General features: G+C 42.0%; 2 protein-coding genes and 1 long non-coding RNA gene across 3 annotated transcripts; 2 read left to right on the top strand and 1 right to left on the bottom strand.

The window, feature by feature from the left end:
• The first annotated feature begins 708 nt into the window (after positions 1-708).
• On the top strand, positions 709-14557 carry UPF3A (UPF3A regulator of nonsense mediated mRNA decay). The gene is made up of 10 exons (XM_084879849.1): positions 709-1475; positions 3050-3156; positions 4759-4865; positions 6753-6851; positions 6975-7085; positions 8678-8733; positions 8819-8977; positions 10016-10176; positions 12434-12731; positions 13373-14557. Exons 1-10 carry the CDS (start codon positions 1269-1271, stop codon positions 13523-13525), a joined length of 1458 nt encoding a protein of 485 aa, XP_084735975.1. The 5' UTR covers positions 709-1268; the 3' UTR covers positions 13526-14557.
• Positions 10186-20657, bottom strand: LOC311620475. Its single transcript, XR_014794698.1, has 3 exons — positions 20333-20657; positions 18202-18284; positions 10186-10816 (listed from the first exon to the last, which is right to left on the bottom strand). It is a non-coding gene; the product is annotated as an uncharacterized lncRNA (long non-coding RNA).
• Positions 20658-20878: 221 nt separating this feature from the next.
• CHAMP1 (chromosome alignment maintaining phosphoprotein 1) lies at positions 20879-32754 on the top strand. The gene is made up of 3 exons (XM_084879823.1): positions 20879-21227; positions 25283-25402; positions 29218-32754. Exon 3 carries the CDS (start codon positions 29272-29274, stop codon positions 31735-31737), a length of 2466 nt encoding a protein of 821 aa, XP_084735949.1. The 5' UTR covers positions 20879-21227; positions 25283-25402; positions 29218-29271; the 3' UTR covers positions 31738-32754.
• The last annotated feature ends 28194 nt before the right edge of the window (positions 32755-60948 follow it).

Below are 60948 nucleotides of genomic sequence, written 5' to 3'. Positions count from 1 at the left end.
TATATATACACACACACACACACACACACACACACACACACATATATATATACACATATACATATATATGTATACACACACACACACTGATGGCCAGATTATTACGTGTTCAGAGATCATCATAATCTGGTCACTCAGTGTATTTCCACTGTGTTCACAGGTTTTAGTGGTTCAAGGAGCACTGGCTTGCAGTAAAACTGGATTCACTTCCAGTGTCAGCCAGTGGCTCCCTTGGTCTCTTAATGCCTCAGTTACTCCATTCTCCAATTTCCTTAATTGTACTTGAAATTCTTGAGAGAAAGGTACTATGAATTACAGTATAGCCAACACGTATAAAGAAAAAAAAGAGAAAACTATGAAAAAGCGTTGCATTTTAAAATGAAGAACTTCCATGTATAAATTTTACTAACCAAATGTTAATGCCTGTATTTGTAAAATAAAAATATACAAATGTGAACCTGGCCTGGTTGCTGTTCTATTAATTGAGAGCCCCCCAAAAGTTGTGCAAAAACTACTTTTGAAAACCTTACGACTTGTTTTGTGAATGTCGTGGGTCTCAACTATTAGTTACTCCAATCTAGCCAGAACCACGAACCAGACAGGGGTCAGCGTTGACACCTGAACTTAAGGCCAGCTAACATGAACTTTTTATGCCAGCCAATTCATGCTCTCTCGCCTCTGATGCCTTTATTTTATTCCGTATAGAAAAGCCACCGATTTGTGCTGTATGTCAATCGATTCACTTTTCTTACATAGAATTGCTGCTTTCTGGTGAAACGTTCAGATTTCCTTGGAAAAGGAAAAAAAAAAGAAAAGCTGTCAATCGTTTATTTAGCACGTGTAAGTAACGTTTAGCCCAAAGGGCCGGCCGGCTCTTCTCCGTGGGAGACAAATGCAGTCCTGCTGAGACAAAGACCCTCTGGCCCTCAGTGTCCGGCGCCTGCAGACAAGTTGCGCCCGAGGCCCAGGCGGCAGGAGAGCGCGGGCAGTCGGACCTCTCACCCTCCCTCCCAGCTGCTCTGTGACCGAACACCTCGCCGCAAGGCCACTAACCCCCGAGCTGTCTGCAACCCTGAGTGAGGGGGCGGTTGCAGAGGTCTCGCTCGGGGAGCAGAAAAGCGGCCTCAGAGCCGCAGGGACGGGGAGGGGGCGGGCGGTGTCAGAAGCCGGGGGGCGGGGGTGCCGTGGAGGCGGAGGCTTCCCAGTTCTCGCGAAGTTTAGGCCCCGGCAGGAGGCGGGAGGCGGCGGTGGGCCCGCGGCCGTGCGGAATGCGCTCGGAGAAGGAGGGACCCGGAGGCCCCGGCGTGGCTGTTGCTGCGCGGAGCCAGAGCGGAAGGGAGAGGCCGTCCGCCGCGGACGTCCACGTCCCCCGGGAGTCGCCTCGGCGAGAGGCGGGGGCGCCGCCGGCCTTGGCCTCCAGCTGTGCAGGCAGCGCAGGCAAACCTCGCGAGGAGAAGAGGACGGTCCTGAGCAAGGTGGGTGTGGCCGGAAATGGGGCGGAGCGGGGCGGAAGGATGAAGGTCCTCCCCGACCCGGAGGGGCGTGAATGGCGGTGCCGGCGAAGTCGGGAGGAGAGCGGAGTCTGAGCCTGCGGGGAGGGCGAGGGCAGGACGCCGGTGGGCGGAGCGGTGCCGGCCTCCCGCGCTGGGGGAGGCGGAGGGTTTCAGAGTGATGGGGAGGGAGAGGATGGGATGGTGCGGGCCAACGCCCTGGAAGGCCAGTCCTTAGCGGGGTGGAGGCGGGGCGAGGGAGGAGGGCGGGGCGAGGAGAGCGGGCCTACTTCGGGAGGAAGACCTTCCCGACCAAGAGGAGGCGGAGCCAGGGCGGGGCTGGGTGGGCCAATGGGAGAGTGGGCGAGGCCAAAGGGCAGGCGCTCGAGGCGGGGCTAAGGTGCATTCCTTGGGCGGGTGGGCGGGGCCGGGGGCGGAGCTGCTAGCGTGTCAGCACCGCGGACAGCGGCCAGGCTGCCTGTCCTGAGCCCCTCCTGCAGCCAGGGAGTTTTCGGAGCACTTTTTAAAATTTCTTTATTGAGCCGAAACCAGTTTGGTTCAGTGGATAGAGCGTCGGCCTGCGGACTGAAAGGTCCCAGGTTTCACGTCCCCAGTAGTGGGTATGCAAGAGGCAGCTGATCGATGATTCTCTCTCATTGATGTTTCTAACTATCCCTCTCTCTTCCTCTCTGTAAAATATCAATAAAATATATATTTTTAAAAACTTTTCTTTATTGATTATGGTATCACATAATTTTCCTCAAACCCCCCCCTCCCATTCCCATCCCGAACTCCTCCCCACGTATGCCCCCGCCCCCCCTGTTGTCCATGACCACTGATTAGGCTTAGTACTTTTCTGGTTTGGGGAGAAAGAAACTTATTAAGTCTCTGGAGATGGACGTGTCCTATTGGGGCTGAGACGCTGGGCTCAGCAGCTCCACAATGTCGAGGACCTGGGCCTGAAGGGACAGAAAGCGGTGGGTGCGGCTCAGGGAAGGTCCTATCAGGTCCAGGGAAGTTGGGAAGAGAACCTGGGAAAGCCTGGTGGCGCGGTGGGAGAGGACCCGCAGTGTGGACACTGCACTGGAGGCGAAAGGTGTCCAATGCAAATGGCATTCCTCTTGGCAGTAAGAGCAAATACACCATTGATATGTTACTGCTGCTAACAAACATTCCAGCATGCATACGTTCCCTGCATGGGTCTTACCTTCTCATGTGGCTTACCCTGCAGAGAGAGTGTAGGAGAAGCTATTGTTTTTTCAACTCGGGCATAGATATACCAGTGGGTTGTCCAGTAGTAATGGAATGGTTATATGAAAAAGGACTGTTATGCACAGCCTCTTCTGACCTCAGGGTTCCTTTTTCAATTATTCATGCTTAATTACCCTTGTGATAGCCATGTTCTCAGGTTTTTTTTATCCTTTCCTAAAATATGTATTTCTGCTAGACTCCTGGATTAGATTTTCCTCTGAGCATGAATACAGGCCACCAAACATTGAAATAATTAAAGCTTAATTCAGTAAGAGAGAAACAAAACCCAGCCAGCTTCCTTTCCCCAGGTAGTCATCCGGCGCCTCCCTCCCAGCCTCACCAAGGAGCAGCTGGAAGAGCAGCTACATCCACTACCTGCACACGATTACTTTGAATTCTTTACTGGGGATCTCAGGTGAGAAGCTGTTTACCAACATTAAGAATCTGAGAGGCATTGTCTCTTTTTGGCAAATTATTGTAGGTAATAGAAGACATCTCCATTTCCCTCTTCTTTCCCACATGTTCCCCGAAATCAGAGCAGTCCTTTATTCCTGCAAGTTACTTTAAGTAGGCAGATCACTAAAGGTCTCTAAAGTAGATTTGAAATATGCCTCTACTGTAAGGTGACCAGACATCCCGCTTTTTATCCAAAAATGGAGACTTTTTTAAAACGCCGCGGGACGCAGGACAAATATTTGGAAATTGGGACATCTGGTCACTTTACTGGCACCACCAGTCTAAGAAAAAAACAAAGCCAGACCATGTAACAACATATTACCTAATTTTTGTTTTTGAATATCTACAAACCATATTTTGTGTAGCTTTTTAAAGTAAAATGTATTAAGGTATAACAAAGTAAATTGAATATATAGATGTATAACCTGATGAATTTCACAAGAGAACATACCCATGTAACTAACACCAGATAAAGAAACAGAAATTCCAGACCCCAGTAATCCCACTCTGCTCCCTTCCATCACTAATACCCAGACTCCACCCCACTCCTCTCAGTTTATATCTTTTTCAGTTTCCTTTTACAACTTGGGAGATAGATGACTCTGACGACACATTTTATTTTCGAATCTCTCTTTTGTTAAAGAGAGTGTTGAGCTCAGGTTAGACCTTCAACAGGTGACAGTTCAGCTGAGATTTAGTGATTTTCACTATGTTTTTATTATTATTATCCTTTTTATCTTCAATATCATGAGTTCTCATTTATGGTAACCATAAAACTTTACTTTTGAATAAATACAATACATTAAAATAAATAATGTTAGTCTATTCAACAAAAAAATCCCTCTACAAGGTACATATAAATGGGGTTTAAAAAAACAAAGATGATATCCAAATGACTAAAATTTAAGAAAATGTACAGTTGTAGGAGGGCTGACACTGGACCCCAACTGGCTCAAATTGGAATCCCAGGCCCACCTTTTAACTGATGGCACCCTCTGAAAGTACCTAATTTCTCTGAGCCTCAGTGTACTCCTCAGTGATATCAGGTTGAGAGTAACTGTCCTGAAGGAAATTGGTAGTTGTGAGATAGCAGAGAAAAGTTTAGTTCTGTCAAGACCCTGTTTATTGTGCTATAGTAAATACTCTAACACCTAAAAATGATCTCTAAGTCAGTAAAGAATCTTTTTTACAATATAACATTTTGTTCTATGAGGGAATTATAACTAATTTGTATTGCAACCATGATGCAGGATGAGGCATGACTTTGCTTTCCAACCCCTGAGAACCAGTATGTTAGCCCTGGCTCCATGCAGTAGAGAAACTAATCTAGAGTCTTTCCCAAGTCATTAAAAAGGTATCAGTTAATGTTTTGTTTGATTGTGTGTTAAGTGTTTTTTGCTAAAGAATACCCAGATTGTTGTCATTTAATGAAGGATGAATCTTTGACAAAAAAGTTTTATCTGAAGTAGTTTTGTTGTATTCAGACAAGGAAAACAAAGGCAAAATTAAAGAAGTCATATTTTTTTTTACTAACCATTTTCACTGTTGTTTCTTATTTCAGTCTTTATCCTCATCTCTACTCAAGAGCATACATTAATTTTAGGAATCCTGATGACATTCTTCTTTTTAGAGATCGGTTTGATGGCTATATCTTCATTGACAACAAAGGTTGGGTCATTGGCTTTTTAAACCTTTGTTACAGTCTTTAAGTACATTCATTACAGTATGCTGGAATATTTGTGAGTTTTAATAAAAAAGCTATCAGATACAAATCTAAAGTAAAGCAGAAATTTACATCATGTTATAGTGATTGTGTGCTTGTTAAAAATTAAAATGATGTATCAATGGAAAGAATTCTAACAGTTGTGTAATAGTGATAACCTATTTATGTATTATCAAAGGAGATTGAAGTTTTTCCATATAAATGCGCTTTCTGGATAAGTGAACTTTGCTTTTTATGTCTCCAAACTAAATTATTTTACCCATGTTGGATAAAATTTTCTAAAATATATTGTTTATTTATATCAGTATCTTCCTAAACAAAATATTCTGGATGATGTCATTCAGGAAGGGATTGTAATACTGAGCATCAATTTTTGACCCTATTTAACAGGGTTGTCTGCTGAGACAATGTAATTTACCTCTACTTTTTTTTTTTCTATTTCCTCCTTTCCTGTCAGACTGTCAGCCATTGTGTTCACTGCTATCATGTGTGTACACTTTTAAGAGCATATTGTTTTCTATATACCCATCACCAACCAGCCTCTTTCCATTTCACCCCACCCCCACTACTGACAGTGTTTTCTTCCCTTTCATTGCAGGGAAGGGAGAGGGTCACAAATTAGAAAAGCGGGTTAAAGAGTGACTAGATTGAAACCCAGACTTTTTTGCTATAAAAGCAAGTTTAATGCTTGACCTATTTGACATTTCTATTGAATGCTCATTTATTCGGTAATTCATTCAAGTGCCTTTTTCTTTTTTCTTTTTTTAAATTGTGGTAAAATACACATAACATAAATCTACCATCTTATTTTTTTTAAGTGTGTAGTTCACTAGTGTAAAGTATATTCACATTGTTGTGCAACCAATCTCCAGAATTCTTTTTAGCTTACAAAGCAAAATCTCTGTACTTATTACAATAAATTTCAACTTTCTCCATTTCTCTCCCCACCCTGAGCTCTGGCAATAACCCTTCTAATTTCTGTTTCTATGCAATTTAATACTCTAGATACCTCATAGAAGTGAAATCATATAGTATTTGTCTTTTTCTGAGTTGTTTGTTACACAGCGTAATTTTTTCATGGTTCACTAATGTTGCAGTGTGTGTCTTCCAGACAAATGAGAGCATTACAGTATCATAGTCACCTGGTCATTCCATATCAAGTGATTACTCAGTGGGTACAGTATGGAGGTAGAGGGTACTATTTTTATTAAGCATCTAGCAGATTCTCCCAGGGAACATTTTTATGTGCATCCTCCCAACCCCCAACCCATATCACAACAAAATGAATTTGTAGTGATTTTCAATCTGAACTTTTTTATTTGAAGCAAATTTTACTTGAATATTCTGTATACACTTTGAAGGCCCCTCTTTAGCCATGTGTCTATTCAAAAGCAAAGTACTTCTTTTGAATTCATATAGCAGATTAATAATTGAATTAAGCTTTTAAAATTAAAATATTTAAATGTAATTAAGAAACTGATTTAAAGATATTACACTTTTTAGTGAGAAGAGAGACACTTATTGAGGTATAAGCAACATGGCAAAACTCACCATTTTAGGGTATATAGTGTGATGAATTTTAAATGTATTCAATCATGTAATCACCACTACAATAGGATAAATCATTTTTTTTAATAAACAATTGTTCTCCTTTACTTAAATGTGGAGTCTGACATGCTAAGGTTGCACTTGCTTAAAAGTATAATTAAATTATAGTTTAACAGTAACATTTTCATTGTTAAGTTCAATCCTTAAGAAAGCTAAATCATTCTTCTACAAAATGAATATTGAAGAATTTCCAAATGGTTTTTGGAATTTGTTTTTGGTTAAAGGGCTAGAATACCCTGCAGTGGTAGAATTTGCTCCATTCCAGAAGATAGCCAAAAAGAAGCTGAAGAAAAAGGATGCCAAAACCGGAAGCATTGACGATGGTGAGTCCTTTTTCAAAGGCTGCATTATGAAACTACCAAATTAAATACAATGATCAAATACAGTTTATCTCCTTTATATGGGGAGAAGTATATTTATTTTCTTTTTTCTCTTTAAATATGCAGATCCAGAATATAAGAAGTTCTTAGAAACTTACTGTGTAGAGGAAGAGAAAACTAGTGCCAATCCCGAAACTCTTCTGGGAGACATAGAGGCAAAGACAAGAGAACTTATTGGTCTGTTTTGCTCATTTCCTCTCTTTACTGTATTAAGATTTGTATTTATAGAGTATACTAGAGCCCCAGTGCACGGATTCATGCATGGGTAGGGTCCCTCTGGGTGGCCTGCCGGGAACGGGCGAAACCTGCAATCCAACACCACCTGCAGCTCCTACCTGCTACTCCTGCTTATTCAGGCCCCACTGTGCCTGCTGCAGGCTCACACCCAATCAGCCCAATCGGGAGAGGCTCGCACTGCCACAGCAGCGCTTGCCAGCCATGAGTCCTGCATCTGGCACCCTCCCAAAGGGAGTGGTCTGTGGGATCTGGCCAAAACCAACTCTCCAATATCCCCCGAGGGTTCCTGGATTGCGAGAGGGTGCACACCAGGCTGAGGGACCCTACCGGTGCACGATTGTGCAGGTGAGGGACCACGGGAGGGCTCCCGGGCATGTCCGGCCCCACCTCACCCAGTTCTGATCCAGGCTGATCAGGGTCTGCTGGCTGGGGGGTTGGCCAGCCGGGAAGGGACCATGAGAGGGCTCCAGGGCATATCCAGCCCATCTCGCTCAGTCCCAATGGGCCAGACTCCAGCAGCAAGCTAACCTACCGGTTGAAGCATCTGCCCCCTTGTGGTCAGTGCACTTCATAGCAAGTGGTTAAGCAGCCTTAGCATATAATTAGCATATTATGCTTTCATTGGTTTTTTGGTTGTTCTGCTGTTTGGTCTATTTGCATATTACATTTTATTATATAGGATACTTATTCTTTTTTATGACTTTCATAAGAAATAAGACAGATTTGGCAGAAATGTAGAATATTTCCTACTTTTGACAATGGGATTGCAAGACAGCAACTTGGGAAAATAATCTGAGTATCTGTGGATGGGATAGCTTGAGCTTTCAGTTACATTATACTCGTCTTGTTTCAGAGTTGTGATGAATGAACAGTTGAAAAGACATTTGAATGCTCTGTGTCTGGCTGTATTCGGGAAAGAGCATTATATCTCAAGGTTGGAGTCAGTATCTTTTTAAAGACCAACCACTGAAATGAGATGCGTGGCTTAAATATGAGATCATCTTGCTGCTGTTCAAAAACATACCAGGCCTCCTGAGCAAGCAACAAGTTGATAAACACAGCCAGAGCACTTAATCAGTTTGAATCAGCCCTATAGCTGCAAATGGTGTGTCTTAGAAATAAATAGTTACCTCCTACTAGCAGTCTCCAAAAACTTGAGTAGACATAAACTACCTTTTCATAATTAAGTTTCCTTAATTATTTTAAATATTATATTGAAAACAAGTATTTAAAATAGTCAAGATGCCCTAGCCCATTTGACTCAGTGGATAGAGCATCAGCCTGTGGACCGAAGGGTCCTAGGTTAGATTCCAGTCAAGGACACATGCCTGGGTTGTGGGCTCCATCCCCTGTATGTGGCATGCAGGAGGCAGCGATCAATGATTCTCTCTCATCATTGATCTTTCTATCTCTCTCTCCCTCTTCCTTTCTCTCTGAAGATCAATAAAAATATATTTTTTAAAAATTATTAAAACAAAGGAAAGAAATCTTATTTTTTAGTTAAATACTTTATTACAATTTTTTTGTTCTAGCTAGAAGAACCACACCTCTTCTTGAATACATTAAAAATAGAAAATTAGAAAAGCAGGTATGTCTGGCCTTTTGTGCATATGCTTTATGTTTCTACCACATCCATGCAGACAATTTATGCACAAACTTTTCCACCTCTTTAGAGGATTCGAGAAGAGAAGCGAGAAGAGCGAAGGCGAAGGGAATTGGAAAAGAAACGCATACGGGAAGAGGAAAAAAGAAAGAAAAGAGAAGAAGAAAAATGTAAGAGAAAAGAAACAGACAAACAAAAGAAAGCTGCTGAGAAAGAAGTAAGGATTAAGGTAATTTGGAGACCTTTCATATCTTTTTTCCCAAAAATAGTTCTGCTATCCTAATCATGCCTTTTAAGTATTTTAGCTGGGTTTCTTTAATAGTAGTTCTCAAACTGTGTTCCCCGAGTCCTTGGGGTTCCTTGGGCATGCTTTTGGAAGGATTGAGTGGGTGGGAGGGTGGAAGAGGACCAGCCTCCTGAGTGCGAATGGAGCACTTCGCTCAGAGGAGCCCTGCATTGAAGTACCATAGATTGGGCTCCTGCTTACATTTTACTTTTTTTTTTTTTTTTTTTAATATATTTTATTGATTTTTTACAGAGAGGAAGGGAGAGAGATAGAGAGTTAGAAACATCGATGAGAGAGAATCATCGATCAGCTGCCTCTTGCACACCCCCTACTGGGGACCTCTTGCACACCCCCTACTGGGGATATGCCCGCAACCAAGGTACATGCCCCTGACCGGAATCGAACCCGGGACCCTTCAGTCCCCAAGCCGACGCTCTATCCATTGAGCCAAACCGGTCTTGGCATGCTTACATTTTACTTTAATGAAAATATGTTCTGACTAAAAAATACACATCTGAAAACCAGTGGCTCAGTGTATATTAGCCTTGCCTTATGAAGGCTGACTCATAGAACTGGATTTTCATAGAAATGGTTTCTGCATCTCTTGCCCAATTTCCCTTTGCCTGATGTATTCATTTAGAAGGGTTGTTTCATGCACAGAGAGAACTTTTTGCTATGTAAAATATGTTTCCCCAAATTAGAGTCAGCCCATACCTTCTTAGTGTTCTGCTCATTTGACCTTATTAAACTTGGGTTTCAACCTAATGTGCTTCTTAACTCACTCCATGAAGGGGATAAGGTGCCTTATAGGGATTCATTAAAATTGTGCAATAGGCAGAAAAATCATCAAATGTCAGTGCTTGCAGGACCTTTATCTTTGTTTGTATTCAAACATTTGGGTTCAATATTGGTACTATATAGTTTTAATATTTTATTAATATACTCTTAAAGTGGTGTTTTACTAACATTATAATTTCTCAGCTTCTTAAGAAACTGGAAAAGGGAGAGGAAGCAGCCACTGAGAAACCAAAAGAACCTGGAGAGGAGACTGAAAGTGGAGAGGGACTGCGGGAAGCCGGTCCGGGCTGCACCGTGGGGAAGGCCAAGCCCCGGGAGAGCCTGCCGGAGGAGCGCAGGGAAAAGTGAGCCCGGGCTTCTGTTTCTCTGGCCACGCTCAGCGTCACAGGATGGTCATCAGTCATGGTCACACATCCTTTGTCAGTGCGGGTGCTCATATTTCATGGCATTCTTGGAATTCCTGAATGCTTGTCCACCTTTTTGTTTCTTTTTTGGTCATGCTAGGAACTTGGTAAACCTGTTTGGTCTGCAGCCTCAAACCTATCTTTGAGTCAGAGAAATGTCCTTCTGTATTTCCTTTGGGTTTCTCTTGTTGCACATTAAGTCTTCAGGATCTTCTTCCCAGTCTCTTTTCCTTGTGATTTTAAAAAATATATATATTTATTTATTGTTTACAGGGAGGAAGGGTGAGGGACAGAGAGTTAGATACATCAATCAGCTGCCTCCTGCACACCTCCCACTGGGGATGTGCCCACAACCAAGGTACAGGACCGGAATCGAACATGCGACCCTTCAGTCCATAGGCCGACGCTCTATCCACTGAGCCAAACCAGTCAGGGCTTCCTCGTGATTTCTATCAGTTTGTAATGTTCCTGTGTCTTCTGAGATATCATGCCCATTTGGTCTTCCAGACTTCCTTCAATTTGTCTTTGGAATCAGGAATTTGGGAAACTTGGTCCTTCAGGTGCTGAAAGTCTTCTTATCCTGAAAAGATAGAATTCTGAGTGCTGCAGTTCCTTTGTGGGAGTTGTCAGCCCTCTGGCCATGGACTTTGTCACACAGCTGTAGATCCTGGTGTTGTGACCCATAGCTCTTTACCTGCTCATGACATGAGCTCACGAAAGGACCTGGGCTTCTCTGGAAACAAGACACACATAGCAGTCCGCGCAGGGTCCAGAGAAAGACCAGCCATTCGCTTTTCCAGAGGTAGCCCCTTCATCCTGCCCCTGACCCTGAGTTTGGACATGTCCCACAGTCAGTAGGGCCACATGCAGCTGGGGTTCTTGTCCCCCTTACCCAGGGCTCCTGCCCTTGCCTTGCATTTGGACACCTGCAGAGCCTCCTGGAGGCAAGGGCTGTTCCGCTCACAGGAGAGGCTGGAAGTAGATTCAAGTGCAGAGGGCAAGACCATGGGATCAGACTGCTGTTAGCCCAGGATCACAGTAATCTGAGTGATTTATGACTGCCTTCCTTGAATATAGAGTTATGTAAAGCTCCTCTCCCTCTTTTTGGTGGGTTCTAGTTCATTTGTTTGTATATAAAATTAATTTATACATGACGTCAAATCTGATCGGTTAAAATTGTGGTTTATGTTACAGACATTTGTATTGTTATTGTCTAGGACAGCGGTCGCCAACTGGTGGTCCACAGACCACTGGTGGTCCGTGAGGTCCGAAAGGTTGGTGACCGCTGACTTAGGACACAGCACTGCCTTTTGTCATGTTTCTAGCACCAGTTCACGCTTTGCTCATAGATCTTTTTGTCCCCACCAGTCCTGCCGCTTCTGTATGTGGGGGGTCCACAGGTGGTATGTAAGGCCGTTTGCCAGTGGTTGGTGGAGGGAAAGACTTTAAGAACCAAATGAGCTAATCAGCCACTTGTTTACTTACTATTCACTTAATAGTTTGACACATATACAAATGTTATTAAATTTCAGGTAGTTTTAGCTATGGTTGAAGCAGAAACTAAGCTGTTACTATCAGTTCTGCCTCGTGATGGATGTGCATTTGGGATCCTGGGAGTCACCTGACCACATGTAGTCTCATTTAATTTATCTGCAATGAGGGGGGGATATATTTATTTTGGAAGTGTACTGAGAATTTTAAAAATATGTGTATTTGGGTACCTTACCATAGCACTTAATACATATGTGTTACTCAGGTATAACAGGAAATATTATTAATACAATTTATTCATATTTTTTTAAAATATATTTTATTGATTTTTTTACAGAGAGGAAGGGAGAGGGATAGAGAGTTAGAAACATTAATGAGAGAGAAACACTGATCAGCTGCCTCCTGCACACCTCCCACTGGGGATGTGCCCGCAACCAAGGTACATGCCCTTGACCGGAATCAAACCTGGGACCTTTCAGTCCGCAGGCTGACGCTCTGTCCACTGAGCCAAACCGGTTTCGGCAATTTATTCGTATTTTTCATAGTTGTTACTGAATGCCTATGGTGTGTGCATACAAATTTTAAATTAAGTGATGGGCAGACTTACATGTTCCTTGCCTTTTCTGGAACTTATAGTCTGGAAGGGAAGGCAGGTCATCAACAAGCAGTTTATGTAAGCTTACTGATCATTTGTATTAAACCACAGGTCACAGAATGACAGTGATAAAGAGCAAAAGGATATGGAGAGAAAATTTCGAGAAAAAGAACTCGAAGCACAAAGATACCACTTGGATGACAGCAGAAAGCTTAGAGCTCACTATGAGTTTGACAAGTTTTCAAGAAGAAATGAGGAAGAGATGAAACTGGGGAAAGGATTCACCCCCGACAGGGGGAAGACGGGGAGCCAGGACCGCGGAGGCCCTGTGGAAGCAGCAGAGAGACCAGGGAGAGAACAGAACAGCGAGGACAGCCCGGCACCCAGGAAGGAGAGAGTGCGGAACAAGGTTCTTTTCTTGATTTGGGATCATCCCTCCTTGGTTTCCTGAGGAGCATTTGTTCCCCCTGGGAGTACAGGTCCCAGCCTTCAGAATCGCACTGCTCTTCCCTCATCCCACTGTCCTCATGCCTGGAAGCTACTTAATTCATTTTGTGTACTTTATTCAGTCTTTGTTTTTATCCCACCACCTCTAAGAGTTTAATAAGATGATGGGTATTTTCTATGAAGGGGACAGTTCAGAAATAATCCACATGAATGTTAATAACTGTTTCGTTTAGCACTCTTAAGAGCCATCCGAGGGGCCGTGACTCATTTTGTTTCAGACTCAGGTTTGCTGCTGGGCCACTGTGTGGGACTGAGATGTGTGTGTGTTTGACTCGTCACCTCTCAAACTGGCTTGAGAGTGTCATGGTGTATTATTTCCACAGAGTGTTGTAGGTTTGAGCAGAAACATAGTAACTGTATTTTCATGGCTTTTTATTGCCTTGAAATGCTTGGTTTCTGAGATAGTGTTGTGAAAGGGCTGATTTTTAGCTGTAAGACTGACAGTCTTTAGATATTTAAGATGTTCAGTCCCTGGAAATAGTGGTGTTGTTCCCTCCTCATTGCCAGCCCTTGGAAGAGTAACGCACTCTTTTGTCCTGGCAGGACCGGCCGGCCTTGCCACTGTACCAGCCCGGAGCTCGCACGAGAGCGCGCGAATGTGGAGGAAGATTCTCGGAGGAGGGCCGAGATAGCAGGAGGGCTGAGGCAGAAGATTCTGCAGGGGCTGGTTCCAAGAAGAGCAAAGAGGCAGACTGAGTCAGTGCACATGCCACAGTTGTGACAAGGGTGAGCTCGCATTCCAAATTCCATGGATTAGAAATGTGTACAAGAGTCTGCAACATAACCTGCAAGGTGAATCTGCTCCTTTCAAAGAAACTAGAAACTGGTGGCATAGAAACAATCTTTTAAAAAAATTGAACAGAGTTTTCTTTGATTTTGCCATTCCTAGTATAAACTTCTGTGTATCATTTAGCCACAACAGAGAAAACAGTCTCTTTGGGAAAGTAGGAAAGTATGACCAAAACAACATGAACTCTGAAGCACTTTAAACATGTGGTAGGAATAACTTACACTTTGCATTTTATACATTTGTAAGCAAATAATCTGTTGGGATTTGTATCTCACTATTCTTCTTGTGAGGCCTCGTTTCTGGGAAGTGAGCAGCTGTCATTCCATTGTAATCCTGGTAATTCAGCCTTGTGTGCGCCTTCTGTCCTAAGATTCCAGGAAGTCTGTTGTACTGTCGTCCCTTGGATAGGAACCTAACACTATAAAGCCCCACAGCTTTCATTATGGCCCTTTTAACAATTTGGCCACTGTCTTGAACAAAGTAGTTTGACATTCTTTTGATGGATGTGCTTGTGGTTTATAACCATTATAGTTTAAGAATTGCTAACATAAATGGCGTTCTTTTGGGGCATGGATAATTTAGGTACAGCATCTAGGTTTTTTCTTTTTTGCAGCCTGAGGTAATTTTAAAGTGACTTTATGTAGCTTTCTGAAGTATGCATTCTATAGTATCTTTTCCTTTTAGTGAAATTTTAAAATGTCTGGGTATTTTTGGTGCTGTGTTTTGAACCTAAATAAAAATTTTAGTAGCTATAGATTTCAAGTCCAGCTATTGTACTTTTCCTACATAGAATTTTACACAATAAAACGTTGCTTTTTAAAATGTACTTTAACTATATGAATATTTTGTTGTTATATTTATTCCTTATTAAATAGGAAATGTTTGTCAAAAAACTAAGAATGACTCATTTATCACTAAAAACATCCGTAGTTGCTGGACACAGTTCTATGCCATTGCTATGTTCTTGTTCGTTACCTATGAGTTTCAAGAACTTGGTGGGGGAGGGGAGAGAAGGGCTTGCTGTGGATTCAGCCAGGTCCAAGTGATTAGAGGAGCCAACCCTGGTTGAGAGGGCTAGACAGTCACATTTTACAATTTGCAGGCCATATGGTCTCTGTCACGTCTGCTAAACTGCTCTTGTGGTGAGAAAGCAGCCAATATATAAATGAATCCAATAAAACTTTATTTATAAAAACAGGTAGCAGGCCATATATAACCTGTGGACCATCGTTTGCTGACCCTGCTTAGAGGATGCATTAGACTGAATCTCCTGAGCAGTGATCCTTGCTGCTCATTTTGGCTTTGATCTGGAGATTTCCAGACCTGAGAGATCAGGACATAGTAAATCTTATTTCTAAGGCCCCCATCTTGGTTCTATTGGCTTATTGGCTTGTTTGTATTTTAGTGATCAAAGACATGGAGATCTTTAGAGCTCATTTTCAAAACTTGTGGTTTAGAACAATGGTTTCATATATCTTGGTCTTAGGACTTACATTTTTCAAAATTATTGGCAACCCCAGAACTTTTGTTTATTAACTAGATTACATCTATTGATGTTTACTGTATTCAGAATTAAAACAGAAATATTAAAGCACAAAATACATAAACACATGTTCCATTTACTATCATATAATAGTAATAGCATCACTGCGTATTATGTAGCCTCTGGAAAACTCCACAGTACACTCAGGAGAGGATGGGCATGAAAAGGAGAATAATACTTTAGTCTTAATATAAAAGTAATTATACCAAGCCCAGCCAGTGTGGCTCAGTGTTTGAGCACCAACTTATGAACCAGAAGGTCATGGTTCAATTCCAGGTCAGGGCATATGCCTAGGTTGCGGACTCAATCCCCAGCAGGGGGCGTGCGGGAGGCAGCTGATCAATGATCCTCATCATTGATGTTTCTATCCCTCTCCTTCCTCTCTGAAATCAGTAAAAATAAAGTAAAAAAAATAGTTACACCAAGAGAGAACCAAGTAGCTACTTGAAACTCACTCTCACCATAAACCCCAATCCTGGCAAGACACCATACAACCAGAAGGAAATCCCCAATTACCAGCTTGTCTTTGAGGAGAACCTAGGGTTCCCATATCTAGCATCTACTTTCAAGGCTCTCACTTGAGGGATGGGCCCCCAAAGCACCTACTCTGTAAGTCAGGGGGCTTCCATCCATGAGACCCACAGGCCTATATGAGAAAAAGCAGCAATTTTTAATGAGTACATGGGTACTTGCCGTTGCTGTCACCCAGGGCTCAGCACAGAGGAACAAACATGTCCACCTCCCAGAATTCTCCTGGAAGAGCTTGGAGTACAAACTGCTGCCCCAAGGGGCTTGCTTCTCATTAGCACACATCCAAGTACTGACTGCAATCCTCCCTGGAGTTGGGGGCAGCTAGTGGGTCCTGTCCCCACCTTCTCCCTCCAGCTCACTCCAGTGATAAAACCAAGTTGCCAGATCAGATTAACCTGTAAATCCACTTAGATCGCTCTAGATTTTATAAAGTGTAACCATGTCCCATAATTTGTTGAGTTTAACAGAAAGGCTGAAACTTAAATAGTTAAACTTCCATACTGTGCTCCTCTCTGACATTGATGATTGCAAGAGCTGTTTTTCAGGAACAAACCCAGAATATTTTGCAGGACCAGGGGGTTGATCTGGCTGAATCTGCTCCAAGCTGGCAAAAGCTACTTGGAGGACCCTCTAGTGACCTCCTCATGAATTTTTCTCATCTATATATATATAAAAGCCTAATATACTAAATGTCTGACCATTCGATTGACTGCTTGACCAGTCGCTATGATGCGCACTGACCACAAGGGGGCAGATGCTCTGACCAGTAGGTTAGCTTGCTGCTGGGGTTTGGCCTATTGAGATTGGGCGAGAGGGCCAGACGTGCCCTGGAGCCAACCTCCCATGGCCTCTCACCGGCCTTTAAAATACTTCTAATTAATTTCCTTTCAATGTACACGAATTCGTGCACTGGACCTCTAGTTACAATATAAAAAGGAGCAGAGATTTTTTAATATCATTGTATGTATGTTTCTAACTGTACATGCGCAGGAATGTCCCTATCTATACATGCCATGACAAAATTCACAATGTTTATGCATGATACCCCTGAATAAAGACAAATCCAATCCTTTGTTCAGGACACACTACTTTGGGACTGATCTTTAGTGTGACCTTGCTTGCTGGCTTGAAATAGTTTCTTCACATAAAATCATCTCAGAATGGCCTTTTGGCTGGCAGCTACTGAGTAACTGGACCAGGTTTGGTCTGGTAACAGGATCCTTCCTTTGGAACACTGGCAGATCTTGGTACACACTCAACTATTGGGAACCTCTAAGAACAAAGATGGTGGCTTGGACAATCATAAAGGTTTGAGAGACAACCAGCTATTTGGGCTGAGCTGACTGACAAGGTTTATCTACAAGAGACAAATTTCTCAAGACTGGAAGAGATGGTTGTTTTATCTAATTCACAGAAACCAACACAGAGTCAAGGAAAATGAAGAAATAAGGAACTATTTTCCAAACAAAGACAAGATAAATTTCCAGAAACAGATCTTAATGGATTGGAAATAAGTGATTTATCCAACAAAGAGCTCAAAATAACTGTCATAAAGATGGTCACTGAGCTCTGGCTGGCAGGGTTCAATGGTTAGAGCATCGGCTTGAGCACTGAAGGGTCTTGGGTTCAATTTCCAGTCAAGGGCATAAACTTGAGTCACAGGCTCTTTCTCCACCCTCTCAGAGCACATGTGGAAGGCAATCAATCCATGTTTCTCTCTCTTACCCCTTGTCCACTCTCTGAAAATCAATGGAAAAAATGTCCTCTAGTGAGAATTAATAAAATAAAAAAGATGGTCACTGAGATCAGGAGAGCAATGCATGAACAAAGTAAGAATTCCAACAGATTGAAAATATTAAAAAGTACCAAACAAAAACGGATTAATAATACAATAAACTGGCCGGGACCTGTTTGGCTCAGTGGATAGAGCGTCGGCCTGTGGACTGAAGGGTCCCGGGTTCGATTCCGGTCAAGGGCATGTACATTGGTTGCGGGCACATCCCCGGTGGGGGGTGTGCAGGAGGCAGCTAGTCAATGTTTCTCTCTCATTGACGTTTCTAGCTCTCTATCTCTCTCCCTTTCTCTCTGTAAAAAACCAATAAAATATATATTTTTTAAAAATACAATAAACTGAAAAATTCAACAGGGGGCAATAGCAAGCTAACTTAAGTGGAAAGATGGATCAGCAAACTCAAGGGTATGGCAATAGAATTCATCCAATCAGAGAAGCAAGAAGGAAAAAGAATGAAAAGAGTAAGGATGTGTTAACATAAAAACGTTCAAACCTGTAAAGAATTTTTGTGAGTTTGAGCCAATCTGTCGACAACTGCTGGGAAACAGAACATCAATGAATTGAGATAATTCTCTGGAGAATGGCGGGTTACATCTATATTTATATATTGCGACCAAAGGAGGGACAAAGGTGGGTTAAATGAAATCCACTGGTGATAGACTAGAGGCGGGAGAAACTCCTGGGATTGGACAAAAGGTAAAATGATAGACACATACTTGAGTGCAGGAACAATTAACATGATAACAATGAAGGAATTTGTGGTGTCTGTCCTGGTGCCCAGGCACATTATGTTGTGTACCTAGGGGTCCAAAAAAAGGAAAGTTAGAAGTTACTGAGACATTTCAAGGGTATGTTATTATAGATGCAAAAAGAAAAAGGGGCTCAGTTAAGGTAAAAGTTGGCCTTGTCAGTAAAGATACCAGCCTAGGACTGAACTACTCACCATAACTGTTTTAGTTAAAGTTGAATTTCAGACCATCCTTTGTGGTTACTTTAGGTCTCCAAGTTTGCAAGACCGCCATGCAGGCTTTCCCTTAGCTTGTCAAGTTAGTATGTGGCCCCCTTTGGCCACAGATAGCTTAAATGACTTAGAAAACAGAATCTAGAGAACTAATGTATGCACTATTGGAGGCCCCAGAAGGAGAAGAGAGAGGGAAAGGGGCATAATTGTGTTTTGTCCTTTATTGATAGAGGGGGGGGGGGGGGGGATTAAAAAGACCCAGAGTTTGTGCTAATCACAATCTAGATTTTGGATTCCAAGAGTTGTCCTATGATAGAGGTTCGTGGAAAGTTCATTTGGGATAATCAATTCATTTCAATACTTAAGGGAAAAACAAAGTAAAGCAGCCTTACAAATGACGGCCTACAGTCACAATGCACCTGTCTCTAAAGTGTATCTCACAACAGAAAGTGAAAAGGTTCCAAAGAACATCCTTAAGGAAACGAAACCTAGAACTCTAGTGCTCCAGAAGCTTTCCACACTCCACAGTCACTCCTAGACCCAAAGGATTCCCTTCTGCAGGTAAGAAAGCACAAAACACCAAAGGAAAAGTATACCCCTGCAAATCGACATTTCATGGACACATCACCCAGGACAGTGCATCTTCACCAACTGCAGAAAATAAACAGATATATTCCTATGTGTCTTAGAGTTCCAACCAGTTCTTTAATTGGAAATTGTGTGATATGAATGATAAACTATTTCCCAGGAGGTGGCTTTAGGAGTAACAACTGCAAAAAATAATAAAGGGTTGCAAGTTATTTTGGTAATGCTGATAATGGAAGCAACACTTCCAATAAAAATATTACAACATTTTTACAGTACAGACTTAAAATAAGAAAAACAGTGTAACCAGACAATAAATGGGTCCGGACTGCCTGTCACTACTTGAGCCAATTCAGCAGAGACAGGACTGGATCACATATGAGTGTTTATTCCAATAATGCCAACAGTATGGGAGAGCAGCAGGTTATTCACGAATGTCTGCTCTGCCTCCAACCCTAAGCCATCTGCTTATATTGGGTAGAAGGACAAAGATTACTTGGGAAAGTAGGTAAAAGAGATATGAATGGATATGCAAAATGGGCAGTTACAGGTAATTTGGGCTGGGGGTTTGCAAAGGACTGGGGATATGTAAGAGACAGGATTTTCAAAGGGCTGAGCCTCTGATTTCTACAAGGTTGTTAATCTTTCCATAATAGGCAGCTCTAATATTTTATTTCTGCCCCTAACAATAGCATTCTAAATATGTCCATACTGAATTTTATGACATTACTTATTAAAGGTGACAATCACAAAAGTTAACATGTAGAACTTAATGTTCAGAGAAAAGTTTCTCTCATTTCCGCATTTAAAATTTACAGCATAAAAAGTGCTTTAATTTGTATTTTATTATTAAGGCTGAAGATTATTTCTACTGTTTACTGGACATTTGTCTCTTTCGTAAATTAGCTGTTAGTGTCTTTTGGCTGTATATCTAGTGGGGTGTCCAGCTTTCCTTTTTTATAAAGAACTTTTTGATCTTAGGAGATTTAGAGTTCATTTCAAAGTTGAACCTTGAAGGATGGGGATGGTTTGAATGTTTATTCGTGGTCCCCCTTCCCAGCATTGATGAAGTCTAACTAAAAATGAGTGGGTCACTTTGCTACAAGAACAAAAATCTGAAATTTTCGTAAAATGCACCCCAGTTAACTATATAAACATTAGAAGTTAAAATATGTCCAGAAATTTAACACACAGTATCTTAAACTCCGCGCGAAACGGAGACTAGAATAGAGAAGAGTAGAACCGATTGGAGATGCCAGCAACTGAGGTCGACGGTATGTCTTTTGCTCACACAAGTGCACCTTGCGAGGATGGCCTTTGCTCGCACAGGTGAACCTGGCGGCGATGCGATTGCTCACGGGAGAGCTAGGCGGGGTGCCGTTTGCTCACGCCGGTGCACCTGGAGGCAAGACCGTTAGCTCAACATGGGTGAACTTGCTGAGACCTGCTGGGCGGAAACGCCAGGTGAGGATCCGCTTGTTTTCCCCTAACAGGTTCTAATCTACCGCCGCCTTCGGCCAGAGAATCTGCAACGCCAAGCCTCCGCCTGGCGCAGAACCTTCTCCGCGGGGCGCATCCAGGCCAGGGTTGCACGCCTGGACCTGGCAGGAGCAGCGGCGGCAAGCTCAGGACAACCCCCCCCCCCCCCCCCCCAACTCCCGCAGACCAGCAAGAACTCCCAGGAGCAGAGCAAGAGATACGTCACTTCCGGGGGCGGGGCGGGCCGCTCCACGCACCGACGCACAAGCTGGGGGGAGGCGGAGAGGATGCGCCCCCCGAGCAGCGATCTGATTGGCCGGCGCGGAAGGGCGCGCGCCGCCAAACTCTCTTCCCGTCAGCCCCGGCCCTCCGGCCCCTGCAGCCACGCGCATGCTCGCGCGTCCGGAGCCCGCGCCTGCGCTTCGCCGCCATTGGGGAGGCCGCAGCTCGCAGGGCCCTCGGCGTAGCCCGGTACCGCGAGCCCGGCCCCCCCCGCCGACACCCGCGGCCCAGCGGTGAGGATCGGGGCCGAGCAGGCAGGGCTGTCGTCCGGGCCCGCACTCCCCGCCCGCGTCTCGAGGAAGCCTCGGGCGTCCGCCGAGGAGGGGCCTGCTCCCCGTTAGCTCCCGCCCGGCCGGCCGGCGGCGGACAGACCCGCTCCCCGGAGGCCGCGGGCGGGCGGAGAGGACGCTGCGGGACTTGAGGGTGGGGAAGCAGGTAATGTCTTATTTAAAACCCTGCTGGGAATTCCGTGCTGGCTCTCTCGAGGCGTGCATTCTTTTCCTTTCCGTCCTGGAGGCGATGTTCTCCGCCCCTAGACTGCGTGGGGCTTTTGTCATTGTTTTAAAAAACAGCTAGGGAGAAGGGGAGACATGTAATCCTGTATCAGGTGAAGGGATGAGTGTCCAGAAAAATGTAAAGAACCTAAACTTCAATAGCAAAAAGCAAATCCAATTCAAAACTGGGCAAAGGATTGTAGGTATTTATTTCTCCAAAAATATATATACAACTGGCCAATGAGCACCTCAAAGGATGCGCATTTGCCATCGGAGTTATGATAATAAAAACCAGAATGAATACCATATCATAGTATTGACTATGATACCATATCATTAGGATGACTATTTGGGGGAAAAAAAAATCACTGTTGATGTCTAGGATGTGGAGAAATTGGACCACTTGGGCAGTTGCTGGCGAGCATGCAAAATGGTGCAGCCAGGAGCTGTGGCCCACCGTTGGGTAGTGGTTCCTCAAAAATTTAGACAGTTATTATGTGATCCAGCAATTTCACCCCAAGGTATAAACTCCAAAGGAGTGAAAGCAGGGACTCAAATGGATATTGCATATGTGCATAGCAGCCTTACTTAAAGTAGCCAAAAGGAGGAAACAACCCAAATGTCTGTCCACACATGAATGGAAGACAAAATGTTTTTCACCCTTAAAAGGGACTAAAATTCTATTGCATGCTATAGTGTCGATGTGCTAAGTGAAATAAGCCAGACACAAAAGGACAAATGTATGATTCCACTCCTAGAGGCAGAAAATGGGATAGAGATTACTAGGGCCTGGTGGGGGTGAGGTGAGGAAGGGAAGTTATTGTTTAATGGGTGCAGAGTTTCTGTATGTGGTGAAAAAAAAAATTCTGGAAGTGGATAATGGTGATGGTTTTCCAATATTGTGAATGTGCTTGCTGCCACTAAATTGTGCTTTTAAAACTCGTTAGAATGGTAAATTGTGTTATCTTTTACCACAGTTTAAAAAAATGTATAGGAAAAGGCAAAACTACAAGACAGTAAAATAAATCAGTGGTGGTTCAGAACACAGAGAATTGTTATGGCATGAAAGTATTCTGTAGGAATCTGATGGTGGATAGTTGACGCTATACATTTTGGAATTCCATCCTGTATAATAAAAGGTTAATATGCAAATTGACCAAACGTGGAATGATGGGTTGCTGTGACACGCAGCTGTGGTGGCAGGCGGTAAGAATCGAGGGGTCCCAGACTGCAAGAGGGCACAGGCCTGGCCGGGGGGACCAACCTCATACCCCCAGTGCACGAATTTCCTGCGCCGGGCCTCTAGTAGAACTATAAAACATGTAAAATAACCCCTGAAGTAAACTGTGGACTTTAGTTAATATTGGTATTTGTTTGTCATTTGGAACAGGTACCACATTAATACAGGATGTTAATAATAGGAATTTCAGTGCCTAGTCTCTACCCAGCAACTGAATTCTGGACTCAGTTCTGAAACACCTCTGTGGGAAAGGCAGCATTGCATTAGAAATAGACCCAGAGCTGAAACCGGTTTGGCTCAGTGGTAGAGCTTCGGTCTGCGGAACTGAAAGGTCCTGGGTTCGATTCCGGTCAGGGGCATGTACACTGCATGGGCACATCCCCAGTAGGGGGTGTGCAAGAGGCAGCTGGTCGGTGTTTCTCTCTCATCGATATTTCTAGCTCTCTATCTCTCTCCCTTCCTCTCTGTGAGGAATCAATAAAGTATATTTTAAAAAAAAAAAAAAAAGAAAGAAAGAAAGAAATAGACCCAGAATCAGGAAGCCAGGGTCTTCTGTTGTTTCCTCTGTCCTAGAATTTGTGTGATCTTTCACAAGATGCTTCTCTCACTGTGCATCAGTTTTCTCAATTATAAAGTGAAGATGTTGGACTCAAGTCCTCTGAGGATCCTTCCAGTCCTGCCCTGATCATTGGCTTTCTGTTTTGGAGGGCTCCTACCTGACAAAGCAATTTATCCAACTGTGATTGAGTAGTTCATAAATTTTGATATGTTGAACTGACAATTGTTTTCCTGCTGGCTCCACTTGCTGCTAGGGCAGCTTACATAATATCCATAATTCTCCCACTTTTGAAGATAAGTGCCTGTACTTACAAATGACATCTTTTCATGCCTGCCATCCTGCTTGCTTTCATATGCAAGTTCCCTAATGTTAGGGATTCTCTTAAAGTGCCCTTTTTGGCCAGAGCTAGAGACAGTGATTCAAAAAGTGCTCTGCCAAATGCAGAATATGGAATGCAGTTCTCTATAGTCTATATTCTGCAATTGATATTTAGATTCTAAATGTTTGATAAATTTTATCTTGTTGATTTTGGCTCATTGTATTGGCTTTTCAAGATCTTAGAGAAATTCCACTATTTTAAGTTGGTCAAGATAAAATAGATCCTGGGTAGATAGCAGAGGTTTGTGATCATCACATGCTGATTATTTGCCTTACCTTGAGCAAATTAATGTCTAAATTTGAGTTTCTTCAAGTATAAATTGAAGTATTAAAGTAGCTGGTCCTTGAGGTCTTCTCTTGTCTTAAAATCCAATGGCTCTAAGACTAGATGATAGCTTGGATCTTTTCTAGTTTTAAAATTCTGTGAATGTAAGATCAGGGCTCCAGTCTTCATGACAGAGTGTGTGAGATTGAACAGATACTTTCTGAGCATATACCATATGCCAGGGAAGTGTAAGGATTACAGATGTGAATGGGTAGTCCCTGCAGGTATGAGATCACTACAGTGGAGATGTGTATACAGCAGAAGGTCCAAAGAAGATTGAAGATGGTGAGGATTTGGCCAATATTTAAGAAACAATCCCTCCTAAAGGATGGACAAATTTGCCTGATTGCTGGGTGGCAACATGTGTGAAAGAGAGGGAATACCTGTGTAAAGGCTCAGGGAATTACAGGTGAGTCATATTTGAAGAAGGCAGTGTAATCATGGGCCAGATTGTGAAAAGCTTTATATACTACTAGAAGCCCAGTGCATGAAATTCGTGCACTGGAGGGGTGTCCCTCAGCCCAACCTGTACCCTCTCCAATCTGGAACCCCTTGGGGGATGTCTGACTGCTGGTGATCCCTCTCACAATCTGTGACTGCTGGCTCCTAACAACTTGCCTGCCTGCCTGCCTGGTCACCTTTAACTGCTCCCCTGCCGGCCCAATCACCTCCAACTGCCCTTTCCTGCAGGCCTGGTTGCCCCCAATTGCCCTTTCCTGCTGGCCATCTTGTGACAATGTGGGGGCAGCCATCTTGTGACACAAGGGTGTGAGGGTCAATTTGCAAATTACCTCTTTATTACATAGCATGTTCAAATTTTGTGCCATAGGTGTTAGAATTACCTGGAGAAATTGTGAACAGGCAAGTCACATTAGGTTTTTATGTTTGGAAGATGACTGGTAGCAGTATGGTGAATGGATTGGAAGGAAGGAAGACTAGTGGCAGGCAGGGAAATAAGGTGTCAGAATTAAAGTAGTTGAAATGGTGTAGGGAATAGAGAGAAGGATAGAGAAAGGCTTGGTTATATACATGGTAAATTATTAAAGTGGAATTAGCCAAAACTGGTTTGGCTCAGTGGTAGAGCTTCGGTCTGTGGACTGAAAGGTCCCAGGTTCGATTCCAGTCAAGGGCAAGTACATTGGTTGCGGGCACATCCCTAGTAGGGGGTGTGCAAGAGGCAGCTTGTCGATGTTTCTCTCTCATCGACTTTTCTAGCTCTCTATCTCTCTCCCTTCCTCTCTAAAAAATCAATAACATAAAATAAAATAAATAATTTTAAAAATTTTTTAAAAAGTGGAATTAGACAGGGATGGTGTGGATAGTAATTGGTATCATTTCATTAAAATAATTATCCAGGCTGACTGGATTGGACTCTTCACTGTTGGGGGTTAAGGGGAAACAGGATGGTGAGAGAAATAGGCAGAATTCTATTATAGGAGGCACAAGATTTCACAGAGATGGGATTTTGATCGCCCTTTATTTTTTTATTTTCAGGTTCAACTTCTCATCTTTGTCCTTCATGTACTCCAGGCTGTTTTCTGTGGTTTAGTTAAAAAAAAGCCATGTAAATTGCTGCCCTTTGAAGAATTTTTTAAAGAATTCTTGTAAGAGCTGGTAAGTCTACTGGGAGAAGCATATTGGTCTTTATTTCTTTCTCACTCTAAAAGTACTTGTCTTGGATTTATAAAATGTTATTCTCCCAGTATTTCTTTGCTCACCCCCCCCCCCCCCTTTTTTTTTTTTTTTTAACATTTCTTGCTTTCTAATGTTTAGGAGAATGTTTTACAATGAGAATATTTTTGAAAGATGCTTGGATTTCTTAAGGAAAACCTCTATAAAAGCGTACACAGTCATATATATAAAATGATGTTGAACATGTGCTAACTTTGGGGTTTGAGAGGTAAATTCTGTAACATTTAAAAATTTTGTTTTACATAGACTTTTTAATTTTAATTTTTTTAAAAATTCTTTACTGTTGAAAGTTTTACATATGTCATCTTTTTTCCCCTATTGACCCCCTGTCCCCTACCCTACTCCCCGCCTCCCTTTGACCACCCCCCAGGCCTTCAGCACCCTATTGTCTGTGTCCGTGGGTTATGCATATTAGCCAGGGGTCTTCAAACTACGCCTGCGGGCCACATGCAGCCCCCAGGGGAGTCTGATCCTGCCCGCCAGGTTTTTTGGGCAGTGAGCACAGCCGAGGTGTTACAGTAGGGATTAGTAGTTCATATAGTCCGGCCCTCCAGCTCTCTGAGGGACCGTGATCTGGCCCCCACTTTAAAAAGTTTGAGGACCCCTGAATATGCATACAAGGTAGATGGTTGATTAGCTCTCACCTCCACTTCCTCTCTTCTTTTTTTAGGAATTTGATAATGAGGCTTAAATAGTAGGCAGGAGTGAGTAATAAGAGACTTTGAGATTGGCCAGAAGCATTTTGGTAGCAAGAGAAAGAGGGAGGGCCATTTGGGAAAGATAGGGAATGAATGCTCTGGAATCTGAGGAGCCATCATGGTTTAATACAAACTAAAAGGGAATGGGAATGGATGATGCCTTTTACTAGTGGCTAAACGTGAAGGGTGAGGGAGCTGGTGAACGGTTAGATTTGGCAGACAGCAAGTGAGTACAAAAGTAGTCCCAAGAAGCTGAGGTGGCTGGAGGGTGTTTGAGGCACGAGCAGCTGGAATTAGGCTAAATGGTATCCGTTAAAAACAGGCACTAAATTGCAGGAGCAGCTATAAAATGTAGGGTTAGTATAAACTTTCCAAAAAGGCAAGAAAGGGAGATAGAGATCAATGGAAAGTAGAAATAAGAAGAGGTTGCAGAGCTTTGCCAACTGAAAGGGACCACAAGACTGGAATAGCAATCGGGAAAGAGTATGTGCCAAAAAGGAGGCCCACTCTTACTGTTGTACTGTGCTAGAGACGTCCACTTATGAAATGTGGTTTTGTTTTGTTTTGTTTTGTTTTGTTCTTCATTTGAGAAGTTTGCCAGAAGCATTTAAAAAAAAAAAATTCCTGACTGTAAAACCGTGTCCTCAGACATTTCTGTGGGAATAGAAGAAAAAGTGCTTTGCCCTTAAAGTTTATAATCTAAGCCTCACATTATACACTTACTGAACTTTTTGATGATTAATAATAGATTACATGAGTTACTACTGGTAAAAGTTGATGGGCAGCATATAGGAAAGGAAGAAAATTGTTTTGTTAATGGGACTATACATTATGCAAAGAGAAGACAGATGCAGCTAAGTAAGTGCTGCTTTGAAATGAGAAAAGAAAAGTACTTTCTCCATACTGTGTATGAATTACTTCTTGAGAGGTTAGGAAAAAGTTCGTATAGTTAACAGTTTGATTTCTTTTATATACTAGGACAATTTATAAATAATTAAGAAAAATGGACAAAGCTTATCCTAGAAAAGAAATACACATGGCTAATAAGCAAGGAAAAATACTCATTTCTCATTTTTTAAAAAAGCACATTAAAACAGTAGTGAGATACTAGTTTTCACCTAAGAAATTGTGAAGATTAGAAATTTAATGATAGACAGTGTTGAGGAATTTGGGGGATTGTCCCTCATATGTACACTATTAGTTGGTATGCAATAGTGCTGTGATTTTGAGAGTTTGGTACAATGTGTCAATTTTAATGTAACTAGCCTTTGAACATGGTAATCCATTTCTAGGGATTCTCCCTTCAGAAGTACCCTTACATTCAAAGATATGTACAAAGTAATTCAGTGCTTAGCTCTGTATGTAAGAATGTCCTAGATTAGAAAATGCCCTCTAATTCAGCAGAGCTCCTGAAACCTCTGCCTGCCAGAAACTTGGCCCAATTTTGTTTCTAGAATAAAAAAAAACTACTTTTTTTGCTTTGGAACTTCAGAAACCTGGCCCTGTAATTTCTTTTGAGCCAGAGAGACACCTACCCTTCCTTAAATGAAAGCAAATTGCAGAACCGTATGTTTAATATCCCATTTGTATAGAGTGGGTTTATGCATTTGTGTACACATAGACCATTTCTTCACTGACAGGTAAGTATGGGGCTACCCCTGGGGAGTGATACTGTGTGAGTATCCTATACTATAGGAATGAGCATGTTTTTAACTGAGCTTTTGTTACTTTTAGCACCTAAAAGACTCACTTAAATTTTTTAAAAGTTCTATTTTCTGTCAAACAAGTTCCTGCCCCCAGGCTGTCCTCAGTCTAAATTGCCCTTTGCTTGGTAAGGGTAGAATCTCTGCTCAAGTAATAATTTTAAACCTAGGATGGCATGTTATTCAAAATCTCTGCTTGAATGTCTCCTTGACAGCTTTCTCTATTTGCCCTCTACACTCTTACATCCCTACCAATGTAGGCACCATATTTCAAGACACGCCCTTAGAAAAGCATGGGACACAGAATTATTTATTTATTTATTTATTTAAATATATTTTTTTGATTTTTTTTTTTTTTTTTTTTTTTTTTTTTTTTTACAGAGAGGAAAGGAGAGGGATAGAGAGTTAGAAACATCGATCAGCTGCCTCCTGCACACCCCCTACTGGGGATGTGCCTGCAAATCAAGGTACATGCCCTTTACTGGAATCTAACCTGGGACCCTACAGTCCGCAGGCTGACACTCTATCCACTGAGCCAAACCAGTCAGGGCTAATTTGTTTATTAAATAAATGATAAAATATAAAATACGTTGATTTTTTTTTTTTTTTTTTTTTAAAGATCTTATTAGCCCTGGCCGTGTAGTTCAGTTGATTAGAGCATCATTTTGATACAACAGGTTTTTGGTTCGACCTCTGGTCTAGGCACATACAAAAATCAGCATAAATAAGTGGATCAAGAAATAGATGTTTCTTTCTCTCTCAAAAAAATCAATACATACATAAATTTTTAAAAATCTTATGGTTTTTTCATAGTTAACAATTTAACAAGTGATTTCTGAAATAGATTTAAAGTTTCTTGCTCAGCCTTAAATAGCCTAACTTGAATTTTGATATTTTCTTAGCTTTGTGCACAGACGGCTTGTTGATATTTGGGGTTTTATTTATTTATTTATTTATTTTTTATATTTGGGGTTTTAGACTCAAGGTGTAAAACACATGTAGTAGATAATTCTGGGTCGCTAATAGTTTCATAACCTGGTTAAGACACTAATCTGAACCTCTGGTTTTTCATCTCTAAATGAACAAAATAATACTTGAGTCATATTATTAAGAAGATTAAATAGAATGATGTAATGTAAACCTAGCAGAGTTCCTGGAGCTTAGTTAAAAATTAGTTACATTTTCTTTCCTTATAAATCTTTTACATGTATATTATTGAATAAATGCGTATGTGCGCCATCCTATGCTTAAAATTATGCAGTTTTAGAATGGGCTAGAATAGCAGTTCATTCAAGATTATGTTCACTGAAAATAATTTATTTCTACTTTATTTCAGCACTATTGAAAGTTTTTAAAGAGTATAACTGTGTATGTTGTAACAGAAAGAAAAATGGAAGTATTTCAGGAACTTCGTAAACCATCAGTACGTTTGGAGTGTGACCACTGTAATTTCAGAGGCACGGATTATGAAAATGTACAAATCCACATGGGCACCATCCATCCAGAATTTTGTGATGAAATGGATGCTGGTGGGTTAGGTAAAATGATATTTTACCAGAAAAGTGCAAAGCTATTTCATTGCCATAAATGCTTCTTCACCAGCAAGATGTACTCTAATGTATACTATCATATCACATCCAAACATGCATCCCCAGAGAAATGGAATGAGAAACCAAAAAATCAGTTAAACAAAGAAACAGATTCTGTGAAAAGCCCTCCTCCATCTGAGCACCAGAAAATGTCCCCTAATTCAGAACTCCAGAAATCTGTATCTGCCCTTTCCATAGAAACAGAGAAACTTGGCCTGGTTTTGTCTCCAGAATCACCCAAACCTACTCCTCTTACTTCCCTGGAGCCTCAGAAGCCTGTCCCTGTTTCTCCTGAGCCACAGACACCTTCTCTTCCTTCTCCTGAGCCACCAAAAACTACCCCTGTTTCTTCTCCTGAACTTCCAAAACCAATCCCTATTGTTTCTGAATCTCAGAAACCAGTCCCAGTTCCTTCTCCAGAACCACAGAAACTCGCTCCTGTATCCCCTGAGCCAGTAAAAGCTACTCTTATTAATCCCAAACCTCAGAAACACTCCCATTTCCCAGAAACATTGGGGCCACCTTCAGCCTCCTCTCCAGAGTCACCAGTTCTTGCTGCTTCTCCTGAACCGTGGGGGCCGTCCCCAACTGCCTCACCAGAGTCTCGGAAGCCACACCGAACAGTCTCCCCTGAGCCAAGGAAGCCATCTCCATCAGAGTCTCCTGAACCTTGGAAGCCATTCCCTGCTGTCTCTCCAGAGCCTAGGAGACCAGTCCCCGCTGTGTCCCCTGGTTCTTGGAAGCCAGGGCCACCTGGGTCCCCCAGGTCTTGGAAATCCAGTCCTTCAGCATCAGGACCCTGGAAGCCAGCTAAACCTGCTCCATCTGTGTCGCCTGGACCTTGGAAACCAATTCCTTCTATATCACCTGGACCTTGGAAACCAGCTCCATCGATGTCCCCTGCATCCTGGAAGTCTTCGTCCGTCTCACCTGGTTCCTGGAAATCTCCCCCCGCGTCTCCTGAGTCGTGGAAGTCCGGCCCACCAGAACTGCGAAAGACAGCTCCCACCCTGTCACCCGAACATTGGAAGGCAGTCCCCCCGGTGTCTCCTGAGCTCCGTAAAGCAGGACCTCCCTTGTCTCCTGAGCTTCGCAAACCAGGCCCCCCATTGTCCCCCGACATTCGTAGTCCAGCAGGATCTCCAGAGCTCAGAAAACCCTCAGGATCTCCAGAGTTTTGGAAGCTTTCTCCTGATCAGCGGAAGACTCCTCCTGCTTCACTTGATTTTCCTGAGTTCCAGAAAAGTTCCTGTGGTGGTTCTCCTGATCTCTGGAAGTCTTCCTTTTTTATTGAACCTCAGAAACCTGTCTTCCCTGAGACCAGGAAACCTTCTGGGCCATCTGAGTCCCCTAAAGCAGCCTCTGATATTTGGAAGCCCGTTCTCTCTATTGATACTGAGCCTAGAAAACTCGCCCTGTTTTCTGAGCCTACCAAAACAGCCCCTCCTGCTTCTCCCGAACCACGGAAACGCGCTCTTTTTCCAGAGCCCCGGAAACATACCCTTTTCCCTGAACTTTCCAAATCTGCTGTATTCCCAGAACCTCAGAAGGCAGTTGAATTGGGAGATGAACTACAGACAGATGCCATAGATGATCAAAAGTGTGATATGTTGGTTCAGGAAGAACTACTAGCTACACCTAAGAAACTCTTAGAAGACACTTTATTTCCTGCCTCAAAGAAGCTCAAGAAAGATAACCAAGAGAACTCTGATGCTGAGCTTAGTAGTAGTGAGTATATCAAAACAGATTTGGAAGCAATGGATAGTAAGGGCCAAGAATCAAGCAGTGATCAAGAGCAGGTTGATGTGGAATCTATTGATTTCAGTAAAGAGAACAAAATGGACATAACTAGTCCAGAGCAGTCCAAAAATGTACTGCAGTTTACTGAAGAAAAGGAGGCTTTTATCTCCGAAGAAGAGATTGCTAAATATATGAAGCGTGGGAAAGGAAAGTATTATTGCAAAATTTGTTGTTGTCGTGCTATGAAAAAAGGTGCTGTTTTGCATCATCTGGTTAATAAGCATAATGTCCATAGCCCTTACAAATGCACAATTTGTGGAAAGGCTTTTCTTTTGGAATCTCTCCTTAAAAACCATGTAGCAGCCCATGGGCAAAGTTTACTTAAATGTCCACGATGTAATTTTGAATCAAATTTCCCAAGAGGCTTTAAGAAACATTTAACTCATTGTCAAAGTCGGCACAATGAAGAGGCAAACAAAAAGCTAATGGAGGCTCTTGAACCACCACTAGAGGAGCAGCAGATTTGATTTTTGAAAACAGTGGCTATATGCTCTACAAATTGTTGGTTGAAACCATTTGTTGAAAGTATCGTTGAATAGCCTAGTTGGGTCAGTAGATATTGCTATGTATGGTGTATAGTGTTTGTCTCAGTAGTGCTCACAGAATAGGCATTTGTTATCTTTTTCATAGTCTCTGTTTATGTTGCTATCAATTCAGACTGTATATTCTAGATAGATAACATATTTAATCTCTTTTAAGTATATTTGAATAATATGAAGATGTAGGCATTCATTTAACAAGCAAGAGCCAGTTGTACTCAAATTAAAATAATCTAGTTAAAAAGTGTATCTTTTTTTGTGAAACTCATTTCATACTATGGAAATTACTAATTGGAATGTTTAAGAATTAGGCAAGACATTTTTGAGGGATCTTGTTCTTTTTCCTTAAAAGTATTTTCAGATCATAAAAGTTATTTTCAAGTTTCTATTTGCTCATTTTTATAAATCTTGAACAGAGAGTTTCTAGATGTTTATTAACTTTCATGTCTTGGAAAATTGGAGTCTCAGGGTTGCTGATTTTCTGCTAAAAGGGAGAAAATTGAGTAAGTATAAAAAACTATTTGCAGCCTTCTCCCACAGGAAACTGAGAAAGGTGAGTATGATTTTGGTCTTGTCCTTAGTTGTTTGCGTTGGAGTCTTCCATTCTGTATCTTATCCCAAGATCTGGCCCTTCACTTCCCTATGAGCTCACACCAATAGATGATCCTTAATTGCCAAATGTGTTAGCGATGTACCTCCTACTCCTGGGCCTTAGGTGCCACCTGTTGGAGCTTCACATCAGGGTAACGAGTAGGAATTGAAAGTCTTCCAGATACACGATAGAAAATTTTATAAAGACGTATCTGTTTGAGAATGTATCCAGTTTTGTTTTTAAAGTTGTTACTGTAAATACCTTGAGCCTGTTCATGGATTATTCTATTCTAAAATATTTTGTTCAAATGTGTATCAACCGAATTAAAAACAAAGTCTTTCATGTCACCAACATCTTCATGTGTGTGTTTTCTTTTTTCATTGTATGATGTCCAATTTCTGTTATTCTTTCCTATTTCCATTTGTTTTCAGCATACTAATTTTTTTTCATATCTGGAGCAGAATTTTCCTAAAAGTTCTGTGTTCAGGTAAGTTAAGGAATCACTATACTAGTTGTTCCTTGTGGAGAATCTCATCAGTGCACATAATTTATTAAAGGTTGTTTTAATTTCAGTGATTATCCTGACTGCTTCATTTAAACAATGTGAAAAGTTCATGCTGTTAGGATTCTGATATATAGCCAGATTGAAATACTGGCTTTAGTTGAGCTGCTTCTGGACATTTATGAACAGGAGTGTGTTTTGTTTAACGACATACAAATCAACATGCCAGTTGGGAAGACAGTGTTATATTTTACTGGGAAGGTCTTCGAAGATTTAGATTTACCACTTTGGTGAGCACAGTTAGGCAGGGAAAGTACTGAGTAGTTGTCAATTTACACTGGGCACCTCAAGAACAAGTTTCTATTTCTGACGTTTCCTTCAAGGCACAATGCCAACAAGTAGTACAGGTAAGATATTTTTCATATACAGTTGTCTTTTTTGTTACACCGATTTGATTAAAATTAGGAATGGAAAAACAAAGGGTCTTCAGTATCCAGAAACCCTTTTGAAGCCTGCAGTCTCAAACCAACTGTATTATGTGCATAGATTCTTTATGCCTTAAGATTTCACACTCTTGGTGCAAACTTCTCACAGAATTCTTAGCTCAAGGTGGTGCCAACTAGATCCCATGACTTGCCATCTGATGTGGCTTTTTCATAATATCATCATAGGATAGCGGATATTATACTAGGGTAAGTGGTGGTGACATGCATAGTTTTGGCCTTGAGGCCTTACCCCTATTTGTTTAAACCACTTTGTTTTTGGCTCATCTCACTGTTGACTTCCCTCCTTTTGCCTCAGTGGTTAGGGTGAGCTGTGCCATTACTTTAAGACCTAATAATTTATTTTTTAACATTGATAATTTTGCCTCCTATTCAAGAGTATACATCTCCAATCAATATGATGCTTTACATTTTTATTTTCTTATTTTTCTATGTAATTATAATTATTTTTTAATGTATCTAATCACAAATCAGAATTCTGATCTGTAAGCATCGCAAAATGAAAAGGGGTAGGGAGAGTACTTTTTAAGTTGAATTACAACCCTAGAGCTAAACCATGAAGTTCCTCTTTCTCAACCTACCTGTTTCTCTTCACATAGTGTATTAGTTTCCTATTACTGTAACAAATTACATTAAACTTAGTGGTTTAAAACAGTACAGATCTCTAACACACCTGAAATGATAGTACCTGCTTCATAAATTGAATTTGAGGAAAAACTAGGAATTAGATTAGAGATGGAAAATAGTTTCTCCAGAGCTACAAACATCTCTTCTGAGCCACCAAAAACTACCCCTGTTTCTTCTCCTGAACTTCCAAAACCAATCCCTATTGTTTCTGAATCTCAGAAACCAGTCCCAGTTCCTTCTGCAGAACCACAGAAACTTGCTCCTGTATCTCCTGAGCCAGTAAAAGCTACTCTTCTTAATCCCAAACCTCAGAAACACTCCCATTTCCCAGAAACATTGGGGCCGCCTTTAGCCTCCTCTCCAGAGTCACCAGTTCTTGCTGCTCTACCTGAACCTTGGGGGCTGTCCCCAGCTGTGTCTCAGAAGCCAGCCCAGACAGACTCCCCTGAGCCAAGAAAGCCACCTCTTGTCTCTCCAGAGCCTAGGAGACCAGCCCCCACTGTGTCACCAGGTTTTTGGAAGCCAGGGCCACCTGGGTCCCCAGGTCTTGGAAATCCAGTCCTCCAACTAAGGTGAACTCCAAGTAAAATGAATTCAGACCCACACTGAGATTTTTAAGTCAAACTTTCAATAACCAAAAACAAAGATTGAATCTTGAAAGCAGTTAAAGAGAAAAGAGTCACCAAGTACAAGGGATACTCAAGAATATTTGTAGATTTCTTACCAAAACCGGGAGATCAGAATATACTGGGTCAAAGTGTTAAAAAGAAAAAAACTGTCAACCAAGAATCCTATTTTCAGCAAAACTGTTCTTCAGAACATTCCCACATAAACTAAAGCTGAAGGAGTTTGTGACCATTAGATGTGGCCTGCAAGAAATACTCAAAGGAGTCCTGTCAGGTGAAATGAAAGTACACTGCACAGTACCTTAAAGCCCTATGGAGAAATAAATATCTTAACAAAAATAAATGTATGGGCAATTATAATAGCTATTATTGTGGCTGGTTTATACTTTGTTTTCTACATGATTTAAGAGACTAAATACATTTAAAGAAAATTATTAGTGTAAAACTAGCATTACTGTAAATCCAAATCTTGTTTTCTATGTAATTTAGGAGACTAATGCATTTTTACAATTATTAGTTTTTAGGGCACACAATGTATAAAGATGTAATTTTGTGACATCAAAAATCTAAAGGGGTGGGAACAGCTGTAAAGGAGCAGAGATTTTGTATGTTATTGAAGTTAAATTGCTATAAATGCAGGTTTGAATATTATAACTTTAGGATGTTAATCTTTATGGTAAACACAAAGAAAATTGCTATACAGTGTACTCAAAAGGAAGTAAAGGAATTTAAACATTTCACTACAAAATCAACTAAACATTAAATAAGAAATACAAGAAATGTGGAACAAAAAGATAAACATACTATATGCTTTATATGGTACTACCCTGTTTCCCCGGAAATAAGACAGCGTCTTATATTAATTTTTGCTCCCAAAGATGCGTTAGGTCTTATTTTCAGAGGATGTCTTATTTTTCCATGAAGAATACGGTTCACATTTATTGTTAAATGAAAATAAAGGAAATTTATTACCTGTATACGGTATGGTAGTACGGTAGTTGTCAACACAAACCAGACAAACTGTGAATCCTACAGTATCAAGAATTTACTCATTTATTCAATGACAATCATGTCATAATCATCTGGAACATCATCATAACAATCCAATTCCTGAGTTTCCTGGTGAATTTCTTGTGACTCCATTTCTTTCAGAATCAGTGGACCAAATCTCTCATGTTTAGCAATAGCATTCTGAGACAGAGCCTAGGAGGGTCTTATTTTGGGGGGATGCCTTATATTTCACTCAGAAGGAAACCTGTAAGTAGGTCTTATTTTCGGAGGATATCTTATTTTCAGGGAAACACAGTAGAAGCCAATTGCACAAAAAATCCATGCCCTTGGGGGGCAGTGGGGGGGGGGGTCCCTTCAGCCCAGCCTGTGCTCAGTCCTGGACCCCTTGGGGGGATGTCCAAAGGATAGCTTGGGCCTGCTGCCTGGGAGATCAGGCCTAAGCTGGAAGTCGGACATCCCTCTGGCAGTCTGGGACCCCCTGGGGGATGTCCACCTGCAGGCTTAGGCCCGCTCCCTGGGGAGTTGGCCTAAGCAGTTAGTCAGACATCCTTAGCGCTGCCGTGGAGGCGGGAGAGGCTCCCGCTACTGTCACTGCACTGAGCAGCCATGAGCTGGCTTCTGGCTGAGCGGCACTCCCCCTGTAGAAGCACACTGACCACCAGGGGACAGCTCCTGGTTGAGCGTCTACCCCTGGTAGTCAGTGTGCATAATAGCAACAGGTGGTTCTGCTGTTAGGGTCAATTTGCATATTACCCTTTTGTTATATAGGATAAGGCATATAAAAAAACAAATAGCACAATGCCTCATCTAGTGGATGAGGTGGAGGCTTTCTACTTCAGCAAGAAAACTAGATGACCAACCATGGTTTGAGGGCCATTCATGAGCCCACCATATAGGAGGGAGCAGGGCCTTTGCTAGAGAGACTGGGGCTCTTTTTCTTCAGGCAAAACTGGCTCTGATGAATGACCACTGAAGGTTCACCAGCTGGCCAGGCTGAGGCAATTGGAAAGTGCCTGGTACATTTTAGGCACTCCAAAAAGACTAGTTGAGTCCATGAGTGTATGGGGTCTTCACACACATGCAAGGGAAAGGCTACCAGGAACTTGACACTGGACAGATGAATTCCTTGATGCATGGCCAATGTATAGTGACAGTGCAGAGCCAGACCTCTTCCAAACAGCTTTGTTCATTCCTGTGAAAGGGGGCGGGGTAGAGGGCACTGTGCTTCAGGCAGGCTGCCTCAAGTGTGGTCATCTGCTCTTGCTGGTGAAGGAAAGCAGGGGCAGTGAGCATAGAAACCGGCCAGGTCTTGGATACTGTTTGTGGTTGTTGGATACTGGAACTGCAGGAGGAGCCCATGACTTCTCTCCTGCCCAACATTCTGTATGAGATTGGAAGCCAGGCTCCCTCTCCACCAAGCAAACTTCCACCATCGAATCATCACAACTGAGGTAAGGAAGTGACAACGCCAAGTACATGCTTTCTTGGATATTACAGCTTTAATGCTTGATAAGCACACACTTCCTCTTGTGCTGGAAATAATAAGCACAGTGGTTGAGAGCTTGGGCTGTGAAGTCAGACATACCTGCCTCCATTGCTTAGCGGAGATTTTGATGGGGCGGGGCGAGGAGGGAGGTGTGAAGTTGAACTTGGGCACACTATTACCTTCCTCTGCAAAATGGGGTAGACTTGTAGGACCTACAGCCTAAGACAGCATAAAGCACTCGGAGCACTTAGTAAAGTACTTGATACATGGAATGTGCTTAATAAATGTTAGATGCCGATGCAAGAACTTTCACCACTATCAGGGAAAATAAGTTCATATTGAAAGTTCAGGGTTTTATGGCTTACCTCTTCTTGGTAGTGAGTTAGGATCTTTGGGAATTTCATGCTATCAAACATCTGGGTTATGAATAGCCAACTTGTAACCACCCTGGAAATATCCATGGTGGACTCCGCCCTGGGGTTGGAACTCCAGAGGGCAAAAAAGTCATTTCTGATTTTCCATGCACCCTTTCTGCTGCCACCACAGAAAGGAGACTTCAGGTCCTGGTTAAAACAGCCACGGCACCACTTCCTTATCCAGGCTTGCTGCCTCCCAGTCTGGGCAAGACACTCAGACACCTAGCATTGTATCATTCACTTTTATTTTTTTTTATTTTTAATACATTTTATTGATTTTTTTACAGAGAGGAAGAGAGAGGGATAGAGAGTTAGAAACATCAAAGAGAGAATCATCAATCAGCTGCCTCTTGCATACCCCCTACTGGAGATGTGCCCGCAACCAAGGTACATGCCCTTGACCGGAATCAAACCTGGGACCCTTCAGTCCACAGGCCAACGCTCTATCCACTGAGCCAAACCAGTTTCGGCAATATCATTCACTTTTAATGGAGTGCCCCTCCCTCTCTGAATGCAGAAACCTGCATGCCTTATTCCTGGAATGCAGGAGTTGCTCAAATGTTTACTGAATGAGGAGAGGATGGCACATTCTTTGCTGCCCAGCATTTCCCCATAGTCTCAGTGTTACCTGGCGATACCTTGGAATCACCAGGAGAGTTTAAAAACTAGTTCTTGGACCCCACCCCAGACCAGTGAAATCTTTTTAGGTACCGAGTACAGACTCAAGTGTTTTCTAGAGTCTCACATGCTTCCAAACACAGCCACTGTGAGAACCATTGTTATAGACCATATTGTTAGGTCCTCAGTCTCGGCCACAGCTCACCTATACTTGGTAAGAAAAGCTCCCCGTGTAGGAAAGAGACCTGTCTTTAAGTAAGGGGGCACCTTAACTCTCTTCACTTCAGTTTTTTTGGTCTTTAAGTAGTAAGCTGGAGTAAGGATGGCATATAAGTCTTGTAGGTAAGTGAATGGATGGCAGAAAAAAAACACTGTGATTTGAAATGACTTAAGTAAGACCTTATTCACTTATAGGTCAGTTGGCCTTTGGCACATTGAATCGTTTGTCTCTAACAAAGCTGAGATAATAATATGTGCTTCATAAAAAGGTAATACAACATCTGCTTCATGGAGCTGTTATTTTAAAAAAGTCGTAAAGAGAATGTGGTTGTGCACATTGTAACCACATTGAGTCACATTTGTAACTGAAGCAGGAAGGTCCTGTTATACTGCACTTTTAGTTATAAAACTCAATACTTAAATGAACAGAAAAGAGGCCAAATGAGCTCAGTTTTAAATCATGATCTCTGCACTCGGGGAGGGAAGAGGTTGCAGTGAAGCCAGACTGAGTCATGTGGGCGCCAAATGCAGTTAATAGGTTCATTCCCCTTCAAGCTGATGGTCTTTAAATACTTGCTCAGCATTCATTCAGAAGAGGTTCAGTGCCAGTTGGATGAGGACACAGGTGTTCTCTGATGTCCTAAGCAATTCAGCTTCCGTCTCAGAACAAACTCTCAGAAGGCAGTTTGGTTAGTGATCCACCACTGGTCCTGCAGGGAGCCCCTGGGAGCCTTACCCCACCCAGCATTTCTATGAAACATTCCTTCTACCACAGGGAATTCGCTCTCAGAGGAGTCTGGTGAATAGAATTTTTACCATCTGGATACATTTCAAATACAGCCCATCCTCATCTTTATCCAGCTCTGCTTTGCAAAGAAGAGGCCTGGCTCAGGGCCTCTGGGCTCTGTAAGTGGTCTCTTTGGGAGCTAATTGGCAGTTGCTTGATTAAAAAAAAAAAAAAATCATGTTTATTACCAGTGGAAAATTCTGCCCACATTTCACTTCTGGAGCTTCCTGTTACTTGTGAAGCGGTGCTCCTTTGGCGGAAGAAAAGCACAGAGGTGGGAACTGGCCTTCCCAGCGCTCCCAGCTTGGTGGGAATTTGACAGCCTCCACTCTCTTCACCCAGTCTCTTCTACTCCAAACAGTGAGTGGTGGAATTCACACCAGACAGAATTCAAAGCAAGCAGAAAGTATCATGATACTACGTATCTATTGATATCCAAAAGATGAATTAGAAATTCTTGTTTTTAAGGAGTCTAAACTGCCATATATTGTTGCTTTAAGTAGTAAGCTGGAGTAAGGATGGCATATAAGTCTTGTAGGTAAGTGAATGGATGGCAGAAAAAAAACACAGTGATTTGAAATGACTTAAGTAAGACCTTATTCACTTATAAGTCAGTTGGCCTTTGGCACATTGAATCGTTTGTCTCTAACAAAGCTGAGATAATAATATGTGCTTCATAAATTGAATTGGAGGGCATAGTAGGAATAAGATTAGAGATGAAAAATAGGGGTGTGGGCTTGAGTTCAAAGTGTGATTTCTAGAAAGCCAAAAACAATGAATATCTTTCAGATTTAATCAGCTTGCGAGTGCAGAATGGATGAATGCGCTATTTCAAATAAAAATTTGGTGAACAGCGATTTACTATATAGTTGGCAAAGGCAGGCTGAAATAACTTTGCTAAGTTACAGAAAACTGGTTATGCACCACATAACATTTCAGTTAACAATGGACCACATATACAATGGTGGTCCCATAAGTTTATAATGGAGCTAAAAATTTCCATCACCTAGTGACATCATAGCTGTCATGACATCATAGCACAACACACTACCCACATGTTAGTCATGATTCTGGTGTAAACAAGCCTACTGCACTACCAGTCTATAACAGTATAGCAATACAATTGTGTACAGTACATAATGCTTGATAATGATAATAAGCAGCCATGTTACTGGTTTCTGTATTTATTATACTAAGCTTTTTATCTTTATTTTAGAATATACTGTTTCTACTTAACCTATATAATAAAGAGATAATATGCAAATTGACCATCACTCCAACATATAAGATGGCTGCCCCCATGTGGACACAAGAGCACCGCCACAAGATGGCCGGCAGGGGAAGGCAGTTGTGGGCAATCAGGCCAGCAGGGGAGGGCAGTTAGGGGTGACCAGGCCTACATGGGAGGGTGGTTGGGGGCAATCAGGCATGCAGGGGAGGGAAGTTAGGGGCGACTGGGGCAGCAGAGGACAGTTGTGGGGGACCCAGGCCAGCAGGGGAAGGCAGTTAGGGGTGACTGGGCCAGCAGGGGAGGGCAGTTAGGGACGACCAGGCTTACATGAAAGGGCAGTTAGGGGAGACCAGGTCTGCAGGGGAGGGCAGTTGTGGGGGACCAGGCCTGCAGGGAAGGGCAGTTGGGGGTGACCAGGCCTGCAGGGGAGGGTAATTGAGGCCGACCAGGTTGGCAGGGGAGAGTAGTTATGGATGACCAGGCTGGCAGGGGAGGACACTTAGGAGTGACCAGGATGGCAGAGGAGGTCAATTAGGGGCAATCAGGCCAACAGGTGAGCAGTTAGGAATCGATCACGCTGGCAAGGGAGCAGTTAGGGTGTGATCAGGCTGGCAGGCAGAAGCAGTTAGGGGGAATCAGGCAGGCAGGCAGCCAGGTGAGCAGTTGGAACTAGCAGTCCCACGTTGCAGGCTGGATCTCCAATTTGGGGCATGCAGGAGATAGCCGATCAATGATTCTCATCACTGATGTTTCAATATCTCTCTCCCTCTCCCTTCCTCTCTGAAATCAATAAAGGTATTAAAAAAATTTTTTTTTGACATTTTGTTTGCTGTTTGTATTCAAATGTAGTATTGTTAGAAATTGCTACTCTACCTGACAATCTTGACTTCCTTTTGCCTTTTACACTGTTCTATGGCAGTGGCAATGCAATTTCCCAAACCTGACTCATCATGAACAGTTTATTTCAGTTGACAGATAACTAGCCATTTTATCATAGACTGGCTACCAGATTCTCATTCCTGGCTATTAATGGGATTTCTATTCAGGGCAGTATAACTTGTTTCCCAAATTTCCTTTGGTTATTATTGCCTCTAACCCCCTCCCCGTCTATCAATTTTACTTTGGAGTTCTTGGTTTTAAGCAACAGAAACCAATCCTAGCTGACTTAGCAGAAAAGGAAGAATATTGGAAGGATCTCGAGTAGCTCAGGGAATCAATTGGAGAATGAGATGAGATTCAGAACCAACAGAGAGAGACACAATGCAGAAAGTGCACACAAGGCTCCCATGGAGTCATGTTGTCACTCTGTTGGGTGCCATTATCACGCTCACTGCTTGCTGCTGTGGAAAATAGCCCTGAATCACCCACCACATTACCTCTGCATCGGGAGCATGGGCAGGCACTCCTCAATGGTTGAGCTTTGGCCTTCTGTTGCCAGGGGCAAAGGATCCCAAACTTTTTTTAAAAAAATAAATCTTCATTGTTCAGATTATTACAGGTGTTCCTCTTCCCCCGCCCCATAGCTCCCTCCACTTGATTCCCCACCTTACCCCATTCCCTTACCCCCCCCGCCCTCACTGTCTTCATTCATAGGTGTAAGACCTTTGTCCAATCTCTTCATGCACCCTCACACCCCTTCCCCCTGTGAATTGTCAGTCCACTTCCTTTTTATGTCCCCAATTCTATTACATTTATCAGTCCATTCTGTTCATCAAATTTTTTTATTCACTTGATTTTTAGATTCACCTGTTGGTAGGTATGTATTTGATATCATTTTGTACTTCATAGTTTTTATCTTTATCCCTTTCTTCTTCCTCTTCTTAAAGAATACCCTTTAGCATTTCATGTGATTCTGGTTTGGTGGTGATGAACTCTTTTAGCTTTTTCTTGTCTTTGAAGCTCTTTATCTGACCTTCTGTTCTGAATGATAGCTTTGCTGAGTAGAGTAATCTTGGTTGTAGGTTCTTTCTATTCATCACTTTAAATATTTCTTGCCACTCCATTCTGGCCTGCATAGCTTCTGTTGAGAAATCAGCTAACAGTCATATGTGTACTTCCTTGTAGGTAATTAGCTGTTTTTTCTCTGCTGCTTTCAAGATTCTCTCTTTGTTTTTTGCCCTTGGCATTTTAATTATGATGTGTCTTGGTGTGGTCCTCTTTTCATTCCTCTTGTTTGGGGTTCTGTGCGCTTCCTGAAATTGTAAGTCTATTTCTTTCATCAGGTAGGGAAAGTTTTCTGTCATTATTTCTTCTAATAGGTTTTCAATATTTTGCTCTCTCTCTCTTCTTCTGGAACCCCAAAAATTCAGATGTTGGTACACTTAAAATTGTCCCAGAGGCTCCTTACACTATCTTCATATTTTTGGATTATTTTTCTTTTTGTTTTTATGGTTGGTGTTTTTTGTTTCATCATATTTCAGGTCTTTGGTTTGATTCTTGGGGTACATTGATCTACAGTTGAGTTTCTGTGTATTTTTTATTTCAGATAATGTATGCTTAATTTCTGACTGGTCCTTTTCATTAAAAATTTTTTTTTTTTTTTTTGAATTCTCATTAAGGTTCTTGAAAGTCTCATCAAGTTTCTCAGTGGTTTTTAGAAGATTCTTGAGTAACCTTATAAATGTGGTTTTTAACTCTTTGTCATCCAGTAGTTTGCTTTCCCTCATTTCTTTCATTTGTGACATTTCTTTGTCTCCACATTTTGGCTGCTTCCCTGTATTGATGGAGTGGCTTTGTGTGGTAGGTAACCTATGGGGGCCAGTAGCTCAGTTTCCCCAATCACCTGAGGTAGACGTTCTTGGTATACCCATTTGTGCGCTGAGTGATAGGTCTTGGTGTAGTTAAGCCTTGATTGCTATTGGTACACTGGTAGGAATTGACCTCCAAGCCAATTGGCTGTGAGGACCTTCTGTGTCTATAATGGAGGAACTGCTGCACTGGAGACAAACTTATGGAGCAGGACTTGCTTCAGTGGGGTTTTGGTGCTCACGGAGTCTGCCTCTTGAATGTGTACTTATAGATGTGAGGATCTGAAATTTGGTGTCTCACACTAACCGCTAGGTACACTGGTTTCTGGATCTCCAATGGGGTACAAGTCAGCTACCGTCTGAGGCCACCCAGCAGGAGTTACAATGAGAACTACAGTTTTTTTCTCTTTGCTTGGGGTTTGGAGGTTTTGGAGCTGTCTGACTCGGGTTGCAAGTTTGCTAGGTTAAGCAGCAATAGGGCAGACCATTTATATGCAAAAGCCGCTACTTGGAACTTGGGTGAGTTTGCAGGTTGTGCGGGGTGGAGTCTCAGGACATCACCAGGCTAGGGTGTGGCAAACAGTGATGGTTACCCGTCAGCCGTCTCTGCATCTCAGACTGCGTCCCCGACAGCGTCCCTGTGTCCTAATGCAGTAACCAATTATTCCTGTGTGCAGCTCTGCGAGCAAGTCACCCTCACTTTCCGACCCGGTGACAGACAGTCCAGCTTCTCCTTGTAGGAGTTTGGGTCCCTTGTGTCTCCCCAGAAACTGGATTTCAGAGTAATCGGGAGCTTGTCTCCCTTCAGGTTTAAAAAAACAATGCCCACTGCCAGCCTGGATCACGTCTCCATACCTCAGCTTTTCAGCACTGTGCATGTCTCAATGCTCTTTCCTCTTTCCTTCTAGTTGTAGAACTTCCACTCAGCCAGCTTTCCCATGGTTCTGGGTGATGGACATTTTGTCTTTTAGTTATAGTTTTGAAATTGTTGTGCTAGGCAGCAGTTTAAGTGTTTACCTACACCGCCATCTTGGATTCTCCGGGATCCCAAATCTTGGATTCTCCAGGATCCCAAATGTTTGTTCCCAAATTTTATTTAATCTAAACAGATCTGTGTACTTGGTGAGAAGGTGATTGATAAAATAAAAATATCTGCATTTTTTATCCATACCTATTTCAGTATGGGATTACTGACAGGTTAATGTATAAACATTTCAAATTTTAAAATTATTCTTTTGAGAATCTGATAAAAATTAATATAGAGTATTCCAGAGGAAAATGTATGATATAACTATTGACAATAGTTAAACCAGAAAAACTGCTTTATTATAACGATAGGTGTATCCTTCATGAAAAAGCTCAGGTTCTTTTTAAATCAAGTGGACTTTTTTTTTTTTTTTGAGAATGGGTGGGATTGAGTTGGCCTGAAATAACCTCTTTCACTCTCTCTGATATTTAGGGCAGATGCAGAAAGTGTTTGGGACAGAAATACTGAATTATTCTTTGAATCTGTGTTGAGGAAAATTTGATTTGTTAGTTTGCAGGCCTGACAACATAATCCTGCAGATTTTCTGGATGACATTAGGAAGCTATCAAAAACCTGCAAAAAATTCCAAAAGGTAAGGCCTAATTTTTTTTTACTGATAAATAATCATAAAATGGGCGATAATAAAACATTTTTTTAAACTTATGATATAAGAAGCTGATTAAGTTTCCATTCAAGAAGGAAAAGTAGTTCAAGGAGATAGAACCATAAAGTGGTCATTTGTAAAACACAAGATTGATAAGTGTCAAAGGCCAGGCAATTGTAGTAAGAGGAAATCATGCTGTATTTCAAGGTAAATGCCATCAAAAGGGGCACATATTAAAGAAAATGTTAAAAATGTTGCTTCTATGTATATATACTAATATAGCTTCTACTCACTATAAGGTGGCTTAGAGGCCAAAATACATAGCTAAAATATTCAGCTACGTAGTTAGAAATTCTAGTCATAGAACAATAGTTATTTGTAAGATAAGTGTTGGCTTAAAGATCAGTTATCTCATTTAAGAACCAGTAAGTTTCAGTATTAAGTACTGTCTTTTCACTGTTAAACACTTATGGAGGATATGGCTACTCCATAAGTGTTTAACAGTGTGTATATAACATATGGGCACACTGCTCTTAATTTGGCATATTAGTTTTTTTTTTTACCATGAATAAAAATGCCATTATCATTGAAAAATGCCATTTCTTTTATGGGATAGACTGCTTATGTTTAAATTGACACAGACATTTTTTTATTTCTTTTGTGATACAAGGTTTCTTATGTGATTATTTTTCTTTTAGATGTGTAACAGTAAAGAATTCTGGGAGAGCCAAAACCGGTTTGTCTCAATGGATAGAGCATCGGCTTGGGGACTGAAAGGTCCCTGGTTCGATTCCGGTCAAGGGCATGTACCTTGGTTGCGGGCATATCCCCAGTAGGGGGTATGCAAGAGGCAGCTGATCGATGACTCTCTCTCATTGATGTTTCTAACTCTCTATCTCTCTCCCTTCCTCTCTGTACAAAATCAATAAAAATATATTTTAAAAAAGAATTCTTGGAGAAATTCAGAAGTTTATAGGATAGAAATGCTTTGGATACAAAGAAGATAGGGATAACCATTTACAAGAAGCTGCTAGCTTTCCACCAAAATGCAGCCCAACAGAAGATCACACAGAGAAGACAGATGGCATTTTTCTAAACTTAACAAAAATTTAAAAAGGATTTAAACTGATTTTTCATATAGCAGTTACTACCATTAAGCCTTTCCTGTAGCTGAGACTATGTTTAAGCAATTATCTGGTGGATTTAAGTTGGATAATTTTTTTTAAAAACCTTCTTGGCTTGGAATAATGTTCTGAAAATAAACTTATTTTACCTCATTTTCCTCTGTTAATACAGATCAAATAGATCAAATACCTATTTAATTATCCTCTTTAATCTTTGAGATGTTCTTAATTTTAAAGATAGGAAGAATAGAATAGAAAACAAACCTGATTAAAATAAAGATGATTATATCTCTTTTCAATGGAATTAAGAAGACTGGCACTGAAATGAGAATTCAATGATGGAGATAAAAATAAAAAATCCTTCATCCTAGTGTGATGTGAAGAAATTCATGACCTTCTTCATCTTGGTCCTCTACATGTGCAGGATTTATTCACTTTGGAGGAACATGGCTGGGGCATCACCAGTGAGTTGCTAGAAAGCAACGACCAGTACTTGCTTCAGTTCATGTAGTTGGAGAGGCCACAAGCCTATGGTCATGTCTCTATTTTATTTATTTCTGCTCTTTGTTATTTTCTGCCTTCTGCTAAATTTGGGCTTAGTTTGTTCTTCTCTTTCTAGTTCCTCAAGGTGTTAAGTTAGGTTATTTATTTGAAATATTCCCTTTTTTCTCAATGTAGGCATTTATCATTGTAAACTGCTTTTGTTGCATCCCATAAGTTTTGTCGTATTTTCATTTTTATTTATCACATAATTTTTATTTACCTTTTGATTTCTTTGACACATTAGTTGCTCAGGATGATGTTGTTTAATATCCACGTATTTGTGAATTTTCCAGTTTTCTTCTTTTAATTGTTTCTAGTTTCATACCATTGTGGTTGGAAAAGATACTTCTTTAATTTGTTAACACTTGTTTTGTGGCCTAATAGATAATCTATCTTAGAGAATATTCCATGTGCACTTGAGAATGTATATTCTGCTGTTATTGGATGGCATGTACTATATATGTCTGTTAAGTTAATCTTCTCTAATGTGTAGTTTAAGTCCAATGTTTCTTTATTGATTTCTGTCTGAATGACAGAACATTTCACCCCAAAGTTTCAGAACATACATTCTTCTCAAGTGCATTGGGTCATTCTCAAAGACAGACCACATGTTATGACACACAACAAATCTCTGGGATTTCAAGAAGATTGAAATCATATCAAGCATCTCCTTAGACCACAATAACATGAAATTTGAAATCAATTTCAATAAAAACACTCAAAAACATTCAAGCAAATGGAAACTAAATAACATGGTATTAAATTAATGAATTATCAATGAGATCAAGAAAGAAATAAAAAACTTCCTGGAAACAAATGAAAATGAACACATAATAACCCAAAATCTATGGGACATAGAGAAAGTAGTCCTGAGAAGGAAGTTCAGACCTATAAGAAAAATATTAATAAACTATCTAACTCTAAAACTTAAAGAAATAGAAATAGAGCAATAGGAAAAGCTTATAGTAAGTAGAAGGAAGGAAATAATAAAGATCAGAACAGAAATAAATGACACAGAGACAAAAAAAAAAAAAGGCAATACAAAAGATCAATGAAACCAAAAGCTGTTTCTTTGAAAGATAAACAAGATTGATGAACCTTTAGCCAGACTAATCAAGAAATAGAGGACCCAAATAAAAAAAAATGAAATAGCAACTGACACCATAGAAATGCAAAGAATTGTAAGAAAATACTATGAACAACTATATGCCAAGAAGTTGGACAACGTGGATGAAATGGACAGATTCCCAGGAAAATACAATCTTCCAAAATGAAATCAGGAAAAATCAGAAAACCTGAATAAGTCAATAACAACCAATGAAATAGAAACAGTAATAATAATAATAATAAATCCCAGCAAACAAAGCCCTGGTTTAGATGGCTTTACAGAGTTGTTTTACCAAACATCCAAAAAAGAACTAATACCTATCCTCCGCAAATTATTCCAAAAAATTCAAGAGGAAGGAGCACTTTCAAGCTCTTTTGATGAGGCCTGCATTTCCTAATTCCAAAACCAGATAAAGACACCACAAAGAAAGAGAATTACAGGCTAATATCTAGAACATAGATGCCAAACATAGATGCTAAAATCCTCAACAAAATATTAGCAAATCGGATCCAGCAATATACTAAAAAAGATCATATGCCATGACCAAGTGGGATTTATTCCAGGGATGCACGGCTGGTACAATATTTGCAAACCAATAAATGCGACACATCACATAAACACATTGAAAGACAATAATCAGGTGATCATATCAATAGAAAAAGTACTTGACAAAATTCATCGCCCATTTTTGATAAAAACTCTCAGCAAAGCGGGAATAGAGGGATCATACCCCAACATAATAAAGGCCATATATGACAAACCTACAGCCAACATAATACTCAATGAGCAAAACCTAAAACCATTTCCCCTAAGAACAGGAACAAGACAGGGATGCCCACTTTCACCATTCATATTCAACATAGCACTGGAAGTCCTAGCTACAGCGATCAGACAAACCCAATTGTGATACAGCATGACAATTAAAACAGTATGACTGTGAGGCGGTCCTGGGGCCAGGCCTCTCTCCCGCTAGACAGCTCTGCTCTGTTCAGAGCCCATCTGCTTTGTGCTGTGCTGGTTTATTCTACGCTGGTCTGCTTTTCTCTGTGCCAATATGCTCTGGCCTGCACAGATCTTCTCTGCTCTGTTTGGGGAGGCTCAGCTCAGCTGGGTAAATGCAGTCTCAGGTGGAAAGGAAAAGTGCACGCTAGAGCCAGAGGTGAGCTGGCCATAATGGACTGGAGTCCCTGCCACTGGCCCTTGATTGCTCTGTCCTCATTATGAGGACTAAAAATCCTCCCAATTTGATTGGTCCAAAAGCACTGTCCTGCCGGGACTGGTTTGGCTCAGTGGATAGAGCATCAGCCTGCGGACTGAAACGTCCCGGGTTCGATTCCGGGCAAGGGCATGTACCTTGGTTGCAGGCACATCCCCAGTAGGGAGTGTGCAAGACGCAGCTGATCGATGATTCTCTCTCATCGATGTTTCTAACTCTCTATCCCTCTCTCTTCTTCTCTGTGAAAAATCAATTATATATATATATATATATATATATATATATATATATATATGCAAAAAAAAAACCAAAACAAAAACAAAAGCACTGTCCTCCTTGAAGTGCAGTGTGCCTTGAGAGGCCCTGTGTAGAGATGGCTGCTAGGCTGTTTGTTTAACATTTTAGTCCAGTTAGCCACCAGGAGCCCTTCTTAGTCAGGTTTCATAGTTTGTTGACATCCAAAATACAAAAAACATGCAATATGCTGTTTGTTGGCCTGGTTTTCTTTTTTAGACTATGGTGATGCTAATAGAGGCATATTTTCAATCTGTTTTAGAGGCATTTATTGATCTGCCTACTTAGAAAGAACTTGCAGGAATACAGGCCTGCGCTTGTTCTTACTGCCAAGAGGAACTCTGCCTGCGGTGGACACATTCCGCCTCCAGTCCACAGCATCACACCGCGGGTCCACCAGGCTCCCAGACCCTACCTTGCAGGCTTCCCTGGACCTGACTGATGGGACCCTCAGGGAGCAGCTACCCCCTCTCGTGCCTCCTTAGGGCCCGGCCCTCGGCAGTGAGGACAGCTGCTGCTCTCGCTGGTGAGTCCAGGGTCTCAGCCTCAACAGGACATCCATCTCTACCTCCACAGGCTGAAAATAATTTTCTTTCTCCCGGAACCAGAAAAGGACTGGGTATCTGGCCAAAACCGGTTTGGCTCAGTGGATAGAGCGTCGGTCTGCGGACTGAAAGGTCCCAGATTCCATTCCGGACAAGGGTGTGTACATTGGTTGTGGGCACATCCCCAGTAGGGAGTGTGCAGGAGGCAGTTCGTCGATGTTTCTAGCTTTCTATCCCTCTCCCTTCCTCTCTGTAAAAAATCAATAAAATATGTTAAAAAAAAAAAAAAAAAGAACTGGGTGTCTGACCGCAAGCAGCACGTGCTCTGGCTGCGCTGCCCGGCTGCTGTCCGCGGTGCTGAAGCGGTCGCCTCCTTTGCCCCCGCCCCTGACCCCGCAGGGGATCGCACCCCTGACTGCCAGGTCTCCACCACGCTCCATCTTGCTGAGGCCACTCCTCTACCTAGGTTTGCAAGCACAGGTCCGCCTTCCCCGCTCAGGATCTCCGCTTCCTCTCTCGGGGTTTGCCTGCACTGCTCCCACATCCCGATAACCAGCTCGAGGTGCCAGGTGCTCTCCCCGCGTCTACCCCCGGGCAGAACCGAATGTCTACATCCCACACCCGCCGCAGGTCCACCGCTGGCTCCTTCCTGGGCCTAAACTTCGGAGCCCTAGCCCCAATCGCCCCCGCTCCTGCCCTCACCGTGTGATGTTCGCCTGTCCCCCTTGGTTCAGCCCTTTGTCCACATGGCTCGCACGCCTGCACGCCCCTCCCCGTTCCTTCCCTGACTTTCCATTCCGCCCCTTTTCACGGGGTCAGGGCTAGTCCGGAGGCCTGGCCTCCCAGGGTGGGCCGTGGACCTGCACCTCCGACCAGCGCCCTATTCTGTGGTCAGAGTGGCTAATACGTGGAGAGTGCCCGCATTCTCCTGTAGCTCGGATTTTGGAGGCTTTGGGGATGGACAAGAGGGGGAAGGCCTCTGGCTTTGGCGGGTCAGGGGTCAGCAGGAAAGTCAGGACAGAGGACAGCAGGGCTGAATCTGGTTTCCCATGGCGAAGAGCGGCCCTTTGGCTAAACATTGCTGAGAATTACATATACGTGCATGATAAACCTCATAGCTGTTTATGCTCGTCCAGGGAAATCTGGAAATTTCAACAGAGAATAGCAATTGCATTTAAGAATAATCAGGGGATTGACAGACATCACAAATTGGCACATGGCTTTCCTATAGGGCAGAGGTCGGCAAACCGTGGCTTTCGAGCCACATGCGGCTCGCCAGCTGCGATTTGTGGCTCTGTTGACTAATGACTTTGCCGACCACTATCATATAATACCCTTTACCTCTTTGTACACAATATACCACAATTGCCTAATCTCACAGCTTCCAACTACACGGCAACATTTAGTCTAGTCCAGTGGTTGGCAAACTATATTATAGGGGGATAGAACAAATGTACCAAAATCTATTAACTTCTTTTGGCTTTTTAAAGTGCCATAAGATACACGTTCTAGTCAGTTGAGTTTGCTAGCTTAAGTACTATTATTGCCTTTGAATGTTTAGTTTTGCTAAGTACTATAAACAATTTTTTATGACCCTCAATGTTTATCACAGTAATAGGAAAAGATCTAGCTATAGTTTTAGGACACTAGAGGCCTGGGGCATGAAATTTGTGCATGGGGGGGGGGGGGAGAAGAGGGAGGAAATGTGTGTCCCTCAGTCCAGTCTGCATCCTCTCCAATCTGGGACCCCTCCAGTATTGGGCCTAAATGGGCAGTTGGACATCCCTCTCACAATCCAGGACTGCTGGCTCCCAATTGCTCCCCTGCCTGCCTGCCTACCAGTCTAAATGATTGCCCCTAACAGTTTGGGGCAATCAGATCCCCTGCTGGACTGATTGCCCCTAACTGCCCTCCTCTGCAGGCCTGGGTCCCCTCCCAACTGCCCTCCCCTACTGGCCTGATTGTCCACAACTGCCCTCCCATGCCAGCCATCTTGTGGTGGCCATTTTTTTTACTGCATAGGAGTGACCATCTTGTGTGTTGGAGTGATGGTCAATTTGCATATTACCTCTTTATTATATAGGATAGGAGTGATATCACAGAAAAAGGCAAAGGAGGGAGCTCCAGAGCACCAGTTTAAGAACACATTTAATTAAACTGTTTCTCAAAAAGTACTTGCAACATGCACTCAGAACAGTGCTATTTTAATACATGGAAATGATTACTCCAATACATGTTGTAATGTGTTAACCATACATTTTATAAATATATCTTAAAAAATCTATTTGCAAGATGTATTCAGAACAGTGTTGTTTCAGTGAGTGGAAGTGATAGCCACTCTGTACTGCAGGTAGTATGGTGTGTCTAACAAGCTGTCAGCAAGCAGTGTTCAGCATAGTGTTCCTTGGGGGAGTGGAAGTATTACACACTCTTCACTGCGTGTAAAATGTTTAATAACATGCCTTAGTAAGATGTTTCTAACAGTCACCTGGGAGGATGAGTTCACATAATTATTTCAGTGAATGAAAGTGATAACCATCTGTAATGCATGTAGTGAATTTTAAAAGAACATTTAGCATGTTTCTAACAATCCACTTCACAATGCATTCAACACAGTTAATTCAGTGAATTGATGCATGTAGTGAAGTGTTGAAGGACACATTATAAAAATGTTTTTAGCCATGTGCTTGCAGTATGTGCTCAGAACAGAAATTTTCAGTGAATGGAAGTTATACCCTTTTTATGCATACAGTGAAATGTTTAAAATACTTCTTGCAATGGTGTTCCTAACAAACTACTTACAAGGTGCATTCGCCACAGTATTATTCTGGTATGTGAAAGTGACACCCACTCTCTTCTATATGCAGTGAAGTGTTTGCGAACTTATCTAATAACGATATTCTAACAAGCTAATTGAAAGATATGTATTAAGCGCTGGAAGTGTATCTTGGACTGAAAGTTATACTTATTCTGTAATGCGTGTAGTGATGTTTAGGAAAACATTTATAAAGGTGTTTCTAACAATGGACTTGCAGTTGCATGTAATGTTATTTAGAAAATGAAAGTGGTACCCAATCTGTAGTGCAGGTTGGGAAGTTTTCAATACTCTTGTAACAAAGATGTGTCTAACAAGCTGCTTAAAGATGCACTCAGCGTGCTTTTATTTCGGTGGCTATAATGTATGACATAAAGTGTCTAAGAACAACTTCTATAAAGTCGTTTCTAACAAGCAGCTTATAAGATGTAATCAGTGAACAGAAATGATACCCATCTTGAATGCATGCCACAAAGCTTATAAGGACACATTTAAAAAGCTACTTTCAGAGGCAGTCAGCCCTGTGCTAATTCATTGAATCCAAGTAATAGACATTCAGTAATGCATCTAATGAGGTGTTTAAGCTCACGTTTAACAAGGGTGTTTAACAAGTTACTTGCAAGATGCATTCACAGTGTTATTTCAGGGAATGGAAGTGTTACCCACTCTGTAATACTGGTAGTGAAGTGCTTAACAACACATTTAAAAAAGATGTTTTTAATAAGCTCCTTGATAGAGGTGAATATTCAGTAAAGAGTTATTTCAGAGAATGGAGCTCTCTAATGCATGTAGTGAAACATTGAAGAACACATTTAATAAAGTTGCTTTTTTTTTTTTTAAACAAACTACTTACAAGATGCACTCAGCAGTGTTCTTTCACTGCACTGAGGAGACAAGTTTTCTGTAACAAGCAACCTGCAAGATGCATTCAAACCTGTATTCCAGCGAACAGAAGTGGTACCCATGCTTTAATGCATGTGGTGAAGTATTTAAGAACACTTCTTTAAAAGGTGTTTTTAAAAGCTACTTGCAAGATTCATTCAGCACATGTGCTTTTTTTTCAGTGAGTGAAAGTAATATCACTCTGTAATGCAGCGAGGTGTTTACAAACAATTTTACAAAGAAGTTTTTAATTAGCTACTTATAAGATGTGTTTAGAGTTACTTCAGTGAATGGCCATGATACCCACCCTATAATGCATAGTGAAATTTTTTTCTCACCCCCTTTTCCTTCCAGAATCCCAATTAATTCTAATTTCTGGTCTTTCTGATCAACTGCAAGAGCTCTCATAAGGTTTCTTCACTCTTTAAAAATCTTAGTTTCTTCTCTTCTTGTAAGCATATTATTTATATTTTCCTATCCTCCAAAACAGGTATTCTTTCTTCCATCTGGTCTTCCCTACTACAGATGCTCTCTATTGCTCTCTCTGTCTTGTTTATTGAATTCTTCAGCTCCAGAATATCTGTTTCATTCTTTTAAATAATTTTATTCTCTTTGGTAAGTAACTTCTTCTGTTCATCAAATTTATTAAATTTATTGAGTTCATAATTTTTCTTTCCGAATTTTCTTGTAGCTCATTTCTTGTAGCATCTTACAGCTATTTTTGAATTCCTTATCATTTAGATTGCAGTATTCTCTTCCTTTGAGCTGGGTTTTTGAAGCACTATAATTTTAAAAAGTTATATTTTCTTGAAATAGTGTTTGCAGCTAAGTGCTTCTGTTTTCACATTAAGTAGCATACACCTCCTTAAACCAACCATTTTTATGTCTTTGGTCCTCACCAGGCTGGCTATTTGAAACTTCCTGTTATATTCCAGCAGGTGGCACTATAGCTCCAGTGTGCGGTTTTTCCTTCGCCCACTGACCTGGGACTTTTCCTAGCACTCTGTCTCCTTGGAGCTTGCTCTCACTTATGCAGTAGAGTAGTGCGCATGCACACGTAGCCAGCAGCAGATTGGGGTAGGGGGCCCTGGCTAAGGGGGTGGATCCTTCTCCGGGCTAAGTGGGTATAAGGAGAGGAAGTTCTGAAGCAGATATCACTAACCAATTTTTTTTTTTTTTTTTAAATAAAGTAACCACATTCTTTAATCTCTGATAGTCTTCCTTGTCTCCTTCCTTCTTTCCTCTCTGCCCCTCTCATGGAGGTAACCTCCTCAGAAATCCAGGTGCTGCTGGAGAAGCATGGGTTTCTCCACTTGTAACGGGAGCTGCTGGAAGCGGGGTGTCTGTCACCACCTTCCCTTTCCACCTGTGCGGAGGAAGCAAGCGGCCGCTGCTTTGCACCTCCTGCACCTCCTCCGCGGGAGACGCTGCCTCCTGATGTGTCTCCCTGGGGTGGGAGTAGCGCTGGCAAGTTTTCCTCTCCCCTCCGTTTCTTCACTCCTCTCTGCCCCACTCCGATGGAAAGCTGGGGTCTCCCCTAAGGCAAGCTGGACTCCTACACATTCTCTCTGGCTCCTGAGTGTCTGCTCATGCTCGCACTCTCCCGGTTTCCCCGTCACAGCAAGGGGGGTGGATCCTCAGCCCTTGCTAGGTCTTGCTCATGTTCTGACGCACGGGTGCGCAACAACCCTCCCAGGTCCCTTGGAGTAAGGCGTGGCAGGCACTTTGGGTTGGTTATTCATATCTGATTACTTGGTTTAAAACGAAAAGGGGAGAGCCGAAGCCGATTTTGCTTAGTGGATAGAATGTTGGCCTGCGGACTAAAGGATCCCAGGTTCGATTCAGGTCAAGGGCATGTACAGTGGTGCCTCGCATAAAGAACGCCTCGCACAGCGAACGCTGCACACAACGAACTTCATTTCATGATTCATACAACGAACTTCGTTTCACACAACGAAGTCGCCCGAGCTTCCACGATCGCTGCCGATGTATTGCATACTTCCGCGCAGGCACTGCAGGCAGTCGTTAGTCACTGCGCTTAACTTAAGCACGTATCGCGGCAATCGTTCTTCATTACGAATTAAATCACGCACGTATCACGGCAGTCGTCCTTTTAAGTTAAACTCAATATTTTTTTAATATCATGGCTTCTAAAAAAAGCAGGAAGGTGATTTCTGTTGAAATGAAACAGGAAATAATTAGGAGTGAATGTGGGGTAAAACAGTGTGACCTCGTCAAAGAGTTTGGCCTCAGCAAGACCACCATTTTCACCATTTTGACAAATAAGGATGCAATCAAATCAGCCAAAGTAGCCAAAGGAGTATCAAAACTATTTCATGAAAAACATAGGTCTTCAATCCACGAGGAAATGGAGAGGCTATTAGCGATTTGGATTAGGGACAGGCAGGTGAAAGGTGACGTAACAACCCAAGATATTATCTGTCACAAAGCCAAGAGAATTTATGACGATCTAAAGAAAAATGTCCCTGGAAGTAGCAGCAATCAAGATAATGAAGAAGAATTCAAAGCCAGCATGGGGTGGTTTTTTAGATTTAAGAAAAGGTGTGGAATCCACAGCATTACTATGCATGGTGAGGCTGGCAGTGCTGACAAGAAAGAAGCAGAAAAGTTCTCTATTAACTTTCAAAAATGTATTAAGGATGAAGGATACTGCCCACAACAGGTGTTCAATGCCGATGAAACGGGTCTTTTCTGGAAAAGAATGCCGAGCAGAACCTTCATTACAAATGAGGAGAAGAAATTGCCAGGACACAAAGCCATGAAGGACAGACTTACCCTTATGTTTTCGTCTAATGCCAGCGGAGACCTCAAGATCAAACCTCTATTGGTTTATCACTCTGAAAATCCAAGAATTTTCAAGAAAAATAACGTTATTAAGTCCAAACTGCCGGTCCATTGGAAGTCCAATCAAAAAGCCTGGGTGACCCAAGTTATCTTCAATGAATGGATTCTGGAAACCTTTGCTCCTGCCGTGAAGAAATTCTTGCTGGAAAAAGAACTGCCGCTCAAAGCCCTTCTGATACTGTACGTACCTTGGTTGCGGGCACATCCCCACTAAGAAGGCGTGCAAGAGGCAGCTGATCGATGTTTCTGTCTATCTCTCTTCCTTCCTCTCTGTAAAAAAAGCAATAAAATATATTAATAAAAAAAAACTAAAAGGAGAGAAAAGAGGATTTATGCCCCCATAATGCTGACATCACCTCTCTTTTTTCTTTTCTTTTTTTTTTATTAAAAAATATATTTTATTGATTTTTTACAGAGAGGAAGGGAGAGAGATAGAGAGCTAGAAACGTCAATGAGAGAGAAACATCGACCAGCTGCCTCTTGCACACCCCCTACCGGGGATGTGCCCGCAACCCAGGTACATGCCCTTGACCGGAATCAAACCTGGGACCTTTCAGTCTGCAGACCAACGCTCTACCACTGAGCCAAACCGGTTTCGGCACCTCTCTTTTTTTGACCTGTTGGTTGTGCAGGAATAGGTTGGTTACCTATCATATACTTACGCATTTTTCAGCTTTTTCTCCTGTTATTGGTTTCTAGTTTTATACAGTTGTGGTAAGAAAATGTGCTTGGCAAAATTTGTTAGGAGTTGTTTTGTGGCCCAACAGGTGATTTGTCATGGAGAATGATCTGTGTGCACTGGAGAGAAGTGTGCATTTTGCTGCTTTGGGGTGGAATATATATATATATATTTGATTTTTTACAGAGAGGAAGGGTGAGGGATAGAGAGCTAGAAATATCAATGAGAGAGAAACACTGATCAGCTGCCTCTTGCACGCCTCCTTAGTGGGGCTGTGCTGGCAACCAAGGTACATGCCCTTGACTGGAATCGAACCTGGGACCTTTCAGTCCTCAGGAACGCTCTATCCACTGAGCCAAACCAATTAGGGCTGGAATATGTATCTTTAGATCCAGCTGGTCTACAGTGTTATATCAGACTCTGCCCCACCCTGGCTGGTGTGGCTCAGTTGTTTGGGTTTTGTCCCATGCATCCAAAGGTTGCCGGTTCAATTCCAGTCAGGACGCACACACTCGATCCCTGGTAGGGGATGTGCAGGAGGCAGCTGATCTATGTTTCTCTCTCTAACAATCAATAAAAAAAAAACTTTTTTAAAAAAAGAGACTTCTGTTTCCTCTTGATTTTCTGCTCAGATAATCTATCCATTGTTCGAAGCGGGGTATTAAAGTCCCTCCTATTTTTGTATTGCTGTCTGTTTTTTCTTTGGTGTTGTTAATATTTGCTTTATGGTAATGATGATTTTCCTTTGCAGGATCACTGGAACATAATAGACAAGCAGTAGCCACCCTCATCCTTCCGACAAGCACACAAACATGCATGAAAAGGAAGAGGAGCTGATTGAGTACTCTTTAATGTCAGCCCCAAAAGGCATCATCTAATGTCATTTTATGTTGTACAGGACGAGAATTTATGAAAACCCAGCTCTTCAGCCATTGTTCCTGTCTAGTTCTAAGTTATCGGTGCAGTGAGAGCTGAAATAGAAAACATTCTGTCACCTTACTAGCAGCAGAACAAATGAAAATGTTTCCTGTTCCAGAATTTTTTAAGAACTAAGGTTCCAGGCTGTGTTCCCTGATTTCGGTTGGAGTGGTTGTTTTTTCTTTTTTGTTTGTTTCAAAATGCTATTCCTGCTATGCTTAGTCATATTTCCTTATGTAAAACCAAGTATTTTGTGTGTGTGTGTGTGTTCTAGCTAAAATTGTTCTCTATAAATCTTGGAGATGTAGTCCTTTTGCTTTGCATTAATCTTCTTTATGAAATCCTCATTGATACTATCATTACCTCACTTTGTGTCCACCTGTCCAAATAGCCCAGCATTCCAAGTCTAGTTCAAAGTCTTGGTGGTGTTTAGGAAGACACAACTCTATGAAGCCACCCTAGCTCTCACCATAGAAGTGATTCCTCCACTTCTAAACACCATAACCTTTATTGTCTACCAGAAGCCCGGTGCACAAAATTCATGCACTGGGGTGGGGAGGGTTTATCTCTCAACCCAGCCTGCACCCTTTCCAATCTGGAACTGCTCAGGGGATGTCTGACTGCTTGTCTCTCTCACAATCTGGGACTGCTGGTTCCTAACCATTCGCCTGCCTGGCTGCCTGATTGCCCCCAACCACTCTGTCTGCCAGGCTGATAGCCCCCTAACTACTCTCCTGTCAGCCTGATTGACACCTAACCGCTCCCCTTCAGACATGATTAATGCCTAACTGCTCCCCTGACAGCCTGATCACCCCCAACTGCCCTCCCCTGCAGGCCTGGTCACTCCAACTTCCCTTCCCTGCAGGCCTGGTCCCCCCAACTGCCCTCCCCTGCAGGCCTAGTCCCCCCTAACTGCCCTCCCCTGCAGGCCATCTTGTGGTAATGTGGGGGCAGCCATCTTGTGACAACATAGGGCGGCCAACTTGTGACAATGTGGGGGCAGCCATCTTGTGACGTGAGGGTGTGAGAGTCAATTTGCATATTTCCTCTTTATTATATAGGATACAAGAGGCCCGGTGCATGAAATTCGTGTATGGGTATGGGGTTCCCTCAGCCTAGCCTGCACCCTCTCCAATCTGGAACTCCTTGGGGGATGTCTGATTGCTGGTTTAGGCCTGATCCCAGGGATTGGGCTTAAACCGGCAGTTGAACCTCCCTCTCACAATCCTGGACCACTGGCTTTTAATTGCTCACCTGCTTACCTGCCTGGTCACCCCTAACTGTCCCTGCTGGCCTGGTTGCCCTCAATTGCTTCCCCTGACAACCTGTTTGCACCTCAACCCCCCCCCCCCCCAGCCTGGTCGCTCCATGCAGCCTACTGTTCAGTCACTTTGTTGTTCCTCACTAGCCCCCTTGCCAGTTTGGTCACCCCATGCAGCCTGCTTGTTCAGTCATTTGGTCGTCCCTCATTAAACCCCTGCCAGCTTGGTCGTAGGCAGCCATCTTGTGAAGGCTTGATGGTCAATTTGCATATTACCTTTTTATTATATAGGATAGTCATTGGAGGAATTTCATTTTCAGCCTTTTATGTCTATGTCTGATGTTTCAGCTAGATTGGAAATTCCTCTCGTGTAACAATCACAGCTCCTATTTACTTCTCCACAGTCCCTGCTCATTGCAGAATCATTGTCAATAGGTATTACATTTATTATCTAACACATGGCTTATGAAACTTACAGCCTCATGAGAACTTCCCTCCCAAACGTTCACCAATGAAATGCTTTAACACTACAAAAATAGATTTGTTTAGGCCCTTGGAAGATGCAATATTGCTAAATGGCCACCAGTCCTCTACAAAACCAACCTTTACCAATTTCCTGATTGGGTTCCTTCCCCCTTCTTACCTATACCCCATGGCTTGAAATGGCAAATGCCATAATTAACTTGTTCCAGAACAAATACCATAGATGCCTGCTTTAACTTGTAAGCTTCCCTTGGTCACTCAACTCCTGAATCCAAATGAGATTATGTACATGAAAAATGCAAATTATAAAGGAACATGTGAGTAAATGCCAGTGTTTTTAATTCCTTTGGCTTACAACCATCAATCTGTGAAGAAATATTCTCACCCAATCTCCAGAAACATCTTGATTCTTACTTAAGATTTCATAGGAAATGGTGAGCTATCCATCAATTAATCTTTTTCAACATTTATAGAATCTGTTTTTTGTTTGTTTGTTTATTTGTTTTTGACCTGGGTTTGAGGATTAGAAAACCAGAGAAAGAAAAATATAGTGAAAACCTTAATATTATTTAGAATTCCGAAATCTCAAACCTGAAAGAATTGGGCAATTTTCCATAAGGTGTTTTAGCTTCTGTTAACACTAAAAAAAAAAAAAAAATCTGGCCAGGAAAAAACACCCACCCATAGAATAGATGTATATATAACAAAAGCCTGAGCAGAAGATTAAAAAAAAAAAAAAAAAAAAAAAAAAAAACATTGATAACCCTAGGGGTGATATGCTCTTACTGGTGGTATTTCAAGGCCTCCTCTAACTGCTTTCTGTGGGTAATGCACAACATGGCAATTAATTGTTCCTAAGTTATCTTGCCTCAGGACTATTTGTGGTGAGGCATGTCATGTTGTGGAAAGTTCGATGTGAGTTCAAGAGCACTGTGTGATTCTCAGCTTGTTATGTTGCTCTGTCAATCATTTTCTCCAATGGCACCACTTCAAAGGAAAGATTGAGAGTCAGAAAGAAACTTGTCACAGGTCACACGTAGGTTAGAAGCAGAGAAACACTTGCGCTATATCTTTTGATGCTTAGTTCAGTCAGGAGTCACCATTTCATTTCAATTCAGTACAAATCAATAGACATGTATTAAAGTCTCCAGTGCGCAGAGTACAGAACTAGGAACTAGGTGATTTAAGGATGAAAGTGACATTCTCACTTATACATTCCCAAGCTATATCTGCTGTCCTTCCATATTCCTGAGCCTAATTTACAATGATCGCCCTCCTCAATGTGGTCAAATTCTCTCCCATCCATCTTCCACGATTCTCCTTAATTGCAGCTGGAAGTCCAGCTTCATGTAATGTCCCTATATCCTTGTCTCTTAATGTTAATTCATTCTTCAAGTCTTGTTTTAACTC

Source organism: Pipistrellus hanaki (genome assembly GCF_964339955.1).
Source record: "Pipistrellus hanaki genome assembly, chromosome: 3".
NCBI lineage: Eukaryota > Metazoa > Chordata > Mammalia > Chiroptera > Vespertilionidae > Pipistrellus > Pipistrellus hanaki.
This window is presented reverse-complemented; position numbering and strand designations above follow the sequence as displayed.

Bases quoted from the DNA above. Each gene is read 5' to 3' on its own strand.
- CHAMP1 (XM_084879823.1), top strand. From the start codon at position 29,272: ATGGAAGTATTTCAGGAACTTCGTAAACCATCAGTACGTTTGGAGTGT.
- UPF3A (XM_084879849.1), top strand. From the start codon at position 1,269: ATGCGCTCGGAGAAGGAGGGACCCGGAGGCCCCGGCGTGGCTGTTGCT. The intron at 6,852-6,974 runs GTGAGTCCTTTT...TTAAATATGCAG, and splicing joins AACCGGAAGCATTGACGATG to ATCCAGAATATAAGAAGTTC. The intron at 10,177-12,433 runs GTGAGCCCGGGC...ATTAAACCACAG, and splicing joins CCGGAGGAGCGCAGGGAAAA to GTCACAGAATGACAGTGATA.